Raw genomic sequence first — 72,089 nt, forward strand, 5'->3', positions numbered from 1 at the left:
TCAGACATTGCTCTAAATTAGTTCCATATCCTATATTCTTATATGATCCTGAAACCTGCTCTTACTAATTGGCTGATTCAATTAGTGTTAAAAAAAATCCCTTTTCTGTAGGATATCTAATATGATCCAACCACCTCTGGACTTTTTTAATTCTCTCCTTTTCAGATTTAGTATAGTGTAAATTCTCCAGATATTCTATATAACTGTACCCCTTCTCGCACTTACCTAATGACTCTGATATCCAGATAATTAGGAGGGAGATCCCTATGTTCACTTTTTATGAATTGAGTTTTCTGGTTTTAGATCTGCAGTATTATGTCCAACCACTTCAGATACCAAGCAAGCTCTGATATGAATAGGTCATGAAGTTGGTCTGTGACTTCATCGTTGTGATGTCATTTGATTGTTCAAAGGCCTGATCTGAAAAAACCAAGAGATTGATATATATTCTATATATAATTTCTATATATGGGATTGTTAGAGTCTAGAGTCCCAGTTTTTCTAGTGTCTCCCATTTTGTCTTTTCTTTTCAGCAAAGAGAATGAATAAAAGTTCCACCTTTAAAGCTAAATTATGGACACAGCTCAATCATGTTTTTTTTTATTTATTTAATTATTTTTTAAAAATTCTTTATATTTATTGTGCAGGTGGTTACAGGCTATCACATACGCCACAACAGCGTGTTTCAAAGGTTCACAAGAGTTAGGTAGTGGCATGAGAGTTTGCACATTTTTATATTTATAACAAGTTTGGTTCAACGATATACTGTGTGTACTTCTACGTGCTGACATGAAGGATATTAGGTATAGTGAGGTTATGTGCACAAGTCTAAGTAGAAAGATTTAACAATGCTTTTTGTAAACATTTTTAAGCAGTATGCAATATAAGCCGCATAGCATTAACAGTACAGATAATGCAGTTTTTACTCGCTAGTAACGTCACTTGACTAATGCTTTTGTTCCAGGTAATTGTTTAACAGTTAGCTTGTGCGGGATAACCTGTTAGGGTAGGGACACTGATAGTTGGTTTGGTTACGCTTATGGCAGTGAATGTGCAGCTTGTTTGTAATGCGACACATTTGCTGCTAAGGCATAGTGTTGGGGCTGTCCAGTTGATAAACTAGCAGAGATAACATTATGTGGTGGTCTGCAAACTAGTGTGTAAGGTGCATGTCTATCTTGCACACTAAATAAAAAAAGAAATGATGGCGAAGACATTGCTCCTAGCCCTTTGCTAGCCAAATGTACATACAATTGTCCAGGAGACAGCTGGGCAACGTATTGTGGTGCACCGAGAGTCTGTGCGGTGGTGCTGGTACTTCCCCCGGTGCTTAATAGAGGTGGTTAGGCCTCTGCCCATAATTATTCCCCGTCAGCCAACGCCTGTTCTGCTGGGACGTTGGCGTTGCACGTGGGCCCCTTGGATCGAGGTTCTGTCCCCTGTGGGACGCTGGGGGGAACTCTGCTCGTGTCTCTCGCCGGTATCTAGCCTCACTGCGCGGCCGGTGCTGTGAGTATTCAAATGTGGAGCACCTCTTTGCCTGGTGATGTCGGTTGGTGCCGCTGGGGTGTAGGTAGATCGGGCTTGTTGGTGGGACCCCCTCCTGGGCTTGGGTGTGCAAGTGCTGGTGCCACAGTCCCCTGGCGTTGCTTCTCTCTGCGCTGGTCTCCAGTCCCATCGGGGGGGCCACTCTGGGTGTACGAGGAGGATTCCCGCGCATGTGGAGCCGGATTGCCGGGCGGAACCACGCCGCCACCTCTCTGATCGCCATCTTGTAGGGCTGTCTCTGGGCCCGGGGCCTAATCCACAGGCTGGCGCAGATCTGGTCGAAAAACTCCTGTAAGTTCCTGGGAGGCTTAAGCAGTGTGCGTTTTTTAGTAGGCAGTTTTTTAGTAGGCTGTAGCAGTGCCGCCATCTTGTGTGGGCCTGAACAGACCCACTTTGCTTTGGACTTTGTCGCTTGGTCAGGTGCAGGTGTGGGGGTAATCGTCCCCAGCGAGGACCGGGATATCCCCCGCCGGTCCAGAGGGGGGGTTAGCAGGGTTGTGCTGGGTTCATGCCTGTGAGCGGGTCCCGTGCCGGGAGTTCGGCCGTCACCCCCAGGCCTTAGGCTCCGCTCTGGTGTAGGCCGCATGGTTGTTTTGTGTCGTTCCGCCCCACATCGGTGCCGGACCGGTACCATTCTGTTTCTCACGAGTTCGCGAGTGGTTCCCTGGTCACCGTTTGTCGATTGCGTTACTGGGTCGATCAGTGGTGGCGTGTTTGTACTCTGTAGTGCACGAGCTCTTAGAGTGTGCGACCGACCATCTTGGCTGCCAGGCCCCGCCCCCGATGTCCATTTATTTAATGAGGTTTATTCACTAAACCAGGAGTAGTGGATTTTTTAGGGGATTGCAAATTTCAGGACAAAATAGAGGAACTGTGAAAGTTCCCCAGCTCAGCTATGTTTCCACCCATGTTACTTTAACTTTAGATGTGCCATTTCCTTATTGATTCTCCACTTACTGATTAAACCCCAAAGTCACAGCTGCTCCCTGACTCACTACCCAGCTCAATCATGTTTACACACTATAATGTACATAATGATAATGCTTATTTTATGCTAAAATGTGTTGTTCCAAGGTAGAAAAAAGCATTAAGTGTGTTCTGTGAGACCAGAAGGGCATCTTCTGCTAAAGGCCACCGTCCATGATTATAGGTTTTCTTATTTCACACCTCCTCTCCAATTCATGGATTCACTGATGAAGATTGTCATCTATGTGATATTTTGAATTATTATTTACACTAATGGAAACAATAGAAACAACTTTGAACCCCATTCCATTTTCAGAACTCTAAGATCACCCTCTGATTTTTATTTGAGCATGTAACAAGCTCTGGATTTTAGAGAAGACAATAACAAGTCCCTAATTAGTGCAATATTAGCTCCACAAGGCAAGAAGATTTGTTTGAGATAAATACTCGGATATATAGACAATGTCTAAAGGAGGTTTGGCGATGGCATAACTGCAAATTTGAAAAAGTAATAATAAAGAAAATGTGAGATCACTGCTGTTAAAATTGAACTTAAAATGAAGATAGCTTGTCTTGGTGTCACAGCTAAAGGAAAGGATCTGTTATGAATCAATGAGTTAGGTGGTTATTCTATGACTGAATTCTTGTGAGACAGCCTGCCCAAGCTAAGTTAGACCTATAACTAGGGTAGGCAACCTTGTGGACTACATCTTGTGTACTACAATGGTGGCAAAGCATCATGGGAGATGTAGTCAACAACAACCAGAGTGCCGATGGTTGCCTACCCTGTCCTCTTACCTACAGGGAATGTTGTTGTTGTTTTTTTTTTATCCCTGCCATTTTAAAACATTATGTTTGTTATTGCTGGAGTATTGATTGGAATTAAGCAAACTAACTAAATTTGAAATAGGTCAGAACTTGGGGCTGAACTTGTGATTTTCTGAAGCACTACATCTTCATTAAGCTAAATGTGTGGAGTAGTCTTTTTCAAATTTTAAAGTCTATTTCTGACACCTGACATACCGTATATACTCGAGTATAAGCCGACCCGAATATAAGCCGAGGCCCCTAATTTTATCCAAAAAAACTGGGAAAACTTATTGACTCGAGTATAAGACTAGGGTGGGAAATGCAGCAGCTACTGGTAAATTTCTAAATAAAATTAGATCCTAAAAAAAATATATTAATTGAATATTTATTTACAGTGTGTGTATAATGAATGCAGCGTGTGTGTATGAGTGCAGCGTGTGTGTATGAGTGCAGCGTGTGTGTATGAGTGCAGCGTGTGTATGAGTGCAGTGTGTGTGTGCATGAATGCAGTGTGTGTGTATGAATGCAGTGTGTGAATGCAGTGTGTGCAGGGCCGGTACAAGGATATTTGCCGCCGTAGGCAAAAAAAATTTTGCCGCCCCCTCCCCCCCCCATATGTCCTGACTTCCCCTCCTCCTCCCTCAGTGGTCCTTACCTCCCCACCCCCGTGTTCCTTCACCCCCCCCCCCCCCAGTGGTCCTGACTCACCCCTCCCCTAGTGGTCCTTACCCTCCCCTCCCCTAGTGGTCCTTACCCTCCCCTCCCCTAGTGGTCCTTACTTCCCCCTCCCCTCCCATAGTGGTCCTTATCCCACCCCCTCCCTCTCATAGTGGCCCTTATCCCCCTTCTCCCTCCCATAATGTTCCTTATCCCCCCCCCCCATCCCTCCCATAGTGGTCCATATACCCCCCCCCCCCTCCCTCCCATAGTGGTCCTTATACCCCCCTCCCTCCCATAGTGGTCCTTATACCCCCCTCCCATAGTGGTCCTTATCCCACCCCCTCCCATAGTGGTCCTTATACCCCCCCTCCCTCCCATAGTGGTCCTTATACCCCCCCTCCCTCCCATAGTGGTCCTTATACCCCTTTTTTTTGTTATTAATTTTTTTTTTTATTATTATTTTTTTTAATTTTATTTATATATTTATTTTTTTTCGTCCCCCCTCCCTGCTTGATATATGGCAGGGAGGGGGGCTCCTTCCCTGGTGGTCCAGTGGCAGTTCAGTGGGGGGGAGAGGGGTGCTGGCAGAGCTGTAACTTACCTGTTCTGCAGCTCCTGTCAGCTCTCTCCTCCTCCGCGCCGTCCGTGCAGCTCCTTCTATCAGCTCACACTGTAAGTCTCGCGAGAGCCGCGGCTCTCGCGAGACTTACACTGGGAGCTGACCGAGGTGCTGAACGGACGGCGCGGAGGAGGAGAGAGCTGACAGGAGCTGCAGAACAGGTAAGTTACAGCTCTGCCAGCACCCCTCTCCCCCGGTCTGTATTATGGCAATGCAAATTGCCATAATACAGACAGTGACTCGAGTATAAGGCCCTGGGGAGATAGCGCAGCTAAGCGGACAAGGGCACATGTAGGAGTGTGGGGATAGATGCATGGGATTGGTTGGGAAGAATCTGTGGGTGTGATTATGTTCTGTGTAAGACAGTGTGGGGGAGGTCTTACCTCAGTGCCACTTGGGATTCGGGCCAGCAAACAGCTTCCCTCCCGCCCACCCTATACTATATTTTGTCGCAGCTAGCCGGGGGTATGTCCTTGCCAATTGAGTTTGAGGTTACGTTTAAGTAGATGGAATGAGATGAACAAGTTTTTTAAGGTCTCAAACCTCCCCTGCTCTAAAGGTTTAACTTTAGGTTGCCTGAGGTCTCGTGCCCATCGAGCGTGGATAAGGTCGGCTGATGGCAGGCATTGGAAGGATTTTTATGACGAGGGGGGAGGTGAGAGGGAGTGGTGATTAGGAACCACTCCATGTTTTTATTGGCAAGGACGGTTGGGTCACTGTATAACACTATGGGTGGAGTTATATATGTATATATGTTAATTTATGCTTATTTATGTATAATGTTTTGGTTACAGAAAAGAAGAGATTTAATAAATAAAGTTATGGATGTGTTATGCAGTAATTTAGTAATAAATGCTGTGGCCTGTTTCATCCATACTAAGTGGTCTGTCGTTATTGGTGGGTTTAATGGGGTTAGATTTTGTTCTAGGCTGCATCGCGATTCCCCACTACGTACATACAAGCCGAGTTGGGGTTTTTCAGCCCAAAAAATGGGCTGAAAAACTCGGCTTATACTCGAGTATATACGGTATCTTTTCATTGAGTTGGTTTCTGAATTTCCAGCTCCCTTTACAGAAGGAATTTGTTTTTCAAGATTTCTTTTCCAATAGTTTTTATTGAAAGATTTAAAATTTTACAATACAATGAACAATCAATATGAGATAAGTAAAATATTGATACAACAAACAAACCAGGGTATAATGTAATAAATAACTATATGTATATATATATATATTTCTTTTTACAAAATTGAGAAAAAAATTATGGTCAAACAACGCAAAAGCTTCAGACATGTGACTGGGTCAAATGTTTTAAAACATAATGTAAAAAGCGCTGGTGGATTCTGGGCACTATAACCACTTCATGGATTTGATATGGCTTTGGTGAATTTAGTGGCCATTACAACTTCATGTATGTGATGCTGCTTGGAATGATTCATGTCAAATGACCCCATTTTAGAAACTAGGAATTAGGTACCCACAGTGTGGCTGAGAGTGCTCATTTGTGAACTATGTTATTTTTTGGATGTATTTAATGATAGGAGGCCTTGAGAGAGAGTAACACTCATTTGCCTTTTTACCTTTCAGATATGGTGCAGCAATATGTAATGCTATTACAGCCATAATGGTGGCAAAGCATCATGTGAGATGCAGTCAACAACAGCCAGAGTGCAGAAGGTCCTTTTACCTACAGAGAATGTGTATTTATTTTTTTATCCCTGCCATTTTAACACATTTCTGTTTGTTATTGCTGCAGAATTGATTGGGATTAAGCAAACTAGCTAAATTTGGAGTAGGTAAAAAACCTGTTGAGCTTGAGATTTTCTTAAGCACTGCATCTTCCTTGTCTGGAGTGGTTTTTTTTTTTTTTAAATGTGAAAGATTATTTCAGTTTTCTAACACCTGACATACCTTTTCATTTAGCTCATCCTTAAGCAAAAATATGTTGGTTTCTGAATTTCCAGCTCTCTTTACAGAAGGAACTATTTTTTCAATATTTGTTATTACAAAACTGGGAAAAAATGATGGCCAAACAATGACAATATAACATTTTATTTTCATTAATTTAATTTCTCTTTCAGGACATATTTGTATTTTTAATTAATTCTCCAGTTTAGTGCCAGAGATTTTCCATGGAGCATTCTGTAATCTTGAGTCACCACATTGCTGTCGACTTCCATCTTTATTTCTTAATATCTGTTTTAAAAAAGAAAAGAAAGGGATAGACTTATGGTTAGAGAAAGAACATAGAATACAATGACTGAAACCCTATTATACATTGTTGGGAACATTAATAATATGTAAGTATAAGACAGGGCCGGACTGGGAAAAAAATTAGGCCCGGGCATTTTTTCAATCAGAGCGGCCCCCTAAGAAGGGGGCGGGGCCAGAGAGGGTGTGTTTTGTCATCACTAATGACAATCACAGCCCCTCTCAAAGTGAGCATGTTAGTTCAATGCGCAGAGCCCCGCTGAAGAGCTCTGGCATTAGAAAAAGGCCCTGAATTTGTTCTGCGCAGCGCAAGCAAATTTAATAACATGCTTGCGCTGAGTTTGCTTTTAAATTGTCTCTGGTGTCTCCACAAGTGGGATACCAGAGGACAAAAGGGCCAGGAAAGTGTATGGTGCATGTGTATGGAGCCTGCTTGTGGGATAGCGTGTGTGTAGAGTGTGGTGTGGTATTGTGCAAATAGGTCAATTTTATTTGTGTTTGTGGTGTAATATGTGTGGCTAGGGGCTGTAGAGAGTGTGTGTATAGGGAGCATAGTGTTATAGGGGATGTAGCGAGTGTGTGCATACGGGCTGTAGTGTGTGTGTATAGGTGACGTAGTGTGTGTAGGGGTTGTAGAGAGGGTGTGTTTAGAGAATGTTGTATGTGTTTGCTGACAAGGAATGTAGTGTGTGTGTAGGAGATCTACTGTGTAAAGGACCCAGAGTGTGTATAGGAGATTGTATGTGTGTGTGTGTGTGTGTGTAGAGGATTAAGAGTGCATACAGGGATGGATCGACAGCCTTCTGGGCCCCCGGACAAAATTAGATCCAGGGCCCTACGAAGACAAAATATTAAAGGAGCAGTATAGTGCCAGGAAAACAAACTCGTTTTCCTGGCACAATAGGGCCATTAGGTTCCCCCCACCTGCTGGGCTGTAGGGGTTAAACTGTTTAAGAACAGTTTGACAACTTACCTGGGGTCTGCTGGGATATGAGGCTGTAGTAGGGCATAGGAGCAGTGGTGTGTGTGATTGGTGCAGTATGTGTGAAAGGTTCAGTGTGTGTGTGAGGGGGAGGGTGCAGTGAGTGAATGTGTAGGGTGTGTGGGGCAATGTGTGTGTGGCTGTGTGTGTGTGTTGGCAGTGTATGTGTGTGTGGGGCAATGTGTGTATGTGTATGGTGTGTGTGTGGGGGGGCAGTGTATGTGTGTGTTGGGCAATGTGTGTGTGGGGAGGGCAGTGTGTGTGGGGGCAATGTGAGTATGGGGAGCAGTGTGTGTGTGGGGAAATGTGTGTATGTGTATGGTGTGTGGGGGGGCAGTATATGTGTGGGGACCTGTGTGTATGTGTATGGGGGGCAATGTGTGTGTGGGGGGTGCACAGTGTATATATGGGTGACCAGTGTATGTGTGTATATGGGTGGGCAGTGTATGCAGTGTGTGTATATATGGGTGGGCAGTGTTTGTGTGTATATATATATATATATATATATAGGTGGGCAGTGTGTGTAAATGGGTGGGCAGTGTATGTATATGGGTGGGCTGTGTATATATGGGTGGGCAGTAGGTGTATATGGGTGGGCAGTAGGTGTATGCAGTGTATGTATATGGGCGGGCAGTGTATATATGGGTGGGCAGTGTGTGTATATGGGTGGGCAGTGTATATATATATGGGTGGGAGGTGTATATATATATTCGGGGCAGTGTATATATTGGGGGGTAGTGTATATATCAGGGGCAGTGTATGTATATGGGTGGGCAGTGTGTATATATGGGTGGGCAGTGTGTGTATATGGGTGGGCAGTGTATGTTTATGGGTGGGCAGTGTGTGTATATGGGTGGGCAGTATGTGTATATGGGTGGGCAGTGTATGTATATGGGTAAGCAGTAGGTGTATATGGGTGGGCAGTAGGTGTATATGGGTGGGCAGTGTATGTATATGGGTGGGCAGTGTATGTATATGGGGGGCAGTGTGTGTATATGGGTGGGCAGTGTATATATGGGGGCAGTGTGTTTATATGGGGGGCAGTGCGTATATATGGGTGGGTAATGTGCATATATGGATAGGAAGTGTGTATATATGGGTGGGCAGTGTATGTATATGGGTGGGCAGTGTATGTATATAGGTGGGCAGTGTGTATATATGGGTGGGCAGTGTGTATATATATGGGGGCAGCGCGTGTATATATGGGGGCAGTGTATATTTGGGGGGCAGTGTATGTATATGGGTGGGCAGTGTGTGTATATGGGTGGGCAGTGGGTGCATATGGGTGGGCAGTGTATGTATTTGGGTGGGCAGTGTATGGGGCAGTGTATGTATATGAGTGGGCAGTGTATGTATATGGGTGGGCAGTGTATATATGGGGGGGCAGTGTGTATATATGGGGGGGCAGTGTGTATATATGGGAGGGCAGTGTGTATATATGGGTGGGCAGTGTATATATATGGGTGGGAGGTGTATATATATATTCGGGGCAGTGTATATATTGGGGGGTAGTGTATATATCAGGGGCAGTGTATGTATATGGGTGGGCAGTGTGTATATATGGGTGGGCAGTGTGTGTATATGGGTGGGCAGTGTGTGTATATGGGTGGGCAGTATGTGTATATGGGTGGGCAGTGTATGTATATAGGTGGGCAGTGTGTGTATATGGGTGGGCAGTGTATGTATATGGGTGGGCAGTAGGTGTATATGGGTGGGCAGTAGGTGTATATGGGTGGGTAGTGTGTGTATATGGGTGGGCAGTGTATGTTTATGGGTGGTCAGTGTATGTATATGGGGGAAGTGTATGTATATGGGGGCAGTGTGTGTATATGGGTGGGCAGTGTATGTACATGGGTGGGCAGTGTATATATGGGGGGCAGTGTGTATATATGGGTGGGCAGTGTGTATATATGGGCGGGCAGTGTGTATATATGGGTGGGCAGTGTGTGCATATGGGTGGGCAGTGTATGTATATGGGTGGGCAGTGTGTATATATGGGTGGGCAGTGTATATATATGGGTGGGCAGTGTGTGTATATATGGGGGCAGTGTATATATGGGGGGCAGTGTATATATGGGGGCAGTGTATGTATATGGGTGGGCAGTGTGTATATATGGGTAGGAAGTGTGTGTTTATGGGTGGGCAGTGTATGTATATGGGTGGGCAGTATGTGTATATGGGGGGCAGTGTATGTATATAGGTGGGCAGTGTATGTATATGGGTAGGCTTTGTATGTATATGGGTGGGCAGTGTGTATATATGGGTGGGTAGTAGGTGTATATGGGTGGGCAGTGTATGTATATGGGTGGGCAGTGTATGTATATGGGTGGGCAGTGTATATATGGGGGGCAGTGTGTATATATGGGTGGGCAGTGTATATATGGGGGCAGTGTGTATATATATGGGTGGGCAGTGTATGTATATGGGTGGGCAGTGTATATATGGGTGGGCAGTGTGTATATATGGGTGGGCAGTGTATGTTTATGGGTGGGCAGTGTATGTTTATGCGTGGGCAGTATATGTATATGGGTGGGCAGTATGTGTATATGGGTGGGCAGTATGTGTATATGGGTGGATAGTGTATGTATAAGGGTAAGCAGTAGGTGTATATGGGTGGGCAGTAGGTGTATATGGGTGGGCAGTGTATGTATATTGGTGGGCAGTGTGTGTATATGGGTGGGCAGTGTATGTATATGGGTGGGCAGTGTATATATGGGGGGGCAGTGTATGTATATGGGTGGGCAGTGTATGTATATGGGGGCAGTGTATATGGGGACAGTGTATGTATATGGGTGGGCAGTGTATATATGGGGGGCAGTGTGTATATATGGGTGGGCAGTGTGTATATATGGGTAGGAAGTGTATGTATATGGGTGGGCAGTGTGTATATATGGGTGGGCAGTGTGTGTATATGGGTGGGCAGTGTACGTATATGCGCGGGCAGTGTATGTATATGGGTGGGCAGTGTGTATATATGGGTGGCTAGTGTATATATATGGGTGGGCAGTGTGTGTATATATGGGGGACAGTGTATATATGGGGGGCAGTGCATATATGGGGTGCAGTGTATATATGGGTGGGCAGTGTGTATATATGGGTAGGAAGTGTGTGTATATGGGTGGGCAGTGTGTATATATGGGTAGGAAGTGTGTGTATATGGGTAGGCAGTGTGTGTATATGGGTGGGCAGTGTATGTTTATGGATGGGCAGTGTATGTATATGGGTGGGCAGTATGTGTATATGGGGGGCAATGTACGTATATAGGTGGGCAGTGTATGTATATGGGTGGGCAGTGTGTATGTATGGGTGGGCAGTAGGTGTATATGGGTGGGCAGTGTATGTATATGGGTGGGCAGTGTATGTATATGGGTGGGCAGTGTATATATGGGGGCAGTGTGTATATATGGGTGGGCAGTGTATATATTCGTGGGCAGTGTGTATATATGGGGCGCATTGTGTGTATATGGGGGGCAGTGTATGTTTACGGGTGGGCAGTATATGGGTGGGCAGTATGTGTATATGGTTGGGCAGTGTGTGTATATGGGTGGGCAGTGTATGTATATGGGTGGGCAGTGTATATATGGGGGGGCAGTGTGTGTATATGGGTGGGCAGTGTATGTATATGGGTGGGCAGTATATATATGGGGGGTAGTGTGTATATATGGGTGGGCAGTGTGTATATATGGGTAGGAAGTGTATGTGCATGGGTGGGCAGTGTGTATATATGGGTGGCCAGTGTGTGTATATGGGTGGACAGTTTATGTATATACGTCGGCAGTGTGTATATATGGGTGCACAGTGTGTATATATGGGTGGGCAGTGTGTGTATATATGGGGGGCAGTGTGTATATATGTGTATGGGGGCAGTGTATGTATATAGGTGGGCAGTGTATGCATATGGGTGGGCAGTGTATGTATATGGGTGGGCAGTATGTATATTTTGGTGGGCAGTGTATGTATATGGGTGGGCAGTGTGTATATATGGGTGGGCAGTAGGTGTATATGGGTGGGCAGTGTGTATATATGGGTGGGCAGTGGATATATGGGGGGGCAGTGTGTATATATGGGGGGCAGTGTGTATATATGGGTGGGCAGTGTATGTATATGGGTGGGCAGTGTATGTATATGGGTGGGCAGTATGTGTATATATGGGGCAGTGTGTATATGGGGGGCAGTGTGTATATATGGAGGGGCAGTGTGTGTATATGGGTGGGCAGTGTATGTATATGGGTGGGCAGTGTGTATATATGGGTGGGCAGTATATGTATATGGGTGGGCGGTGTATGTATATGGGTGGGCAGTATGTGTATATATGGGGGGCAGTGTGTATATATGGGGGTCAGTGTGTGTATATGGGTGGGCAGTGTATGTATATGGGGGCAGTGTGTATATATGGGTGGGCAGTGTATGTATATGGGTGGGCAGTGTATGTATATGGGTGGGCAGCGCATATATGGGGGGGCAGTGTGTATATATGGGGGCCAGTGTGTGTATATGGGTGGGCAGTGTATGTATATGGGTGGGCAGTGTATATATGGGGGGGCAGTGTGTATATATGGGTGGGCAGTGTGTGTATATGGGTGGGCAGTGTATGTATATGGGTGGGCAGTATATGTATATGGGTGGGCAGTGTATATATGGGGGGGCAGTGTGTATATATGGGTGGGCAGTGTGTATATATGGGTGGGCAGTGTATGTATATGGGTGGGCAGTATATGTATATGGGTGGGCAGTGTATATATGGGGGGGCAGTGTGTATATATGGGTGGGCAGTGTGTGTATATGGGTGGGCAGTGTATGTGTATAGAGGTGCCTGCTTACCTATACAATCTGATGTTTTCTCCCTCCATCTTCTTCCATCAGCAGTGGGGCAGACAGGCTCCTTCTCACCCTCCATCCACGCTGTCAGTGCGCTCCGTGTGAGAGGGAAGCAGGGGGTGTGATGTCACTTCCTGCCCCGCCTCCAATCCTCACGCGGAGCACTGAGTGCTGCAGGGAGAGAGAGAGGAGACCTGGCAGTGAGAGCTGGTATAATGCTGCCAGGTCTCTCACTGAGTGGAGTGGGGGGATTGATGGGTTGCAGGGGCCCTTCGAGTCATTATGGGCCCCTGCAACCTTCTTACTGCACTTTTTTTTGCACAACTTCCTTCTGCTGTGGAGATCTCTGATTTCCACAGCAGAAGCATGGCTGTGCTGCCGGGCCCCCTGACTTCCCGACCTGTCAGTCCGCCCCTGAGTGCATATAGGGTAAGGGATCTAGCGTGTATCTGGAGCGTAATGCAGGGGAGGGCTGGCAGCCTTAGGCCTGGGGGGCAAAACCAGTCAAGTGGCCCATTGCGCCACCAAATCAGTTCACCATCCATGCCCACCTTTTTCTGGTTTTATAACGGATATGGATGTTATGCTAATCAGTAGCTCTTTGCCATACCCGCTCCTTCACGGCTCTGACTTTCAATGTTGCTAGAGCACAGGCTGAGAATCTCTGAGCCTGTGCTCTGACTCACTAACTGAGCGCCGGAACCACGAGGGAGAGGATATGATCTGACTGCACCTACTGCTGGTGCGCACCAGTGGACCACCAGCGAATCATTTAAATTAAATATGCTGGTGTACCCAACTTGTGAGCTGTGTTGGCCGCCGGGCGCCTCTGTTGTCATGGCACCCTGCGTGACCGCACAGCTTGCCCACCCCAACGGCTGGCCCTGCTGACACACACTGATGTTACTACTTAGACATCCCTCAATATTAATACAGAGATGAGAGTAAACACCAATAAACTGTGGAAACAGAGCTGATCCCCCCAAATTTATAAAGGTTTGCTTAGAGGATTTAGTCAAGATTAAATCATGCCTCCTCCTCTCTCCCCCATGCGCTGCTCTGTAGGCTGGGAGGAAGTGAAGAGTAATCACAGTCTCCCAGCACAACGCCACCTGTGGCTGCATGGGGAACAGCTGTTTAATGTAATGCTTGCAGGACGGCCAGCTGCCGCAGAACCTCTTTGTTTCCGTCTCTGCAAAGGGCTCCAGGCACTGCTTGTTGTGAGTGTGAGCCACTGTAAATTAGGGGCAGAGGGCACTTGCACTGCGGTCAAGACGGGTCTGGGCAGGAGGAGAGTACTGGTGCACCTGCCCAGGATCAGAGCCGGTGCAAGGAGTTTTGCCGCCCTAGACAAAATATAAATTTGCCGCCCCCCCCCATGTGACATCACAATGCCCCACCCATATGATCTGCCATATGAACGCCAGTGCTGCACACAGTGTGTGTTTACATTAAAAAGCCTGCAGGGACCAGCTATACACACCAGAACCACTTCATTAAGCTATAGTGTCCCTTTAATGTGAGGTAAATTATAGATTAGTGTCACTAATAATATACTAGATTGCCTACTTACAATTAGATGAGGATGATGATGGGCTGCAGTTTGGCTCCACTGGTCTGGTGTAGAACAGGATCTCTGGAGGCTGTTTGCAACTGTGGTCACAAAATTCAACGTTCTGGGAGAATTGGAAGCAGCTCCATTTTTTGGGGGCCTCTTACACAGCTCAAGGTCTGGGCCCCAGTGCCTGACGGTGAGTATGCCCATAAGGCCCACTCATAAGTCCACTTATATGTTCCACCCACCCATGAGCTCGCTCACAGGGAGTGGAGTGTGTAGGGGATGTGTTATGTGTTATCTAATATGTGTGCTTATGGTATGTAGTGTATAGGGATACCAGTTTGTGCAGGTGATGCAGTGTGTTTGTGTGTAGTGGAAGCAGTGTGTATTTGTGTATAAGGGATGTATTATGTGTTTCTGGTTGTGTGTGAGGGATGCATTGTGTGAATCTGTGTTTGTATGCATAAGGGATGCAAGGTGTGTGTCTGTATGTGTGTGCATTGAGTGTAAGAGATGCATTGTGTTTCTGTGTGTATGTAAGAAAAACAGTGTGTGTGTTTGCATGTGTGTGTAAGGGTTTGCATTGTATGTTTCTGTGTATGTGTGCAAATGATGCATTGTCTTTGTGTGTAAGGGTTGCATTGTGTGTGTGTGTAATGGATGCATTGTGTGTTTCTCTGTGTGTAAGGGAAGCATGTTCTGTTTCTGTGTATGTATAGTGATGCATTGTGTGTTTCTGTGTATGTATAGGGATGCATTGTGTGTTTCCGTGTATGTATAGGGGTGCATTGTGTGTTTCTGTGTATGTATAGGGATGCATTGTGTGTGTGTGCGCGTAGTGTTAAAGAGCTCCCTGTCTTGCCCCCTGTCCTATAGAGCTGTCCCTTCTGTCCCTTAGAGCTCTCCCCTGCCCCTTAGTGGTCTCTCCTCTCCCCCACCCTCCCCTAGCGGTCTCTTCTCACACTCACCCACCCTCCCTGTGCTCTTCTCATCCCCCTCCACCCTCCCTGTGTTCTTCTCACTCCTCCCTCTGTGTGTTCTCACCCCCCTGTGTTCTTCTTACCCCCTCCTCCCTGTGTTCTTCTTGCTCCCCCCCTTGTTCTTCTTACCCGCTTCTTCTTATTACCCCCTTCTTCTTCTTAACCCTCCTACTTCTTCTTACCCCCTCTTCTTCTTCTTACCCCTCCTTCTTCTTCTTCTTACCCCTTCCTTCTTCTTCTTACCCCATTCTTCTTCTTCTTCTTACCCCCCCTTCTTCTTACCCCCTTCTTCGTCTTACTCCCCCCTCTTCTTCTTACTCCCCCCTCTTCTTCTTACCCCCCTCTTCTTCTTACCCCCTCTTCTTCTTACCCCCTCTTCTCCTTACCCCCTCTTCTTCTTACCCCCTTCTTCTTCTTACCCCCTTCTTCTAATTACTCCCCACTCTTGTTCTTACCCCCCCTTCTTCTTCGTACCCCCCTCTTTTTCTTATCTCCCCTCCTTCTTACTTCCCCCTTCTTCTTACTCCCCCCCTCTTATTATCCGCCCTCCCCTCTTCTTACTCCCTCTCTTCCCTCTTCTTACTCCCTCTCTTCCCTCTTCTTACTCCCCCCTCCCCTCTTACTCCCCCCTCTTCTTACTCCCCCTCCCCTCTTCTTACTCTCCCCCCTCCCCTCTTTTTACTCCCCCCTCTTTTTACTCTCCCCTCTTCTTACTCTCCCCCCTCCCCTCTTCTTACTCTCCCCCCTCCCCTCTTCTTACTCCCCCCCCCCTCTTCTTACTCTCTCCCCCCTCCCCTCTTCTTACTCTCCCCCTCCCCTCTTCTTACTCTCCCCTCTTTTTACTCTCCCCCTCCCCTCTTTTTACTCCCCCCCTCCCCTCTTCTTACTCTCCCCCCTCCCCTCTTCTTACTCTCCCCCCCTCCCCTCTTCTTACTCTCCCCCTATCCTCTTTTTACTCTCCCCCTTCTTACTCTCCCCCCTCCCCTCTTTTTTACTCTCCCCCTCCCCTTTTTTTACTCACCCCCCTCCCCTCTTTTTACTCTCCCCCCCCTCTTTTTACTCCCCCCCACTCTTTTTACTCTCCCCCCTCTTTTTACTCTCCCCCCTCCCCTTTTTTTTACTCTCCCCCCTCCCCTCTTTTTACTCTCCCCCCTCCCCTCTTTTTACTCTCCCCCTCCCCTCTTCTTACTATCCCCCCCTCTTTTTACTCTCCCCTCCCCTCTTTTTACTCTCCCCCTTCTTACTCTCCCCCCTCCCCTCTTTTTACTCTCCCCCCTCCCCTCTTTTTACTCCCCCCTCCCCTCTTCTTACTCCCCCCTCCCCTCTTCTTACTCCCCCCCTCCCCTCTTCTTACTCTCCCCCCTCCCCTCTTCTTACTCTCTCCCCCCTCCCCTCTTCTTACTCTCCCCCCTCCCCTCTTTTTACTCTCCCCCCCTCTTTTTACTCCCCCCCTCCCCTCTTCTTACTCTCCCCCCTCCCCTCGTCTTACTCTCCCCCCCCCTCTTTTTACTCTCCTCCCCTTCTTACTCTCCCCCCTCCCCTCTTTTTACTCTCCCCCCCTCTTTTTACTCTCCCCCTCCCCTCTTTTTACTCCCCCCCTCCCCTCTTCTTACTCTCCCCCTCCCCTCTTTTTACTCTCCCCCCTTCTTACTCTCCCCCCTCCCCTCTTTTTACTCTCCCCCCTTCTTACTCTCCCCCCTCCCCTATTTTTACTACCCCCTCCCCTCTTTTTACTCTCACTCCCCCTCCCCTCTTTTTACTTTCCCTCCCCCTCCCCTCTTTTTACTCTCCCCCCCTTCCCCTCTTCTTACTCTCCCCTCCCCCTTCTTCTTACCCCCTCCCCTGTAGGTGGCCGAGCTGCACTCCGGTCCGCGGTCCCGGCCGGAGTGATAGGAAGGTGCTCAGTGTGCACCTTCCTGTCAGTCCGGCTGGGTACAGGAAACAGAAACTCCTGTTCCGCGCGGAACAGGAGTTTCTGTTTCCTGTACCCGGCCGGACTGACAGGAAGTGCACACTCAGTGTGCACTTTCCTATCACTCCGGCCGGGACCGCGGACCGGGGTGCAGCTCGGCCACCTACAGGGGAGGGAGGGAAAAGCAGCTGCAGCCGTCTGAGCGCTCTTTACAGAGCGCTCGGCGGCTGCAGCATTTAAAGGACCGGCCCGCCGCGGCCGGTCCTAAAAGAATTTCGGGCGGCCTGGGGGGCAATTGCCTCCCTGCCCCCCGGCCCAGCCCGCCCCTGGCGTAATGTGTGTAGTGGTGCAGTGTGAGAGGTGCTTTAGTGTGTGTGTGTGTGTGTGTGTATATATATATATATATATATATATATATATATTTATTTGGACATATTGTATGCGTGAGGGGCGCAGTGTGTGTGTATGTAAGAGGGGTGCTGCGTGTGAGGGTGTTTTTATGTGCCGTCACATTCTAGGTTTCTAATTTTCTTTGTCTGTTAACTCACTGAGGGTTATTTTATTTATATATATATATATATATATATATATATATATAAGTGTGTGGGAGTGTGCTGTATATGTGTGAGCGAGGGTGCTGTGTGTGTCTGAGGGTGCTGTGTGTGTTTGGGTGCTGTGTGTGTCTGAGGGTGCTGTGTGTGTGTCTGAGGGTGCTGTGTGTGTCTGAGGGTGCTGTGTGTGTGTCTGAGGATGCTGTGTGTGTCTGAGGGTGCTGTGTGTGTCTGAGGGTGCTGTGTGTGTTTGGGTGCTGTGTGTGTCTGGGGGTGCTGTGTGTGTGTGAGGGTGCTGTGTGTGTCTGGGGGTGCTGTGTGTGTCTGAGGGTGCTGTGTGTGTCTGGGGGTGCTGGTGCTGTGTGTGTGCCTGGGGGTGCTGTGTGTGTCTGAGGGTGCTGTGTGTGTCTGAGGGTGCTGTGTGTGTCTGGGGGTGCTGTGTGTGTCTGGGTGCTGTGTTTGTCTGAGGGTGCTGTGTGTGTGTCTGGGGGTGCTGTGTGTGTGTCTGGGTGCTGTGTGTGTCTGGGTGCTGTGTGTGTCTGAGGGTGTTGTGTGTGTGTCTGGGGGTGCTGTGTGTGTCTGGGGTGCTGGTGCTGTGTGTGCCTGGGGGTGCTGTGTGTGTCTGAGGGTGCTGTGTGTGTCTGAGGGTGCTGTGTGTGTCTGGGGGTGCTGTGTGTGTCTGGAGGTGCTGTGTTTGTCTGAGGGTGCTGTGTGTGTGTCTGGGGGTGCTGTGTGTGTGTCTGGGGGTGCTGTGTGTGTCTGGGTGCTGTGTGTGTCTGAGGGTGTTGTGTGTGTGTGTCTGAGGGCGCTGTGTGTGTTTGAGGGTGCTGTGTGTGTTTGAGGGTGCTGTGTGTGTTTGTGTGCTGTGTGTGTGAGTGTGAATGTATATTTTATTTACATTTAAATATATATTTTTTATTAATAATAAAAAAAAAAGTTATATCCCCCCTCCTCCCTTCTTACCTTTTAGCCCGGAAGGAGGGGGGGGAGCTGTTCTGCCTGTGGGGAGAGGGGGATCCGTTCTGCCTGGGGGGTGGGGGGGGGGTGCCGTGCAGCTTCCTTCCCTGGTGGTCCAGTGGTGAGAGTGAACTTTAGCCTGAAGGCTATAGTACACTCTCGCGAGATCTGAGCGTTGCCGCGGTTACCGCGGCAACGCTCAGACCTCGCGAGAGGACCCGGCGGAGCTGCTGGCTAGAGCTCTGCCGGTCCTCTCGCCTGCCTTCCTCCCTCACACCCTCTCCTGCCGGCGGCCGCCTGTCAGTGTCTCTGGGCCGGTGAGAGAGATCTTTGATCTCCCCACCGGCCCATGGAGGCACAGAGCAGGGCCGGCGCTCGGGTAGCGCTGGCCCTGCAGGCGCTGGCAGGGGAGATCCTGTGATCTCCCCTGCCGGCCTCGGCCCCACGGCCATCGCGGCCCACCGGGCATTTGCCCGGTATGCCCGATGGCCAGTCCGGGCTTGGTATAAGACGATTTTATGCCTTATTTACTAAGTAAGAAATCAAAAGTCCTTGGCTTTGATGCATTTAAAAGCCACTTTGCGCACAAACACCACTTTAGGTCTTGTTTTCGATTGATTTAATAATTAAGAGGAGTCCCCCAGGTGTCGTTCCTGCTTCCTTTTAAATATGGTATATATGTACTTTGATGCATAAATACTCACAATGGCCAGCCAGTGATGGGCTGAGAGTGTCATTTGAGGCTCCTGCTCAAGCAAATGCTTCAGACATGTGACTGGGTTAAATGGTTTAAAACTTAATTTAAAAAGCGCTGGTGGATTCTGGGCACTATAACCACTTCATGGATTTGATATGGCTTTGGTGCCTTTAGATGACATTACAAATGACCTTTTGTCTGAATGAGAGGAACACCTGTTTCTTCTATCACTAGGCAATAATGAATAAGAATAATAACGTCCACTGCTCTGAGGAGATGGTATCTACTAACTCCATATTTAATATTAGCTTCCAGATCCTTTGCCACTGTATAAGGGCCCTGGAAACCAAAGTTAAGGCAGCTGCTGGGTGCATACTGACCACTGCTGCTAAATAGGCATTGGAAAATATATAAATTCTTCTCTCCATGGGTTCTCTCAAAGAGCAAAAGTCATATAGCGGCAAAGTGGTCTTTTAGGCAGCCTGACAACTGCCGTGTCCACCTTGGGAGCTAAGATCAAAGTAGCAGAGTCAGATTTCTTGAATAGGTATAATTTGGACCACTTACCCTGGAAATAGACCCATTTTTCCGACTGCCGCCATTCTTCAAGAACTAGGTTCCTAATAGTCTTGTGAAGGGGAAAAGCAATTTCTTCTTGAGGCTAGCAAAATGTTTACTGCATAAAGGTTTTTGAACCGAGGATTCCTCTAAGGTCAATGTCTTCCTAACTGCCTCAATAATAGATTCTAGCTTCCTCTAATCAAATCCCCATTTACCTGTCACTCTGATTGGTTGGCTTGGAATCAACTAATCAGAGTGCTCTAAATCAAATTGCAAGGCGTGGGTAGTATATATAAGGCTTCCCCCGCCCTGCAGAGCTCATTCTGCGCAGAGCCCTCCATGGGTGAAGATGGATTATTTTTCCTGTCATTTTTTCATTTTATTTTTTTGCAGCGTTCAGGTTTTTTTCATTTTAACAGTTGCGACGAGTATTATGGATTTTTATTTGGCATTTTTTGGGGCTGAAGAAAGAAAAGAAAAGAAGAAAGAAGACATCTAATTGTAAGTATGACATTTTATTTGACAGGTTAGTTTATTGCCCCCCCTCAATATTATTAGGGTGAGGGGGGTAGGTAGTGTATTTTTATTGGGGGGGGAGTGACATGGGGGACCCCTAGTCACGTTATTATTTGTCCCCACACGCTAGTCCCCCCTTTAATTCATAAGGGTCCCTACCCACCGCTCATGAGTCAGGACCTGGAGGGGACATTAAGTCCTCCTCATTATTTATTTAATTAGGGTCCCCATCCGCGACTCATGGGTGGAGACCAGGGGGAACATTAGGTCCCCCTTTTAATTAATAAGGGTCCCCAACTGCTGCTGATGGATGGGGACCTGGGGGAACATTATTTTTTTATTAAGGGTCCCCACCCACCGCTCATGGCTGCTATGTGCCAACTTTATGCATCTAAGACTGTTTGCCATGGTATGCCAATTGTATGCTTTTAAAACAGATTGCCATAGTGTGCCAATTTTGTGCATCTAAGACTGTTTGCCATGGTATGCCAATTGTATGCTTTTAAAACAGATTGCCATAGTGTGCCAATTTTGTGCATCTAAGACTGTTTGCCATGGTGTGCCAATTTTATGCCTCTAAAGCTGATTGCCATGATGTGCCAAGTTTATACATCTAGAAGTGATTGCCATGATGTGCCAATGTTATTCCCCTAAAACTGATTGCTATGGACTGCCATTGGTATGTATCTAAAGCTGATTGCGATGGTGTACCAATTGTATGTCTCTAAAGATGATTGCCATGGTGTGCCAATTGTGTGCTTCTAAGCGGAATGCCATGGTGTTCATTTTTAAAATATGCATTAGAAGCAAGTGGGTCTCAAAAAATTACAGTTTTCAAAAATGGGTCTCGGCCCATAAAAGTTTGGGAAGCCCTGGTCTAGAGTGTTTTTTTTTTTATTTCTTTCTAAAAAAAAACCTTAGACACAATTGGGTAATCCCTATATCCTGGACTGTTAGGGGGTACGTGAGGACTGGGTTGGGAACTACTGCTTTAATTGGAAAAAACACCTCTAAATAAACCCTTAGCTAAGAAAGATAGTGTGTGCTTTAAATCTGGACATATTATTAAAGTGTTACACACAATTTGTTGCAATGTATTCTGTATAATTTGTAACATTAGGTACCTATCTTATATTAACCTGTTAATGCCTTAGGGCATAATATGCAGTCCTGAAAAAGGATTGCTTTGACGTTGTTAAGGCGGACAACCCCTGAAGCAAATAGGGCCCTTCTGGGCCATGTGATCACAATTACACTGCGATCACAAGACCGAAAAGCACTGCTTGCAGGGGGACTGCCCGACAACTCAAACTTGGAAAAAAAATTACAAAATATAATTATCAATGCCCAAAGTATATATGTAAAAATGAAACCAAGAGGGCTGCACTCACCTGAACATGCATACATTATAGGGTGCTGCTGGGGCCAATATATACAACATAGAAAATACACGATCCAGCGCACTCGCTTATTTACTAAACAATGATTTCAAATCTTAGAGATTGTAATAGTTTTATTTAAAAACACCTCACCTAGGCAAGATAATAATAGGAATTTAGTTACAGTATATGATCATATATTACATAATCCTGCCACAACTACAATGTACCCAATTCTTGGCAGGTCCTACTCTAGCAGATTAATGTCTGCTCTTATGAGATTAATCCACTTACTTGGGAAAAGCTTCCTCCTGGCACTCTCTGCAGGTCAAGGCTAAGTAGGGTCCTTGAAAGAGGCATCTATAACAGGGAGGGGTGCAAAACCAAGGAGTTGGCTTGAACTCCCAAATATATAAAGAAATGAAACCAAAGATGACTAGGGCTGCACTCACCTGAACATGCATATATTATAGAGTGCTGCTGGGGCCAATATATACAAAATGCACAATCAGAACCGGCGCTATTATAAGGTGGCCCAGGCGGCTGCCTTAGGGTGCAACGGCCCTAGGGTGCAATGTCAGGCTGACTGGCTGCAGGGAAGCGCACTGCGCTCCCCTCCAGCCTGTTACGTCTTGTTGCGTGGCCGAGCGCAGCCCAGAACTTTCCGCCCACTGAGCCGAGCCTCTTACCCTGTTGTCTTCCGCACGCTGTGTGGAGGGGCGGGATATGAATGACATCATATCTCTGCTCCCTGTGTACAACACAGCGAGGTTGGCGCCCCTATATGCAGCTGGGCTGCAAGACAGGACTCCACAGAGCCGGACAGCATGCACTCCAGAGACCAGATTTACCAGATGTAAGTATGTAATTGTGACTGTGTGAAGGCTGTATGCATGTATGTATGTATGAAGGCTGTATGCTCTGTATGCATGTATGTATGTATGTATGTATGTATGTATGTATGTATTTACCGTATATACTCGAGTATAAGCCGACCCGAATATAAGCCGAGGCCCCTAGTTTTACCCCAAAAAACTGGGGAAAAGTATTGACTCGAGTATAAGACTAGGGTGGGAAATGCAGCAGCTACTGGTAAATTTCTTAATAAAATTAGATCCTAAAAAAATTATATTAATTGAATATTTATTTACAGTGTGTGTATATAATGAATGCAGTGTGTGTGTATGAATGCAGTGTGTGTATGAATGCAGTGTGTGTGTATGAGTGCAGTGTGTGTGTATGAGTGCAGTGTGTGTGTATGAATGCAGTGCTTGTGTATGAATGCAGTGTGTGTGTATGAGTGCAGTTTGTGTATATGAGTGCAGTTTGTGTATATGAGTGCAGTGTGTGTGTATGAATGCAGTGTGTGTATGAATGCAGTGTGCATATGAGTGCAGTGTGTGTATGAGTGCAGTGTGTGTATGAGTGCAGTGTGTGTGAATGCAGTCTGTGTATGAGTGCAGTGTGTATGAGTGCAGTGTGTGTATGAGTGCAGTGTGTGTGTGTATGAGTGCAGTGTGTGTGTATATGAATGCAGTGTGAGTGTGTGTGATGCAGTGTGTGTGTGTTTGTGTTGCAGAGCCTTGGTGGGGGGTGGGCATTTTTCTTATAATTTTTGTAAAAAATATTTTAATAATTTTTTTATTACTATTATTTTTTAAATATTATTTTATTTTATTATTATTTTATTTTGTTTTATTATTATTATTTTTTTCAATCCCTGCTTGATACATGGCAGGGAGGGGGGCTCTCACTTCCTGGTTGTCCAGTGGCATTGGCAGTTCAGTGGAGGGGGGCTGGCAGGAAGCACTTACCTCTCCTGCAGCTCCTGTCAGCTCCCTTCTCCTCCGCGCCGGTCCGGTCAGCTCCCCTGTCAGCTCACACTGTAAGTCTCGCGAGAGCCGCGCTATGACCCCGCGGCTCTCGCGAGACTTACAGTGTGAGCTGACAGGGGAGCTGACTGGACCGGCGCGGAGGAGAAGGGAGCTGACAAGAGCTGCAGGAGAGGTAAGTAACAGCTCTCTGCCAGCCCCCTGTCTGTATTATGGCATTGTAAATTGCCATAATACAGACAGTGACTCGAGTATAAGTCGAGTTGGGGTTTTTCAGCACAAAAAATGACTTATACTCGAGTATATACGGTATGTCTCTGTATGCATGTATGTCTCTGTATGCATGTATGTCTCTGTATGTATGCATGTATGTCTCTGTATGCATGTATGTCTCTGTATGCATACATGCATCTAACTGTATGCCTTTATGTCTCTGTATGTACGTATGTATGTCTTTGTATGCATGTTTCTGTATGCCTGTATGTATGTGTCTCTTTGACGGTATGCCTCTGGATATACGTCTCTGTATTTACGTTTCTGTATGCATGTATGTCTCTGTATGTATGTATGTATGTATGTATGAATGTGTCTGTATGTCTTTGTATGTATGTGTCTGTATGATGGTATGCCTCTGTATGCATGTATGCCTTTGTATGTACGTTTCTCTATGCCTGTATATCTCTGTATGTACGCATATATGTATGTGTCTGTATGTGTCTGTATGCCTGTATGTCTTTGTATGTATGTTTCTGTATGCCTGTATGTATGTGTCTGTATGATGGTATGCCTCTGCATGTATGCATGTCTCTGTATGCCTGTATGTTTCTCTATGCCTGTAAACGTCTCTGTATGCATGTATGTCTGTATGTGTGTATGTCTCTGCCTGTATGTCTCTATGTGACTGTGTCTGTATGTCTGTATGTCCCTGCCTGTGTGTCTGTATGTCTCTGACTATGTCTATGTGTCTGTTGATCTCTGTATGATTATTTTCTGTATTTGTATGAAAGTGTACCTGCATGACTAACTGTGCGCCTTAAAAACGATGCCTGTGTGCCTGTGGCTTGGGAGGAAAGACACACAAAACAGACTGAGGGGGAAAAAAGCCAGAGAAGGATGGACTGCAGTGGACAAGGAGAAGAAGAAAGGAGCTGGGGTAAAAAAGAGGCACAGAAAGGGGCTGGGGTAAGAATGAGACACAGAAAGGGGCTGGAGGTAAGAGACACACAAAGGGGTGGGGGAAGTAAGATACATACATAGGGGGTTGTAAGACACACTAAAGGGGGAATAAAATACAGCAGAGCACAAAATGAGTAAGATATTAAAAAGGGTGGGGGGGGGTTACAACAAGACACAAAGGTGAAGATGCATTATTTATTTATTTTTTTAAAGGGGGAGAGGAGGGAAGCGAAATGCATCTTGTGTAGCTTGTGCAGCTAAAGATCCGTGCACCGGCCCTGTGCACAATCCAGCGCACTCGCTCATTCAATAAACAGCGATTTCAAGAGCGATGCAGGAAAGACCATAGAGAGATTATATTAACCATATAGTCTATATAGTCTCAATGGTAAATATACTCTCTATGGTCTTTCCTGCTAGACCATAGAGACTAACTGCCCGTTTTCAAACACTCTCTTATCCATGGTGTGCATATACGTTATATCCCGAGGGTTGGGAGTTTCTCTATTTCTTTTACATTAAGCAAAATAATCTATTTCCTTTCAAAGCTTCATCGAAGGATTAGTATATTTAAACCATAGTGTTGAGGGGACAGTTGTCCATTAAGCCCTTGACCCCATAACGCCACAAAGGTTTTCAGCCCCAGGATCTCGAGGACACTCACCTCCACCATGATCCGATTCGGTGGGCAGCCTGACAACCCAGACAGACACCCCCCCACCTTGCAAACTAGGCCCCCGCGGGCCATGTGATCATTTTGGTCTTTATGGCAGTACCACTGCTTATAATTGCATGTTCTGGGTGTTCCCCCAATTCCCATTTTTTTTCTGCCATAGATATTGCCAGGAAATATATACTTTTATGTATTTATTTCATTTTATACGTGTGTGTGTGTGTATATATATATAATCTAAGTTTTTTTTAACTTTTTTTTTTTTATTTATTTTTATTTTAGTATATATACATTCATACAACAATTACATAGACAGAAACCAAAAACCAGAAAACAGAAAAAAAAAAAAAAGAGAGAGAAACTAACATAAAAACATATCATATCACTAATCAACATTATTTAGTGGTGTTTAACTCCAATCTCTATTATATTCCTAAACCATTCTTGCATATAATTTGATATATTCTTTTATGAATTGCATAAACCAATATATAAAGCTTATTTGCGCGCATAAGACCTTTTTATAACGCCACTACCTAATAACTTATTCTATTTAAATTAATTTAATTTCTCTACTACCTTCTTAACCATAACGTAGCTCCTATATAAACATATTCCTAACATTAAACAATTTTTGCCACAAAAATTCGAATTTTCCTTCCCTTCCTGCCAAACGACTTGCCATTCTCTCATAGCAACTTGAGGAGTCTAAGCTGTCAGGATCCCGCGGGCGGCTGCGAGGGGAGGCTGCAGTCCGCTCGCGGCACTCACCCTCTAGCCGTCAGCGGGTCCTTTCCCGGCATTCGCTCACTGGACGGCATCCTCCCAGCCTCGGATGCCGCCCGCGTCCTCCTCTCCATCCCCCAGCGGCAGCATGCATGATGCTGAACGCTGGGGGACCGCCCACTCTTATACACGCCGCGGTCAGCCACCTGACCCGGCGTTAAAGACACAGTACGACAATCACAGTGGGAGACATAGATATCTCCCACGTGTGATTGTTAATTCTGATTGGAAGTTTTCCAATCAGAATTAACCTCAGGGTTTAAATACTTACCTTTCCTGTTCCTCCCTGCCCTGTTGTGGTCTTTGCTTGCTAGTATTGATACTGAACTTGTGTTTTCTGGTTACGTACTCTCTGGCTTGTTAAACTGACTTGTGACTTTCTCCTACCCTTTGACCTCGGCTTGTTTCTCGTTATTCTGTCTTCTGGTTCCCCTTACTCGGCTTGTCTCCTGACTATTCTGTGTGTGCTTAGCCCGGCCACTCTAAGGTCCGGTACTGCACCTTTTCTGTGTGTGTGTGTGTGTGTTAGCGTGTTAGGTTCCCCGAATCGTGACATTACAACAGGGCCAAAATGGAACCTGCTGACATAACACAGCTCCTAGTTAATCAGGAGGCTAGAATGGATGGTTTAGACCACCGTATGGATCAGTTTGCTCAAGCTTTGCAAACCATACTGGCTCGTACTGCACACTTGCAACCTGCCGTTCAGGAGGCTGCTGCTGCTGTGCCCGAACCCATTCCCACTCCAGTACCAGTTCCTGCTCATGTAGTTCATATGACGCCGCCACAGCGCTACAGCGCTACAGCGGTGACCCAGCATTGTGTCGTGGTTTCCTCAACCAAATTGACATCCATTTAGTGATGAATCCACGTTCCTATCCCACTGACAGATCTAAAATTGCCTTTTTGATAAACCACTTGTCCGGGAGAGCTTTAGCATGGGCCAACCCCATGTGGGAGAATACGTCTCCTATGTCCTTTGCAGATTTTCTGACAGCTTTCAAATGCACGTTTGATCAACCCGGTAGGGTTGCTTCTGCTGGCAAAGCTCTGCTTAGGGTCCGACAGGGTAGCAGATCTGTAGCGGATTACACTATCGAAGTCCGCACTCTAGCAGCTGAAGTGGTTTGGAATAATGACGCCCTCGTAACAGTCTTTCAGGAGGGTTTGGCCGCTTACATACTGGATGAAATAGCATCCAGGGAATTGCCTGTTCTTCTGGATGATGTTATAGACTATATGATTCTTATTGATAACCGTATTAGAGAGAGGCGTAGTCAAAGACGGCTGGATACACGGGTGTTACCTGCTCTACCCAGTACTGCATTGCTAGCATTGCCCGCTCCTTGGCAACCATCCCCTGAGCCCATGCAATTGGATGCTACGGGGTTAACTGAGGCTGAAAGAGCGTACCGTAGAAGGGAGGGGTTATGCCTTTATTGTGGAAAGAGGGGGCACCACTGTAATGCCTGCCCTAAGGTACAGGGAAACTACAGCACCTAAGGCCTAGAGAGGGGTCGGCCTCGGGTGTTATGACTTCGTCCCCTCATGTGTCCATCTCCAGACCGTTTATTCCGCTTTCTCTTTTGGTCAATAAAACCATTATAACAACCAAAGCCTTGATCGATTCAGGTGCGGCAGACAACCTTATGGATGAGAACTTTGCCAAAACCGCAGCCCTGACTTTGATCCGAAAGGCCACACCCTTGGCCGTTGAGGCCATAGATGGTAGACCACTTGAGAAACCCCTGGTGACCCATGAAACCCAGGAAATAGTTATGTCTGTGGGTGCTTTGCACAAGGAAAGGTTAACCTTCCAAATAATTGATTCTCCTACTGCCTCCATCGTTCTTGGTTTTCCCTGGTTAGTGAAGCACAACCCTGTACTTGACTGGGGTTGTTTAGACATACTCTCCTGGGGGGAATCTTGTCAACGAGACTGTATGGCTCATGTACGTCCTGTTTGTTCACTCAATGTGCCCACGGCTAAACCACTTTCTGTTTCTGTCCCTTCTGTCTATGCAGACCTTGCATTGTTTTTTGAAAAAAGGGAGGCAGATAAGCTACCTCCACATCGTGAGTATGACTGTGCCATAAACCTGTTACCAGGCACTATGCCTCCTAGGGGTAAGGTCTACCCTCTTTCTGAGAAAGAAAACCAGATCATGGAGGAGTACATACGGGAATCCTTGGGTAAAGGTTTTATTAGAACGTCCTCCTCTCCTGCTGGTGCTGGTTTCTTTTTTGTGGCAAAGAAGGAGTGCGACTTGAGGCTTGGGAGGAAAGACACACAAAACAGACTGAGGGGGAAAAAAGGCAGAGAAGGATGGACTGCAGTGGACAAGGAGACAAGAAAGGAGCTGGGGTAAAAAAGAGGCACAGAAAGGGGCTGGGGTAAGAATGAGACACAGAAAGGGGCTGGAGGTAAGAGACACACAAAGGGGTGGGGGAAGTAAGATACATACATAGGGGGTTGTAAGACACACTAAAGGGGGAATAAAATACAGCAGAGCACAAAATGAGTAAGATATTAAAAAGGGTGGGGGGGGGGGGGGTTACAACAAGACACAAAGGTGAAGATGCATTATTTATTTATTTTTTTAAAGGGGGAGAGGAGGGAAGCAAAATGCATCTTGTGTAGCTTGTGCAGCTAAAGATCCGTGCACCGGCCCTGTGCACAATCCAGCGCACTCGCTCATTCAATAAACAGCGATTTCAAGAGCGATGCAGGAAAGACCATAGAGAGATTATATTAACCATATAGTCTATATAGTCTCAATGGTAAATATACTCTCTATGGTCTTTCCTGCTAGACCATAGAGACTAACTGCCCGTTTTCAAACACTCTCTTATCCAAGGTGTGCATATACGTTATATCCCGAGGGTTGGGAGTTTCTCTATTTCTTTTACATTAAGCAAAATAATCTATTTCCTTTCAAAGCTTCATCGAAGGATTAGTATATTTAAACCATAGTGTTGAGGGGACAGTTGTCCATTAAGCCCTTGACCTCATAACACCACAAAGGTTTTCAGCCCCAGGATCTCGAGGACACTCACCTCCACCATGATCCGATTCGGTGGGCAGCCTGACAACCCAGACAGACACCCCCCCACCTTGCAAACTAGGCCCCCTCGGGCCATGTGATCGTTTTGGTCTTTATGGCAGTACCACTGCTTATAATTGCATGTTCTGGGTGTTCCCCCAATTCCCATTTTTTTCTCCCATAGATATTGCCAGGAAAGATATACTTTTACGTATTTATTTCATTTTATACGTGTGTGTGTATATATATATAATAAGTATTTTTTTCTTTTTTTTATATTTATTTTTATTTCAGTATATATACATTCATACAACAATTACATAGACAGAAACCAAAAACCAGAAAACAGAAAGAAAAAAAAAAGAGAGAAACTAACATAAAAACATATCACATATATATAAACATATTTCTAACATTAAACAATTTTTGCCACAAAAATTTGAATGTTCCTTCCCTTCCTGCCAAACGACTTGCCATTCTCTCATACCAACTTGAGGAGTCTAAGCTGTCAGGATCCCGCGGGCGGCTGCGAGGGGAGGCTGCAGTCCGCTCGCGGCACTCACCCTCCAGCCGTCCGCGGGTCCTTTCCCGGCATTCGCTCGCTGGGCGGCATCCTCCCAGCCTCGGATGCCACCCGCGTCCTCCTCTCCATCCCCCAGCGGCAGCATGCATGACGCTGAACGCTGGGGGACCGCCCACTCCTATACACGCCGCGGTCAGCCACCTGACCCGGCGTTAAAGATACAGTACGACAATCACAGTGGGAGACATAGATATCTCCCACGTGTGATTGTTAATTCTGATTGGAAGTTTTCCAATCAGAATTAACCTCAGGGTTTAAATACTTACCTTTCCTGTTTCTCCCTGCCCTGTTGTGGTCTTTGCTTGCTAGTATTGATACTGAACTTGTGTTTTCTGGTTACGTACTCTCTGGCTTGTTAAACTGACTTGTGACTTTCTCCTACCCTTTGACCTCGGCTTGTTTCTCGTTATTCTGTCTTCTGGTTCCCCTTACTCGGCTTGTCTCCTGACTATTCTGTGTGTGCTTAGCCCGGCCACTCTAAGGTCCGGTACTGCACCTTTTCTGTGTGTGTGTGTGTGTTAGCGTGTTAGGTTCCCCGAATCGTGACATAAGCGTACCATAACCTCTTTGAACAAAGGTGGCTGAATTTGTTTCCATCTATAAGCTATAGCTATTTTAGTTGCTAATAAACAGTGTATCATTATTGTTAATACTTCCTCCTTAGGTGTTATCTGAAACATATGAAGCAAATAGCTTTCTGGTTGCAACTTAATATCTACCTTTAATCCCCTTTTGAAAAAGGATTCCACTTCCTGCCAAAGTGGTATTATCAATGGACACTCCCAAAAAATATGCAACAAGTTGCCTATGCTCTTTTGGCATCTCCAGCAAGCTGTAGATATTCCTGGAAACTGTTGAGCTACTCTGGAGGGTACCATATACCATCTCATATTTAATTTGCTGAATGCCTCCCAATGTGATAAGCTTCTAGAAGCATGTTTCGTAATTTTTTTTACATTTTTTTTTTGTCAATCTTGGTTTTTATTTCAAGTTTGAAAAGTAACATTGACATCAGTACTGTTAACAGATACAACGGGAAGTTAGAGTATTCGAGATTGTCTCGATAGGCATAACAGTCTTCACTAAATACGTTTTGCGATTTAACAGTAAAACATGTGAACAAGTCCTATCTATTATGCATTCGTGTATAAATAGCTATATCTTAGGAGGACAGATGAACCTGGGTCGCCTCCGCGGCCACCCTCGTTTGTCGTACTGTGAGTGCACCGTAGTGCTGAATGCTAGTGTGGGCTAACCTCCCTTTTCTCTTTACTTGTCCCTCCTATCCCCCCCTTCCTTCATGTTATTTAGCTCATTACTGCTTGTCCTTGAGTCTTGCCTAACTACGTGTCATGAAGCGGGTTGAGGTTGGTAGGTTCCTGTATATTTGTTCGATTTTGTTAGGGCGACAGCCAGTGGTTATTCTAAGGTTGGGGTCCTCGTGAGATGTCCCCCGTCTCTGTTTGTGTGCGTTCTAAGTTGTGTTTTATGGGGATCCGGTACGACTGAGTTTTTCCTCCCACATAGTCTGGGCCTTTGTGGCGCGTTAGGTGACCGCCCTTCCCAGGTCTGGTGCGTCGGTGTTTGGTCAGCTGGGTCACGGTGTCCTGTGATCCATTATGCCTCTTTTTCGCAGCTCTGCTTCCTCTGCTTGTCTGACTAGGTTTTAATCTCTGTCACGCTCAATCCCTGTTTTTTCGTCCTTTGATCTTTCAGGATTTGCTTCCCGGATGGTGTGTCTAGTTTGGTGTGTATTTGTGTGTGTGGTGGGCAGGGAAAGGATGGAGGGGAGCGAACGTGTGCGTGTATCCGTTCCTTGAGTGGCCCGGATGTGAGATATAGCGAGGGTCGGGAAAGGGGTGAGGGTTATAGGGTAGGGGGGAGGGATAAAGAGAGACCTCCTCAGCGTCGTACTCGCTGTATCGGCTCATCCCGTCCCCCTCAGAGTCTCCTCGGCCAAGTGTGTGTCCGCGGCTCCTCTGGGAATCGCTGCCACGTCACTGCGTTTATTTACTTGTGAATCCTGTGGGGGTCATGCAGAGGCTCCATTTTCCCGGTGTCTACGCCGTTCTACCCGAGATAAATTTGAGCCAGGGTGTCCAGGTCTGTAGATAGCGTACCGTTGTTCCCCGTAATGAGGCTGTGAGCTGTTCCATAATTTTTAAGGCCTTATACCAACTTTCCTGCGTTATTTGCTTATCTAAATCTCTCTCCCATTTTTGCATATAACCTATAGTATCCACATCTGTAGAAACTAAAAGGCTATAGCAAAATGAGAGAGCTTTTTTATTTGGCATTTTCCCTATGCATTTGCCTAAAAAAGGGGAACTATTCATCCTATCTTTTAAAGTACCACCTATTTTATTAAAAATATGTTTAATACGTAAAAAAGTAAATAATTCATGTGACGGCAAAGCAAATTGCTTCTGAAGCACCGGAAATGGTTTTATTCCACTTGCATTATATAAATCGCCTATCTGTCTTACCCCTCGCTCCAACCATGTATCTAAAAATAGATCAGGGCTCAAAAACGTCATTTTGAAAGGAGCTTCCAATGCCAACAACTTAGATATTCTTAGCCTAAAAATAGCTTGTCCCCAAATTTTTATCAATGCTTTCGTAGCAGGCAACATATTGCATAATTTTTCTTGTTTCCCTGGGCCAAGCCAGAGTAACTGTTCCACTGAGCCCTCCTTAATACAAGCATTCTCTAACCCCAACCAAATTGGGGCTAAACCCTGCTCAAGAATAGACATACCCTGTGCAAGGAAAACTGCTTTATAATAAAATGAAATATTTGGTATGTTTAAACCACCATTCATATATGGTTTCCAAAGGCAATTCTGTGCAAGCCGCGGTGGTTTCCTTTTCCAAATATGTGCATTAATAGTTGTTTGAAACTTTTTTAGAAGAGCATTTGTTAACACAATTGTTAAAGTTCTAAATAAAAATAAAATAAGGGGCAGGATCATCATTTTTATCGTGTTAATACGGCCAAGCCAGGATATCTCTCTCCCCTCCCATACTTTAAGTTGTTTATTCATTTTATGAATCAATAGGAAGTGATTATCTTTTATTAACTGGGCTGGATTGCTAGATAATTTAACCCCTAAGTAATTTATTGATGATAAGCGCCAGTCAAATGGGTATAAATCTTGCAGTTCTTTTACTAAATGTTTCGGAAGATGAATTGGCATAGCTTGTTTTTTTTATATATTATTCTTATAATATGACACTTGTCCATAACTATTCAATAATTGCATCAAGTTTGAAAGTGATGTTGGCGGATCTGTTAAGAATAACAAAACATCATCCGCAAATCGCTCTATTTTCAATTCTCCTGCAGGCGTGCGAATACCACGAAGATTGTTTTGTTTTTTAATGTGTCTTATTAGTGGTTCTAAACTTAAAATAAATAACAAGGGGGAGAGAGGACACCCCTGCCTTGTACCATTTGTGATCTGAAACGTCGATGATAAAAACCCCGTATTATATATTCTCGCTGATGGATAAGTATAAAGGGCAAAAATGCTCTCTAAAAAAGCTGAGGGGAAGGCCATCTTTACCAAAACTTATTTCATATATTGCCAATTTAGGCGATCAAAGGCCTTCTCGGCATCTAAAGCTAAAATTAATAATTGTTGTTTATTAATATCGGCCCAGTTCAATATATTCAGACAATGGGCGGGTATTATCCCCTAATTGCCTTGAAGGAACGAAACCTGTTTGTTCATGAGAAACCAACTCAATCAAAAATGGTTTTATTCTTAATGCTAATAATTTTGCATAAATTTTTGTGTCAACATTTAAAAGTGAAATTGGTCTTAAATTTACACTTTCAGTAGGTGACTTCCCTGGTTTTGGGCAGAGTAATTATATTGGCCAATTGCATTTCAGCCGGCATAGTCACAGAATTTTTTTAAAAATTAAATACGTCCGTAAGGTGAGAAATAAATAAATTTGCAAAACTTATATAAAAAAGATTTGAGAACCCATCGGGGCCGGGGGCCTTTTTTTTTCTGAAGATCATTAATCACTTTCAATGCTTCCTCCTCCTCAAAAGATTTTAATAATGACTGGCTTTGAATTTCTGATAGGGTAGGCAGATCTATATCTGCTAAAAAATACCTAATTTCTTCTTTTGTGGGCTGGTATGTATCATGCTCTTTTTTTTTAAATTATATAACTTTTTATAATAAGCGGAGAGTTCTTCTACAATATCTTGAGGATTAAACAGTTTTGCTTCATTTGCTGCTAACAAAAATGGTATTTTTGATTGTTGGACTTTATTTTTTAGTATTCTAGCTAGCTTTTTCCCAACTTTATTACTCTGCGTATAATGAGTCAATTTTAGTTTTCTCATTTGGCTTTCCAAAAGTTTCAAATTTAATTCCTGAATTTTTATTCCAACCTTTCTTGAGAAGTTGAGAAGATATTATTTTTGATGGGTTCCGTTTATTTTCTTCCTCCAACCCCTTATGCTCTTCTAAGAGTCGTTCTTTATCTCCATACTCTTGCTTCTTTTTTCAAGAACCCACCTGTATAAACAGTCCCCTCATTACTGCCTTAAACGCCAGCCACTTAATAGTAATATGGGATTTATCCTGAACATGTTCATCATAAAATGCTTGAATCCTTATCCTAAATAAATTTAACAAAGATTCTTCACCCAAAAGAGTTTCATTTAAGCGCCATGTACTCCTGCCTCTTACAGGATATAAAGTCCTAAACTTAGTAATTACAGGGGCATGATTTGAACAGATTTTACTCCCTATCTCTACCTCAGAAATATTTTGTAATGTTTGTTTATCAACTAAGCACATATCTATACGAGAATATGTATGATGAGCATGCGAATAGTAAGTATAATTTTTACCAGTCGGGTATAGGTTCCGCCAAGTATCATATAAGTCGTATTTAAATAATAATGAAGCAAACCTTTTGCTTAAAGAGATAGCCTGAGAGAATGTTTTTTTGTCAAGCACCCTAATAATATCTAATTTAGTATCTAATGTAGAATTATAATCTCCGCAAACCATTATGTGGCCTCTCTGATACTTATTAATTAATACAAAAGTTTTTGCCAAAAATGCATATTAATCTTTATTTGGAGCATAGACCGAGGCTATTGTAATCTGTATCCCATTCAGTAATCCTACAACAATCAAAAGTCTTCCCATATCATACCTATAAATTTTATCTAATTGAAATAGCCAATCTGAATGGAATAAAATTGCAACACCTTTAGATTTATGGGGTGAATATGCATGAAAAATTTGAGGATATCTAGACAACTCAAAATATTGCGGATTCTGTCTTCGTAAATTAGTTTCTTGAAGGCATATTATTGATGCCTTTGATTTAATTAGTTCTTGTCTAACTAATTGTCTTTTTATTCGACTATTAAGGCCATTTACATTTAGCGATAAACACGATAAGTAATTACTCATCTTACTCTGTTGTAAGAGATATTCTTATAAATATAATTAACCTTTTCATGGAACTTTTCATACTAAATATATACACCACAAAAAAGAAACAAACACTAAAAACATAAAAAAAAATAAAAAAAACATTAAAAAAATGTACAATAACTCTCGAGTAAGAGAGTTAACCTGGGGATAAGCTGGATAGTGCCCATCGGCATGCTCCAGTTCAAATCCCATTATGGAACGTGTCGGGCAAATCTCCCTCCAAAGACAGAAGCCGGGGGACTATCCTGTAGCTCAGTCAAAACCAATGTCCTTAATAATGTATACTTATTTATTTTATATTAAGTACTTTTCCCTACTACCGTTATTTAGTGATATTAGTTATACTATTTCCATAAGCATAACCAATCTATATATTTTTTCCTACTTTCTTTTCCCCTTCTTTTTCCTTCCCCTTTCTCCGTTCCCTTCCCCTTCTCTTTTTCCCTTTTCCTCCCTCCTTTCCCTTCTTCTTCTTTCTTTTTCCTTTCTCTCCCCTTTCCCTTTCTTTCCTTCCTTCTTTCTCCTCTCCCTCCTTTTCCTCCCCTCTACAAAAAGGGCATACATATACAGGGTAGACAATCCATCGAAAATACCTGATCATATGTTACCACACCGCTTTCAATCCAGAACCAAACATATACCTATTATCTCTTTAGAGCGGCTGGGACACAAACTGCACCAATACCCACTCATTAAATCATCAAATACACAGTCCCATAAACCTTATCCAAACTTATTGTTAACCTATTCATAAAGTATGTATATTAAGCTATTTCAAAAGCCGTTTTAAGACATACCTCTGCCATACCACGTTTACATTCTATTCCGTATACATACAAAAAACTAGTATTGCTAGACAAAAAAAAAAGCAAAATGTTAACCTTGCAGTGGTTCCCTAACCCCTCCTAGTCCCAAAATAATATCCCATTGCCTATTAGTTTGAAAATATACAAATATATTTAGAGGAAGAGGGAGAGGAAAAAAACAACAACAAACACAACTTTAGGAATATAGTTTTGTCCTTAAGATTTTGTTGAGTATCTTCCTGCCATCTTCCATTCTGGTCGTACACTTTGGGATGCGGCAACTTGTCTCAATACTTTTCCCCCTTCATTTTCAAATCCCCATTCTTTTAAGATAGTCTCGCCCTTTGCTGGATCTTGCAATACTGTCAACTTCCCATTCCTCCATATTATAATTTGTGTAGGGAATCCCCATCGGTAAGCTATATTTTTATCACGTAGTACTTGAGTAAACTGGGAGAATTCCCGGCGTCTTGCCATAGTGAGAGGTGATAAGTCTGTATAAACTGTTACTGCTTCATATGGAGTAGGTAATATTGATATCTTACGTATTGCAGAAAATAAAGCTTCCTTCGCAGTATAACGGTAAAAACAAACCATAATATCCCGTGGTATATCCGACGTAAATCTTGCAGGTTTTGGCAGTCTATGAGCTCTTTCAATCCCCCAACAGCTCTTATCCATAGATGGGAGCAAAATTGTGCAAAATGTTGTAATGTACTCCACAATTTTATTAGACTCAACTGATTCTGGAACGCCTCTGAATCTTGCGTTATTTCTGCGTGATCTGTCCTCCAGATCTGCTACTTTGTGCAATAATTTTCTATTTTCTTCTTCCAATTTTATGAATTTCTCATCTAATTCATTATGCGCTTTACTCAAATCATCCGATTTTTTCTCCAAATGATCAGTGCGGTCTCCTAATTCAGATAACTCCTGATGTATACTAGTTATAATATTGGCAAAATCTTCCTTTATAGTTATCCTTAAATCCTGGAGTACTTGTTTTAAAAATGTCTTAGATATGTGTCCTTCATCTTTATTATCTTGCATGAGATCACACTCTTCCTCTTCCATATCTCTTACACCAGCAACGGCCATAGCCTCATCTTCTTCCTCCTGTATTTGTCGCTGCCTGTCTTTCTTTGCATATCTTGTCGAATCCGTCAATTTTGTCTGTTTAGATAAAGGCATCTTTTTTTTTTAATTAAAGAAGTGTGTATTTCAGCTTTGGTGATTTGCCTGACAACCCAGTCAGTCCCCCTGCAGGCAGTCTTATAGCTTGCTAATACGGCCATGTGATCATCCACGGATGGGCTAAACTGATATATGTACTGTAATAAGTACGAACGTCTGCTTTAGCTATAACTGGGACCTGGAATGACACTGGGCTCCTGGAAATTGTCAAACTGTTTAAAAAGGGTTTGACTACTTAAATAGGGATTCCTGGCACTGTACCTAATACAATATGCTGTAGTGGTTATGGTGCCTGGAGGGCTCTGCCTCCCACTTAGTGTAAATAGTCAAGTTATTAACCCCATAAGGGCCAAAATGTTAAGTTAAGTTCATACTGAAGGACATAAAGCTAAAATTGGAGAAATAATTTTTTTTTGTATAATGTCAATTTATTTTTACAAATTGCAGGCATTTTAAACAAGTAGTAACAAATGGGTATATTGATTTCTCAAGTTGCCACTATAGCCCATGGTTAATAAACATACATTACAAGGGACAATCCCAGTGACTAATTGGTTGTGACTATTTAGAGGTGAGAAACCGGGAACGGAAGGTTGCAGCGCTAGAATGGGCTTGTGCCAGTGACAGGTTATGGCCTGCTTTGGTCTACGCATAATATAAACTTATTTACTGATGTGGACGTGCTAGGTCTTTGGGGAGTTTCCAGTTGTATCCACATAGTTAAAAGCTCTAATATTTGCTTGTCTCATATGGAAATATCTATGGATCCTTGATTTAGAATAGAGTATTTTCATGTAGTGTACATGTGTACATGTGTAACCTGTGTACAAGTGTCTTGGTATTATACTGCATTAGTATTTTCTCTGATGGCTTAGCCCCAATCCTCCATTGACGGAGTTTTGATTTTTTTTTTTCTTTGATACAATCAGTTTTATAGTATCATTTCAATGACATTCATTGATTTCTTCGCTTTGCTTCTTTCTGGGTCAAATTGTTTATGAATTAATCCAGTAAAGAACCCAGACATAAACCATTGTATTACTTGTTCTCCCCCACTGCCAATCTGCCATGCCGCAGCTTTGGAACATTAATATATTAAAGATAATAATCAGAATGACAGCTTACACATAGATATCATTAGGTAGTTCTTTTTCTTTTTTAGTGAGTATATTTTTTTCTTTTTGTACATAATTATTTGTTTTATTAAGATTGGATGTATAATCAAAAAGTTGTAAAAAAGTATGTTTTTTTAGCTTGGAGATAATTGAGTTGATACAGTAATTAACTAAATTATCTCCCAAGCAGAGGGGAGGATTCTTACTGTAATAAATGGGTGTGATTATCTGTGTGCCTGTACGTGATTGGTTGCAACGTTTACAGTTTCAGTGCCCCACAAGGTCCACGTGGGTGGTAACCTTCCTGGGAAACTTGTATATAAGCAGTAATAAATGCTCAGTGCAGTCAGTTCTTCTTCACCCTCAATCTAGAGTCCTGTCTCTTATTGGGGGTAACCAGCTATATCACTACAAGGGATTACTATTCTCTGCATGCTCCCTTGGATGATCACTTCTAAGCTCTTTTAAGAGCTTGTTCCTGTTTCCCTCTCTTGGAGGAGAGGTTCACCCACTGTAACCTGGAGCCTTGTCGGAGGTCCAGGTTGGGCAGGAGACGGCGAGACCCCAACCAAGCTACGGTGGTTCATGGGGTCTGAGGTGGTTGTGGTGTCTGGCGGAGCGATTGGAATCCTCTGGAAGCGCTAGGAGCATCCAGTAACGGAGGTACCCAGTCGGGGTGCCAGGCGGTCCGTTACACTAAATATAGGATCTTTCAGTCTTCACCTTTATGTGGCAATGAATAAAGGCCCTTGCAAAAACAGAATATTCAAGGATATAATCTTTCAATGTAGGGTAATAACTGCTTGATCCAAGGATAAATCTGACTGTCATTCTGGGGTCAAGAAGAAATTCTTTTTCTAGCTTGTTACAAAATTGTGCTTCAAACTGGGTTTTTTGCCTTCTTTTGGATCAACAGCAAAAAACAAATGTGAGGAAGGCTGAACTTGATGGACGCAAGTCTCTTTTCAGCTATGTAACTATGTAACTATGTAACGTTTCCACTAATGAATGAAGAGCTGGGGTTGGTAGAATCTAGGGTCCCAGTAATCATTTGCACAAGTGAAGCAGTGAATGTTATTTTATTTAAATTTTCTGAATAGAGGATGAATAAGAGTTCCACCTTTAAAGCTAAATTAAGAACACAGCTCAATAATGTTTACACACTATAAAGTACATAAAGATTATATTATATATTATTATTTATTTTATGCTCTGTGGCAGAAGCAGCCACCAGAAACTCGTATTTACAATGTTATTTGTCCCTAACTCTATATGTCCATGCATCTTGTATATTGTACCAGCATGTTAAGAAAGAACCAATGTGCACATACCGTTATTGGGTCCGTGGGTGGCCGCCGTTCGCCTAATCTCCACGTGGCGGCGGCCATCTTAACTGCCGAACAGCGGTGTTTGGTCGTCGAGCGTCTGGAACTAAAATCGGACGCTCGACTACCCAGACACCGCTCAGACCTCCAGGATCACCAAATCGTATGATCCAAACTGCTGAACGGCCCGCCGTTCGGTAGTTTGCATTCCCCAGTCTAGGGGATTCATCCGAACCAAAGATTGGGGTCGGATGGCTGAGCTGTTCGGCACTTTCTATGCAGTGAAGTAGACCGACTACAGGGCCAGAATCTATGGAGCCGTTTTCGGCTACTGTGTCCCTGCAGTCGGTCAAATCTTTAAATACCTGTAACTCCCGAACCCCTGGTCTGATCTGGGTGAAATTTGAATATGTTACTCACCCAGAGCAGACCTACCCCCCGTATTTAGGGGACATTCAGAAAATGGGGAAAACTCGGTTCCCTCTAATTAATTTACCTGCTAATCTAAGGGGAGGAGAGGGAGGGGAGGTGATTGTGAGGTGATTGGTTGTTTTGAGTTACCTCCCTTGCATGGGAAAAAGCCATAAAAGAAATTGTGTGAATAAAGCTGACAGTTGACCTCCAAGCTATGTGTCGTCTAGTTCTTGGAGGGAAGGGATTGTAACCACGCTACCCGTTTGATACCTGTATTGGATTGCTGTTCCTGTCTACCAGCGGAGCTACCTTGGATCATACCTCTACTCCGCTACAATTGGTGGCAAGCGACGGGATCGTACTACACAGCAAGAGGCATTCAGCAGGAATTAAAAAGGACTGAATGGAAACAGATTATACCCTCTTGAAACGGGACACGCTAAAGGAGTTACTGGAAGCGAGAGGGAGGATAGCAAGCAACAAAACAAAGGCTATCCTAATCGCAGAACTCATGGAAGGAGACAGAGTCGCAGCTGCTGCAGCACCTCCAAGGGAGGGGGAAGAAACTGAGTTTACCAGAGAATATAGGGCCAGGATGGCTCTATTCTCACCAGCCATGGCAGCACAGAAAGCAGACCAGGTGTACAACGATGTACAGGCTCTCTTTATGCAGCGATCAGCGCAGGGAAGCGCAACATCGGCCCCCACCCCGCCAGCGAAAGCTAAAATACCGTACCAGGTATTCAAAGCATTTAATGATACCGAGGGGGACATTGATGGCTATTTACAGAACTTTGAACTTTTGTGCCAGCTGCACGCCATTAGCCCTGAAGAACAAGTACGAGTGCTAGCGGGTAACCTATCCGGCCGCGCAGCAGATGCCTACCGAGCTATGCCGGCAGAGGATATCCGAGACTATCAGAAGGTAAAACAAACCTTGCTCGCACGGTATGCCATTACACCTGAAGCATACCGAACACAGTTCCGGAAATTACCCAAATCAGAAAAAGACTCACATGCAGAATTTGCACACCGCCTACAACGGGCAGCTAACGGGTGGCTTGAGGCAGCCAAAGCCGTCACGGCCCAAGAGATCCAGCAATTGATGATGCTGGAACAGTTCTACACACGCTTGTCTCCACAGTTACAGATCTGGGTAAGAGACCGTAAGCCCCGTACTCTGCATGAGGCCGCTGAACTAGCAGATGAGCATCAGGACTCCCGGCGGGAACAGCATTTCTCCAGTAGAGTGCAACCTACGCCAGCTGTTCCCCAGCTTACCCCAGCAAATCCGCCCCGACCAGGGGGGACCTACCAGTCCCAACCCCCCCGGTACAACAACCGGGCATCTGTCCGGTGCCATGCATGTAACCAGCTGGGTCACATGCAACGAGACTGTCCCCAAAACCGGGCCAGACCGGCCTGGACCCCTCAACGACCACCAACCACCCCCCGAGCCGCGGTACACTGCTATCAGGGCAGGCCCTGGGCTCAACCTTTCACCTCTACCCAAATAGAAGAACCCTTGGGCACCCTCCATGAGGTAAACCCGGTCCAGGCGGCCTCAGACAACCGCCAGGGCCACCGGCAAGTGGTCCATGTGGAGGGCAAGCGGCTGGAGGGGTTAAGAGATTCTGGGGCCACCATCACTCTGGTACGGAACCATTTAGTGGCCCCGAACCATCTCACTGGGGATTGCATTGCAGTTCGAGTGGCAGGGGGAGCTACCTACAAGGTACCCACTGCTAAACTACATTTGGACTGGGGAGCGGGGGCAGGACAAATTGAAGTGGGGATGATGCAGGATCTACCTGCCGATGTGATTTTGGGGAACGATTTGGGGGAGCTAACTTCCGCTTTTGTTACCCGGCCTCCTCCACAGGAAGCTTACCCGGTCGTCACCCGCCAACAGGCTTGCACCACGGCACCCCACCTTGACTCTGAGGCTCAGGTAAGCACAAACCCCCCTGATCACACTGTATTACCCTGGGCTGCCCCATTAGAATTTGGTAGCGAGGTCGCCCTGGACCCGTCCCTACAGGTTTACAAGGACAGGATAGATAAAGACCAGACTGGCAGAGAGGGGGAGAGATATGCTTGGGATAAGGGGTTATTATACCGGTATGCCGAAAAAGTAGTAGCCGGATCAATTCCTGTACCCATTAAACAGTTAATTGTGCCTCGAAAGTATCGACAAGAGTTAATGCGGATCGCCCACGACATTCCCATGTCCGGACACCTAGGGATCAGCCGAACCAAACATCGGCTGCTACAGAACTTCTTCTGGCCAGGGATATCACAGGATATTAAGCAGTACTGTAATACCTGTGATACCTGTCAGAGAGTGGGAAAACAGGGGGACCGATACAAGGCCAAACTACACACCCTGCCCATTATTGAAGAACCCTTTAGTCGGGTAGCGGTAGACATTATCGGACCACTGAGACAAAAAAGCCCGTCTGGTAAGAAATACATATTGACTGTGGTAGACTATGCCACTAGATACCCCGAAGCAGTAGCCCTGACGAATGTACACGCAGAGACCATAGTAGACGCCCTCATGCGTATATTTACCCGTATGGGGATCCCCCGGGAGATCATTTCAGATCAGGGTACCCAATTCACGGCCGAGGTCACGCAACAGCTTTGGAAAGTATGCGGGGTCCGAGCTATCCTTAATTCCCCATACCACCCCCAGTCAAATGGCCTCTGCGAACGGTTTAATGGGGCCTTAAAACAAATGATCCGCACGTTCGTAGCCACTCAGAAGAACTGGGAGCGGTTCTTACCCCATCTCCTGTTCGCCTACCGAGAGGTGCCCCAAGAGTCCACTGGGTTCTCTCCCTTCGAACTGTTGTTCGGAAGGAGGGTAAGGGGACCCCTAGACCTAATAAGGGAACACTGGGAGGGGGGAACGACCATTGACGGCACCCCTATCGTACCCTATGTGTTGGAGTTTCGGAACCGCCTGGAGGAATTGACCCGGGCTGTGCGCAACAACCTCCAGGCGGCCCAGACACGCCAGCGCCAATGGTATGATAAGGGAGCCAGGGACCGCAGCTTTCAGGTCGGCCAGAAAGTACTAGTCCTACGCCCCGTCCCTACTGACAAGCTGCAGGCTTCCTGGCGGGGCCCATTCAAGGTGGTAGAGCAGGTCTGCGATACCACCTATATAATCGGCCCCTGCGCCGGGACCGGGGACAGACGCATGTTCCATGTGAACATGCTGAAGCCCTACCACGAGCGCACAGAGGAAGTATCCGCCATCTGCGCCTCGGCTGCAGAGGACACAGATAACCTACCCCTCCCTGACATGCTGGCCCGAGGAACGCTACAAGAGGATCTCGCAGCCGTACAGCTAGGAGACCGCTTGAATCCCCAGGAAAAAGCTCAGGCCCAAAGTTTAATTAGGGAAAAAGGAGCCACTTTTTCCAACCTCCCGGGATATACCCCGTTAGCTACCCATCGGGTAGAAACCCTAGACCCGATCCCACTCCGTCAACCGCCCTACCGCATTCCCGAAGCAGTGAGGGGGAACATGTACAAGGAATTGAAGGAAATGTTGCAGTTAGGGGTAATTGAGCATTCAGATAGCCCCTGGGCATCCCCCGTAGTACTCGTGCCGAAGCGGGATGGAACTACCCGCTTCTGTGTAGATTACCGGAGGCTCAATGATAAAACCATATCCGATGCCTATCCCATGCCCCGGATAGACGAGCTATTAGACAAAATGGCTAGGGGGAAATACCTAACCACCATTGATCTTTGTAAAGGGTATTGGCAAATTCCTCTAGCCGAGGACGCCATTCCCAAGTCGGCCTTCGTCACCCCATTTGGCCTGTACCAATTCCGGGTCATGCCATTTGGGATGAAGAACGCCCCGGCCACCTTCCAGAGGATGGTGGACCGACTGTTGGACGGGTTTCAGGAGTACGCTTGCGCCTATCTAGACGACATAGCCATCTTTAGCTACTCCTGGGACGATCATCTAGACCATATCGGAGCAGTACTAGACCGCATCAGGGAAGCCGGACTGACCCTCAAGCCCAGTAAATGCCATATAGGGATGGCCGAGGTCCAATACCTCGGACACCGAGTAGGCAGCGGCCACCAAAAACCCGAACCAGCCAAAATAGAGGCCGTAGCTAAATGGCCAACCCCCCGCACTAAAACCCAGGTACTAGCCTTTTTGGGGACGGCAGGATATTACCGAAAGTTTGTACCTAACTACAGCGCCCTAGCCAAGCCCCTTACCGACTTGACCCGCAAGAACCTTCCCAAACTAGTAATATGGGCCCCAGAGTGTGAACAGGCCTTCCAACTCCTAAAAAATGCCCTTGTTAATGCCCCTGTGTTGGCTGCTCCCGATCCGACTAAACGCTTTCTCGTCCATACAGACGCTTCGATGTTCGGATTGGGAGCAGTACTGAGCCAGATCGGAGCCGATGGCGGTGAACACCCCGTAGCTTACCTCAGCCGAAAGCTTTTACCCAGAGAAGTAAGCTACGCCGCCATCGAAAAGGAATGCCTTGCCGTGGTGTGGGCCCTCAAGAAACTACAGCCCTATTTGTATGGACAAACATTTTCCCTGCTCACAGATCACAACCCGTTGGTCTGGCTGAACCGGGTGTCAGGAGACAATGCCAGACTGCTGCGCTGGAGCTTAGCGCTTCAGCCCTTTGATTTCAATATCCAATATTGCCCGGGGAAGCTCAATGGAAATGCTGACGGGTTATCCCGACAAACGGAACTAGACAAGTGATCTGTGGGTACTCCTCCAAACATCCCCAAGCCGATCCGTTGGGATCAGACTGTGTATGCTGGCTTGGTTCTGGGGGAGCATTGTGGCAGAAGCAGCCACCAGAAACTCGTATTTACAATGTTATTTGTCCCTAACTCTATATGTCCATGCATCTTGTATATTGTACCAGCATGTTAAGAAAGAACCAATGTGCACATACCGTTATTGGGTCCGTGGGTGGCCGCCGTTCGCCTAATCTCCATGTGGCGGCGGCCATCTTAACTGCCGAACAGCGGTGTTTGGTCGTCGAGCGTCTGGAACTAAAATCGGACGCTCGACTACCCAGACACCGCTCAGACCTCCAGGATCACCAAATCGTATGATCCAAACTGCCGAACGGCCCGCCGTTCGGTAGTTTGCATTCCCCAGTCTAGGGGATTCATCCGAACCAAAGATTGGGGTCGGATGGCTGAGCTGTTCGGCACTTTCTATGCAGTGAAGTAGACCGACTACAGGGCCAGAATCTATGGAGCCGTTTTCGGCTACTGTGTCCCTGCAGTCGGTCAAATCTTTAAATACCTGTAACTCCCGAACCCCTGGTCTGATCTGGGTGAAATTTGAATATGTTACTCACCCAGAGCAGACCTACCAGGGGACCCCTCGTTTATCCTCGTACCCCCCGTATTTAGGGGACATTCAGAAAATGGGGAAAACTCGGTTCCCTCTAATTAATTTACCTGCTAATCTAAGGGGAGGAGAGGGAGGGGAGGTGATTGTGAGGTGATTGGTTGTTTTGAGTTACCTCCCTTGCATGGGAAAAAGCCATAAAAGAAATTGTGTGAATAAAGCTGACAGTTGACCTCCAAGCTATGTGTCGTCTAGTTCTTGGAGGGAAGGGATTGTAACCACGCTACCCGTTTGATACCTGTATTGGATTGCTGTTCCTGTCTACCAGCGGAGCTACCTTGGATCATACCTCTACTCCGCTACATGCTCAAATGTGTTCAAAGGTAGAAAAAATGCATAAAGGCACCTAGATTGCTACTGCTGGTTTCACTATGGTCAGGGCCACCGCCACCGAGTGTGCTATGTGGGACCATAAAGGCATCTTCTGCTATAGGTTTTCTTATTTCACACCTCCTCTCCAATTCATGGATTAATTTTACACATCGTCACTGATGAAGACTGTCATCTATGTGATATTTTAAAAAGATTATTTACACTAATGGAAAAAATAGAAACAGCTTTGATGAAAAACCAATCCGATTTCAGAACTCTAAGATCCCCCTCTGACTCTTACTTGACCCTGTAACAAACTCTGAAATTTCGAGAAGACGATAGCAATCTCCCTAATTAGTGTAAATAGTAGATCCACAAGGTAAGTAAATTGCTTGAGATTAATTAAAATGTTTTATAAGATTGGAACTACTTAGAAATATTTGCACAAACACTTGAAAGTTGACATTGCACTTTGTAAGATTGGCACTTTGAGAAGGTATTTATACAAATTAATATCACTTTAGAATAATTCAGTAAGCGCTCCACCATAACAACTTACACATTTTTGGATATTTAAAGATATTTAAAAGATTTTGGAAAAAAAAATGGAGAGATTGACTATATAAATTCCTAGACAAAATAATTAGGATAATATTTTATTTTTTTTTTCTTTCTCTTTTTCTTTTTAAATATGAGTCAATGGTATAGTGGCCCACTGATGTTCCCCAAGTAGGTTTTGCAATGCATAACAGTGTTTGTTTTTGTAATGTGTGTTAAGTCTATCACAGTAATGAAGGTGTAAGAAGTTAAATAGTTAAGAAGTGGTACTATATAAATAAGAAAATGAGGATGATTGGATGGATAAATATAATGTACTTTAAACTATAAATATGGATTTATTGTATGTAATAATTGTTATGAGCACAAGATAAGTGGAATAACCACGAATTAGGAATATGGCAATGTTTTAGTCTTATGTCCTCTCTAATTTGAGGGAAACGGTCACTGTGCACTTTCTATATATATTACTGTAGATGGTATTGTTTTGTAAGTCTCTCAATTAAAAATGAAATAAATTATATTTAAAAAAAAAAATAAAAAAAAAATAAAGATATTTAAAAGGTAACTTGAGGTGGTAAGAGCAGCTGATTAAAATCTCTAAAAAGCTTTTTACAACTAGGACACATTTTGAAGTGCTTTATAACATAGATTTTTAGTCACCTATACATTTATTATATATCGGTCTTCTTAGCAATGATCTATACTCCAGAGTCTGTTTATCAATGTTCACACTTATGCATCTAGATAACGACAAATCACAGGGATGGTATGAGATAGAAGAAGATAGTATCAAACCACCATCGAAATTACCTTTGGCCAGTTAAAGATATCAAAAAGGCGGACAAGAACAATGCAAGTTGTGTTGACAATTTTATATTGCGAAATCTGCTTGACTATTGGAACCATTTTAAAAACCCACACTTTTAAATCTCACGATTTTGCCATCTCTCCTGCTATCATACTTGATTAGTTTGGTAGAGAATTTGGATCTAACTATATAATTGGTTATCACAAAGAATTTCCAAGCTGTGGAATGAATTGGGTCTTAACATTTTTCAGAATTTGCAATAATCTTACTATATACCAAAGCAGGAAATCTTTAAATATATTAGAATTATAAGCTTTTCAAAGGCTTCAGTGTACAGGGGAAATGCATGTGGTCTGGTGGACAAATAAAATAATATCATTAAGCAAGGAAAAGAGCTAAAATTGCTGTCAAAATGTATCACTATAATACATGCCATTAAGAGAAAAATTACCCCAAAGGCAAAAGATAGGTGAAGTAGAGATCTGAAAAAAGAAATTGATATTAAGGATTGGTTAGCTGTCTTACAAACGGTAATTGTAAGGCAGCATACCAATCCTTAATATCAATTGTAATGGTTTTTAAAAACTCAATTGCGAAATGCTGGAAAACCCCCAAGGTCGAAAATTATGGGCACAAATTAAAGAGACGATTAAATTGCAGTGCAAAGTGGAATGTGAAATCACGGCCAACTTTTGTGTTAATCGAGAAAGATATACTATTTGGAATAATTGGACAAAAGTATTGGATACGATATCATATTTAGGGAGCTGAGACCCTGAGACAATCTTTATGGAGACGATTGTTTTATCCTGTATTTTCTCACATCACCCATTTCACCCTTGAGGCTATAATCAAATCTATGTCTTTTGTAACCATCTTTACGTTGTAGGTTGTCTGTTATCTATCTTATAATTTATTAAGATGATGATGTATGTATGTTTATAGATTAAACATGATAATTAATAAAAAAAAATTAAAAAATACAAAAAATAATTTCAGATTTTTACCAGTAGCTAGGTAATGAAAATTACAAGGGACACGAAGTAAAGCGTCTTCAGTGCCAGTGTACATATAACTGTAGATATGATCATCATTACTTAAGAGTTGCAACTGAGTTGGAAATAAATATAGACAGACAAATAATATACAATATAGATTAACTAATCTAAAACAGATCCAGTTTTGCACAGATTGTATTGTTTAATAAACACACCATATATTAATTATATAGAAATATATATATTTATTTGTCAGATTTATTATTATAAATATACAATTATAAAATAGAAGTTTTTTTCACAAGTAATTTACATACAGAATATAACAGAAGAAGGCCCTGCTCGAACGAACTTACAATCTGAGGAAGGGGAAAAGACACATAGGAGAAATAGCAGCATGTCAGAGGGGATTGATGGATAAGATGTCTGTGTCAAAATAATTTAGTAAAAATGGTGTGTGGAAGAACTGTGTCAGGTGAGAGAGTGAGCTGGGCTATGGAGGTGAGGGAACTGATGAAGGCAATGAAATGATCGGTATAAGAGGTCTATTTGTTGAGAGAAGAGGAAATGGAGTTTGGAGTGGAGTTTGTGAGGGCTTTGTATGTTAGTGTTAGCAGTTTGAATTGGATAGTGAAAAGTATAGAACAGTGATGGCGAACCTATGGCATGCGTGCCACAGGTGGCACGCCGGGCCCTCTCTGTGGGCACGCGGCCGTAGGTTTGGCATCACTGCAGAGTAGGCACCTGCCTGCTCAAAACGGCAGGCGCCTACTCTGCTTCCGTGTCGGCAGGACCGGAAGCAGGGGGGAGTCATCTAGGAAACAGCTCTCCTGTCCTCCCACGAGCTGTGTGGAGCGTTGCCGCACGTTACCATGGCAATGCTCCACACAGCATCGCGTGGGAGGACAGGAGAGCTGCAGGCTCCTGTCCTACATACTAACCACCACCGGACCACCAGGTGTGGCTGTGTTTCCCTTCCCCCCCCTCCCCTTCACCAAAGGTAAGATGAAAGGGGGGGGGGGGGGAAATACTGATTCAGTATGCTTTTTTTTTTTTAAACAAAAACATTTTTAATGTATCTTAAACCCCCCCCAACAGAGCACCCCTACCCCCTCCTAACAGAGCACCCTTACCCCCCCCAACAGAGCACCCTTACCCCCCTCAACAAAGCACCTTTACCCCCTCTCAACAAAGCACCCTTACCCCCTCAACAAAGCACCTTTACCCCCTCTCAACAGAGCACCTTTACCCCCCTCAACAGAGCACCTTTACCCCTCAACAGAGCACCTTTACACCCCAACAGAGCACCCTTACCCCCCCAACAGAGCACCCTTACCCCCCCAACAGAGCACCCTTACCCCGCAACAGAACACCCCTACCCGACCCACACAGCACCCCTACCGCCACACACAGCACCCCTACCCCCCCACCCCACACAGCACCGCTACCCCCTCTCACACACACACATACACTGCACCCCTCAAAGTGTATTCAGCAGTGTTTGTGTGTGTATTCAGCTGACTGCGTGTATGTATTTATTTATTTTCTAAATCTTAAAATCTCTTTGGGAATTCTGTGATTTTTCCCTTCTCCAAGCAAGAGATCAGATGTTTTCTCATTTGACCATGAAGATATTTGCATGTTGCGTTTCTTCCACTGAGCAACTCAAAAGCATTTGCAATTGCGAAAACACCACAATCGTCATAGTTTGGTTGCTGGTCCACTTTCCGCATGTGAACTCGTTGAAGTGGGTTCTTCATGACATTACCATAGCATTGGCCAATCTCTCTTCTGGCTGAAGGAGACAGGTGTGATGTTCGTAAACTGTCCACAACCTCAACAATCCCTTTCTTGAAGGCTGTTGTGAACCAGTGGTGACGGTTCGCATCATAATGAATTTGAACAGCCTCGCTGGTCACAGGCATCATGCCAAGTTGTGATAGGACACAGCTCTGCAATCCATCTGTATCGAACTGCATTTTAAGAAGAGTCTGGGCAGCATCAATTATTGTGTCATCTAACCACTTATCATTGATTATAATGTCCTTGTGCTCTTGTGTGAGGTTGAGCCATGGTAGCCATTGCCCATCTTGCTTTTTGTCAACACAATGCACATCTGTGTGTGGTTCTTGGTCCTTCTCAGGTATGTCACTAGGACCTGTTTCTTGTGACACAGGTTGTTCATCAGCTTGAGCTGGTATGGTTGGTTCATTTACGTTTTTTAGAAAAGTAGGTTCACTCACTTCATCTGGCACGGTTGGTTCATTTACGTTTTCTAGAAAAGTTGATTCATCCACTTCATCTGTCACGATTGGTTCATTTACATTTTGTGGAACAGTTGGTTCAACCACTTTATCTGACACAATTGGCTGATATGATTCTTGGAGAAAAGTTGTTTCGCTCTTATGTAGAAACTCTTTTTTGTATTGAGCAGCAATCTGATGTAATATTTCCTTATTAATATTTTTGATGCTCAAATATTTATTTGCTTTCTGTTTCTTAGGAGGGAAAGAACATCCTCTCAGATAATCTGTTGCGTCTAATTCCACAGTATTGAAAGTAGTGGCTCCTTGATTGATTGAAGCACCACATGAGTCCTGTGTGATTATACCAGACACAGGTTTTTCTTTTTGAGGGACACATGGTCGTTTATCAGCTTGAGCTGGCATGGTTGGTTCATTTCCGTTTTGTGGAAAAGTTGATTCACCCACTTCATCTGGCACGGTTGGTTCATTTACGTTTTGTGGAAAAGTTGATTCACCCACTTTATCTGGCACAATTGGCTGATATAATTCTTGCAATAAAGTTGTTTCGCTCTTATGTAGAACCTCTTTTTTGTAATCAGCAGCAATCTGATGTAATGTTTCCTTGTTAATATTTCTGATTCTCAAAGTTTTCTTTGCTTTCTGTTTCTTAGGATCGAGATAACATCCTCTCAGATGATCTGTTGTGTCTAATTCCACGGTATTGGAAGTAGTGACTCCTTGATTGATTGAAGCACCACATGAGTCCTGTGTGGTTATACCAGACACAGGTTGTTCTTTTCGGGGAACACATGGTTTCTTCTGGCACCTGATATGCCGTTTGCTTGCCTTCATCTGAACACATAATCTTTTATTTCCATAAATCTCAAGTTTTTTCCCAACATTCCTTTTGATTTTTCTTATAATCGTCTTTGCATTTTGAATCAGTGTTTTGGCATTCTTGCGGCTCTTCTTTTCACCAGGACTTACAGTTACCACAAAGCCATCACCTTTAATGTTTTTGTTTGCCGTCAAACCTGTTTTAAACAAAAAATAATGAACATATGGTTAGAGAAAGATCACAAAATAAAACTTAAGTATCCTAATCACAGAAAGTTATGAACATTATTAATATGTAAGTATTCCATAGATTAGACGTGCCCGTGGCATGTATTAGGTGATGCAACCTTAACTAGGTTACTGAACAAGACCTTGAATTAAAAATTGCCTTGAATATGGCGGAGATTGTAGTAATATAATATTCTGCATTTTGTACTTTCTATCTATATCATTTTGATATATAATATATATATATATGTTTATCAAACGTGTTTCATTTTATTTATCTAGAACTGCTCTTGGTCATTCTTCATATTTATTAATCATTTATTGGAATTGTAACATAGCGGAATAAAATATATTTTGCATTTTCAGATTTAAAAGAATGTAAAAACTCAAATATCGTATATAAGCGTACCCCTTCCCGCACTCACCTAATGTCTCTGTTATCCAACTAATTAGAAATGAGATCCCAATGATCTCCATGTTCACTTTTTATGAAGCGAACGTTCTGTTGTAATAGGTCTGATCTGAAACAAAATATATAAACATGTTGTTTTGCATGGTGATGATATGACATGTTACAAACACACTGATCTGCACATATGTACCAGCCTTACACATAAATATAATATGTTTTAATTCATAAATCCTTCACAGAGATCAATACTAAATTTAAAAACCTTACTTTTGTACTCCATAAGAAACATAGAAACATAGAAATACGCATCCGCTTGTCGTTCTGCGTGTTATGCACAGGCAGAACTTCAGAGAATGACAGTGTGGAAGCAACCTGCCGTATATCATTGGCAAAAACACTAAAAACTTCCTTAACCTCTGAAACCTCATTGCAAGCCAAGTCATTTGTCCCTAGATGGACAAGTACATCCAATTCCCCTTCCTGCTTTGCTCGCTTAACAATATTACAGATACGTCTCCTGTATCTGTGAGCAGTAGCTCCGGGAAGACACCTCACAAGACCACCATTGTCCATCTCCACACCTCTTATGATGGAATCCCCTAACAACTGCTTTCTATTGGGTCTCACCATAGTCTCCAAGCCTCTCTCCACAACATCACTAGCCTTAGTGCCTCTCTCCACAACACCACTAGCCTCAGTGCCTCTCTCCACAACACCACTAGCCTCATCATCCAGGACAAAAAAAACCTTGATGATTGGTTTCGACTTAGAATTAATGATGTGAGCTGGGGAAAATCTCTATCATTCCAATAACACTTTATCTCATCCAATATTAACTAATGTTGCTAATTAAAAAAACAAAACTAGTAGTGGCTAGAGTGAGGTTACTTCTAGTTAATGTTTTTGCATGGAATGATGCTGAGGCCACACACACTGTTTCTCTGAGTTCATTTCTAGCCTTCAATAGTAGGTGAGACTTGACAAAACATTATAAAATTCTCTATAGATGGTACCTAACCTTATCTCGATTATTTAGGTTGAACCTACTAGCCGCTTGTACATTTTGGAGAGGTTGTAGCCAAACAGGTTCTCTGTACCATGTTTTTGGGGATTGTCCAAAGATTAGTAATTTATTTATATGGTAATAAATACAAATATAATTTATAAACTATGTATATTTAATATATTCCCATATAACATAGATAAACCTACCAAAATAATCCTAGGTAGTCTTCTAATAGCAGCTTCCTCTAGTATTCTCCGTTACCGGAAAGGTCCTGACATATCATCAATAAAAAAAGTTTTTTATTAGTTATTCAAAAATAAAAGATGCGATTTGGCATTCAGACCACCAACGGTAATGGTTGATTTAATGAGACACCAATGGGCTATGTGGGAAGACCATATCAAGACTGACTTTTATTTATAAATATAGCCTCCACTTGACGTACATAATGTATAATACTTCAATGCCTACACACTGTGCTCAAAACATGTAAGTTTTTTTAATTCAAAACTTTACTTATGTTACCGTATATATGTTATTTGGTAATTGTACCATACATGCAGATATCATTGGATGATTTTTTTATTTGATATAGTTTATTTGGTGTGTTTTTTTTTATCCCCTTTCTTTTTATTGTTATTATGTTTATTGTTATTTACAAAATTGTTAAAATTTTCTATAAAAATAATTTGATGTAATCTCAGATTTTAGACCAGAATAGTTCAACTGGAAGCTGAGCTGAGTTGCAGAGTCTTTACAACTCTGCTATTAGTGCTCTTGAAATTTATTCTTAATTCCCATCATTTCTCACTTTAATAAATAATCCTGAGAGTGACACCATATGTACTAAACCAGCGATTTAACACTCTAGTCAGTGGTGTTAAATGCGGGGCGGGGGGAAGTACATCCAATTCCCCTTCCTGCTTTGCTCGCTTAACAATATTACAGATACGTCTCCTGTATCTGTGAGCAGTAGCTCCGGGAAGACACCTCACAAGACCACCATTGTCCATCTCCACACCTCTTATGATGGAATCCCCTAACAACAACTGCTTTCTATTGGGTCTCACCATAGTCTCCAAGCCTCTCTCCACAACATCACTAGCCTTAGTGCCTCTCTCCACAACACCACTAGCCTCAGTGCCTCTCTCCACAACACCACTAGCCTCATCATCCAGGACAAAAAAAACCTTGATGATTGGTTTCGACTTAGAATTAATGATGTGAGCTGGGGAAAATCTCTATCATTCCAATAACACTTTATCTCATCCAATATTAACTAATGTTGCTAATTAAAAAAACAAAACTAGTAGTGGCTAGAGTGAGGTTACTTCTAGTTAATGTTTTTGCATGGAATGATGCTGAGGCCACACACACTGTTTCTCTGAGTTCATTTCTAGCCTTCAATAGTAGGTGAGACTTGACAAAACATTATAAAATTCTCTATAGATGGTACCTAACCTTATCTCGATTATTTAGGTTGAACCTACTAGCCGCTTGTACATTTTGGAGAGGTTGTAGCCAAACAGGTTCTCTGTACCATGTTTTTGGGGATTGTCCAAAGATTAGTAATTTATTTATATGGTAATAAATACAAATATAATTTATAAACTATGTATATTTAATATATTCCCATATAACATAGATAAACCTACCAAAATAATCCTAGGTAGTCTTCTAATAGCAGCTTCCTCTAGTATTCTCCGTTACCGGAAAGGTCCTGACATATCATCAATAAAAAAAGTTTTTTATTAGTTATTCAAAAATAAAAGATGCGAGTTGGCATTCAGACCACCAACGGTAATGGTTGATTTAATGAGACACCAATGGGCTATGTGGGAAGACCATATCAAGACTGACTTTTATTTATAAATATAGCCTCCACTTGACGTACATAATGTATAATACTTCAATGCCTACACACTGTGCTCAAAACATGTAAGTTTTTTTAATTCAAAACTTTACTTATGTTACCGTATATATGTTATTTGGTAATTGTACCATACATGCAGATATCATTAAATGATTTTTTTATTTGATATAGTTTATTTGGTGTGTTTTTTTTTATCCCCTTTCTTTTTATTGTTATTATGTTTATTGTTATTTACAAAATTGTTAAAATTTTCTATAAAAATAATTTGATGTAATCTCAGATTTTAGACCAGAATAGTTCAACTGGAAGCTGAGCTGAGTTGCAGAGTCTTTACAACTCTGCTATTAGTGCTCTTGAAATTTATTCTTAATTCCCATCATTTCTCACTTTAATAAATAATCCTGAGAGTGACACCATAATTACTAAACCAGCGATTCCAAAATAGTCCTTCGGCTATGGACTGGATCTCCTGTGTCGGTCATAGGTTAGATAAGCTGGAATCATTACTCCAGGGAGGTCAAGAGCTTTAATAAAATGCCATGAATATGGCGCATCCTGGGCTAATTCTCGTAATGTAAAATGGGTCTTGCTAATTAACTAAGAATTGTGTATTATACAGGTAAGAATTATATATATTGTTTTGGCTTTATTAGTAATTTTAATGGATATTTACCTTTTTCCCCCCATTGTCAGAATATGAATAAAATAATATTCTGCGATTTGTACCTTCTATCTAGATTATTTTGTTGTATAATATATATATATATAAATGTTATTCGAACTTGTTTTATATTATTTATCTAGAAATGCTCTTGTTCATTCTTTATATTTATTAGTAAATTATTGGAATTGTAACATATCTGAATAGAATATATCAATGTTACATCATGATCCATTGGGGTTATCCTGGTGTCTGATGATTATTAACATATAAAGCTATATAGCACACAGCAAAACATTTATTTCCTACTCACTGGGTATTAGAGCATCACTGGCTATTTGCAGAAGTTGATATAATTGTGCCTATTTATTCTAGTAAAAGCTTAATAATCAGAGCAGATTATACCTATGGTCAATAAATACTGTGTTCTAGACATGGCCACCAATTGTCATTCTTCCGTCCCATTTACCGTTGTGCTAATACCCTCATGCATTGTTTTAAACTACTTCCTTATCTCATCTCATTTATTTGCACTAGAGTGTTAACCGAATGACAGGTAGAACACTTAATTTTTACTTAGTTTGGGGTCATGAGCTGTGGGTTCCGATTTGTATTTGGTGGAACTATTATAATGTTGATGTATTTTGGGGCTTGAAATTAGTAGCAATGTAGAAAGATTGTATTAAGTATTAGGGAATTGTGGTATCAAGTACTAACTGTAACGCTTACACTGGAAGTAACATTTTTTTGTTTAAAAATAGTATTTTAGATTACTGCTGCATATCTGTTCAGAGCCCAACTGGGTTTCATTGCTCTTGTTTGTATGTGGTACAATGACAATAAATGTTAATCTGAATCTGAATCATCTGCAATTATATTTTTATATGATCCTGAAATATGTTCTTACTAATTGGCTAATTCAATTAATGTTAGAAAAAAATCACTACTCTATAGGATAACTAATATGATCCAGCTACCTCTGTAATTTCCATTTGTCATTTTTCCCCTTTTTCAGATTTAAGAGAGTGTAAAAACTCCAAAGCACTCACCTAATGTCTCTGATATAAATATAATTAGGAATGAGCTCCTTGTTCACTTTATATGAAGCAAGCTTTCTGTTGTAATAGCTCTGATCTGAAACAAATAATAAAAGTCTGGTCTGAAAACTATACATATATAAACAGGTTGTTTTGCATGGTAATGGTCTGTGATGGTACAGATGTACCAGCCTTATGCATAACAATAAGATTATTTTATTTGAAAATCAATCACAGAGATCAATACCAATATTAAAAATTTTTATTTTGTACTCCATAGGATTTGTATCAACCAACGCAAAAAACTTTGTTGATTTGTTTCAACTCCGAATTAATGATGTGTGCTGTGGGAAATGTCTACCATTCCAATAACACTTGATCTAATTCAAACTTAACTAATGTTGCTAATTAAAAAGAAAAAAACTATTAGTGGCTAGAGTGAGGTTACTTTTAGTTCGTGTTTTTGTATGGAATGATGCTGACTCCACACACACTGTATCTCGGAGTTCATTTCTAGCCTTCAATAGTAGGTGAGACTTGACAAAACATTATAAAATTCTCTATAGATGGTACCTAACCTCATCTCGATTATTTAGGTTGAACCTACTAGCCGCTAGTACATTTTGGAGAGGTTGTAGCCAAACAGGTTCTCTGTACCATGTTTTTGGGGATTGTCCAAAGATTAGTAATTTATTTATATGGTAATAAATACAAATATAATTTATAAACTATGTATATTTAATATATTCCCATATAACATAGATAAACCTACCAAAATAATCCTAGGTAGTCTTCTAATAGCAGCTTCCTCTAGTATTCTCCGTTACCGGAAAGGTCCTGACATATCATCAATAAAAAAAGTTTTTTATTAGTTATTCAAAAATAAAAGATGCGAGTTGGCATTCAGACCAGCATCGGTAATGGTTGATTTAATGAGACACCAATGGGCTATGTGGGAAGACCATATCAAGACTGACTTTTATTTATAAATATAGCCTCCACTTGACGTACATATTGTATAATACTTCAATGCCTACACACTGTGCTCAAAACATGTAAGTTTTTTTAATTCAAAACTTTACTTATGTTACCGTATATATGTTATTTGGTAATTGTACCATACATGCAGATATCATTGGATGATTTTTTTTATATGATATAGTTTATTAGGTGTGTTTTTTTTAATCCCCTTTCTTTTTATTGTTATTATGTTTATTGTTATTTACAAAATTGTTAAAATTTTCTATAAAAATAATTTGATGTAATCTCAGATTTTAGACCAGAATAGTTCAACTGGAAGCTGAGCTGAGTTGCAGAGTCTTTACAACTCTGCTATTAGTGCTCTTGAAATTTATTCTTAATTCCCATCATTTCTCACTTTAATAAATAATCCTGAGAGTGACACCATATGTACTAAACCAGCGATTCCAAAATAGTCCTTCGGCTATGGACTGGATCTCCTGTGTCGGTCATAGGTTAGATAAGCTGGAATCATTACTCCAGGGAGGTCAAGAGCTTTAATAAAATAAATGCCATGAATATGGCGCATCCTGGGCTAATTCTCATAATGTAAAATGGGTCTTGCTAATTAACTAAGAATTGTGTATTATACAGGTAAGAATTATATATATTGTTTTGGCTTTATTAGTAATTTTAATGCATATTTACTCCTCCCCCCCCCCATTGTTAGAATATGAATAAAATAATATTCTGCGATTTGTACCTTCTATCTAGATTATTTTGTTGTATAATATATATATATATAAATGTTATTCGAACTTGTTTTATATTATTTATCTAGAAATGCTCTTGTTCATTCTTTATATTTATTAGTAAATTATTGGAATTGTAACATATCTGAATAGAATATATCAATGTTACATCACGATCCATTGGGGCTATCCTGGTGTCTGATGATTATTAACATATAAAGCTATATAGCACACAGCAAAACATTTATTTCCTACTCACTGGGAATTAGAGCATCACTGGCTATTTGCAGAAGTTGATATAATTGTGCCTATTTATTCTAGTAAAAGCTTAATAATCAGTGCAGATTATACCTATGGTCAATAAATACTGTGTTCTAGACATGGCCACCAATTGTCATTCTTCCGTCCCATTTACCATTGTGCTAATACCCTCATACATTGTTCTAAACTACTTCCTTATCTCATCTCATTTATTTGCACTAGAGTCAGGGGTGTATTAGCCGCGAGGCAAACAAGGCATTTGCCTTGGGCGGCATTTTCCAGGGGGCGGCAAAAAAAGCCGCCCCCAAATACCCAAGGCAAATGTCTTGTTAGCCTTGCGGCTAACAGACATGCAGGCGGGCTGCTGGGCGATCGGGCGGCACTGCCTGGCGGGCGGCCGGCCGGCCTGCGAGGGAGCACTTCCCCTGAGCTGTCTGCTCATCTCCCTCGCACGCCGCAGAGTGAGGCTGGGAGGCGGAGCCGGAATATGACGTCATATTCCGGCTCCCAGCCTCACTCTGAGGTGCGCGAGGGAGCTGAGCAGACAGCTCAGGGGAAGTGCTCCCTCGCCGGCCGGCCAGCCGGCCGCCCGCCAAGCAGTGCCGCCCGATCGCACAGCAGCCACTGGACCACCAGGGAGGAAGAGACACCCCCCCTCCCCAGCATTCCCAAAGGTAAGGAGGCTGGGGGGGGGGTGTTAAATTAAAAAAAAAAGTGTTAAAATTATTTTTTTAAAAAATGTGTTAAAAATAAATTTAAAAAAATGTGTTAAAAATAAATTTAAAAAAAATGTGTTACATTTTTTTTTAAAAAAATGTGTTAATGTGGGTGGGTGAGTGTGTGTCTGTGTCTGTTAGTGTGTGTGTCTGTTAGTCTGTGTCTGTTAGTGTGTGTGTGTCAGTGTGTGTGTCTGTTAGTGTTTGTGTCTGTTAGTTTGTGTGTGTCTGTTAGTGTGTGTGTCTGTTAGTGTGTGTCTGTGTCTGTTAGTGTGTGTGTGTCAGTGTGTGTCTGTTAGTGTGTGTGTCTGTGTCTGTTAGTGTGTGTGTGTGTGTGTGTCTGTTAGTGTGTGTTTGCCTGTGAGTGTGTGTGTATGTTAGTGAGTGTGTGTGTCTGCTAGTTTGTGTCTGCTAGTGAGTGAGTGTGTGTCTGTTAGTGTGTGTCTGATAGTGAGTGTGTTTGTCTGTTAGTGTGTTTCTGTTAGCGAGTGTGTGTTTCTGTTAGCGAGTGTATGCGTATCTGTCAGTGAATGTGTGTGTGTGTGTATTTAGAATGCGGGGCGGGGGGAAAGGTTGGTTGGGGGTGGCGCGGGGGGAGGGGGGGCGCCTGAGTTTTGTCCTGCCTAGGGCAGCACAAAACCAGGATACACCACTGACTAGAGTGTTAACCGAATGACAGGTAGAACACTTAATTTTTACTTAGATTGGGGTCATGAGCTGTGGGTTCCAGTTTGTATGTGGTGGAACTATTATAATGTCGATATATTTTGGGGCTTGAAATTAGTAGCAATGTAGAAAGATTGTATTAAGTATTAGGGAATTGAGGTATCAAGTACTATCTGTAAAGCTTACACTGGAAGTAACATTTTTTTTTTTTTTAAATAGTATTTTATATTACTGCTGCATATCTGTTCAGAGCCCAACTGGGTTTCATTGCTCTTGTTTGTATGTGGTACAATGACAATAAATGTTAATCTGAATCTGAATCATCTGCAATTATATTTTTATATGATCCTGAAATATGTTCTTACTAATTGGCTAATTCAATTAATGTTAGAATAAATCACTACTCTATAGGATAACTAATATGATCCAACTACCTCTGTAATTTCCATTTGTCATTTTTCCCCTTTTTCAGATTTAAGAGAGTGTAAAAACTCCAAAGCACTCACCTAATGTATCTGATATAAATATAATTAGGAATGAGCTCCTTGTTCACTTTATATGAAGCAAGCTTTCTGTTGTAATAGCTCTGATCTGAAACAAATAATAAACGTCTGGTCTGAAAACTATACATATATAAACAGGTTGTTTTGCATGGTAATGGTCTGTGATGGTACAGATGTACCAGCCTTATGCATAACAATAAGATTATTTTATTTGAAAATCAATCACAGAGATCAATACCAATATTAAAATATTTCATTTTGTACTCCATAGGATTTGTATCAACCAACGCAAAAAACTTTGTTGATTTATTTCAACTCCGAATTAATGATGTGTGCTGTGGGAAATGTCTACCATTCCAATAACACTTGATCTAATTCAAACTTAACTAATGTTGCTAATTAAAAAGCCAAAACTAGTAGTGGCTAGAGTGAGGTTACTTTTAGTTTGTGTTTTTGTATGGAATGATGCTGACTCCACACACACTGTATCTCGGAGTTCATTTCTAGCCTTCAATAATGGGTAAAAGAGACTTACAGGGTTATTTACCAAGGTAAGAATAGTTGGGAATTCAAAGCAAATTCATAGTGAATCTCAAATTTGAATGCGTCCCGAACTTGGAAAAATATTATAAAATGCTTTATAGATGGTACCATCTCGATTATTTAAGATGAACCTACTAGCCTGTAGTGCATGTTGGAGAGGTTGTGGCCAAACTGGTTCTCTGTACCATATTTTTTGGTCATGTGCAAAGATTAGAAATCTTTGGGATGCTATTCATAATTTAGTTAAAATGATTGTTGGGTCCATAATTACATTGTCATCTAAACTATTCCTATTTTAAAACCGCTCTAGTAAGATAGATAAACCTACCCAAAAAATCCTAAATTGTCTTCTAATAGCAGCTTCCTCTAGTATTCTCCGTTACTGGAAGAACTCTGAAATATCATCAATAAAACAAAAAGTTTAGTACATGTTATTTGGAAATAAAAGATGTGAGTTGGCATGCAGACCACCATTGGTGAAGGTTGATTTACTGAGACATCAATAGGCTATGGAGGAAGGCAAAATCAAGAGTAACTATCATTTATAAATATCGCCTCCACTTGACCGTACATAATGTAAAATACTTGGATTTTAACTTTTTTTCCCATAGTCAGAATATGAAGATTTTCACATTGTCATTTTTTCTCATTTTTTTCCCTATAAAGATGTGCCTTTGCCACTATGGCATTCTCCTAATAACATTCAAGATAAATGTCAACCTACAATTTACTTTTTATGTAACTACTTAAATAATGACTGAAATACTATTCAGCGGTTTGTACCGTCAACTAGATTATCTTGCTATGTTTTTCATTTTATTTGTCTACAAATGCTCCTGTTTGTTCTTCATATTTATTAGTAACTGTTTGGAATTGTAACATAGCGGAATAGAATATATGACTGTTACATCATGATCCATTGGCGTTATCCTGGTGTCTGGTCATTAGCATATAAAGCTATATAGCAGACGGTAAAACATTCCTTTTCACTCATTACTGAACGTCATATATTTGTGTTTTATTTGTTCTAATAAAAGTTTAATAATCAGATCAGATTATATTGATGACCAGTAAATAATGTGTTCTAGACATGGACATCAATTGTCATTATTCAGTCCCATTTACCATTGTGTTGATATCCTCATAAATCGCTCTAAATTTGTTCCATATCTCATCTGCTAACATATTCTTAAATTATCCTGAAACCTGTTCTTACTAATTGGCTTATTCAATTGGTGTTAAAAATATATCCCTGTACTGTAGGGTATCTAATATGATCCATTTACCTATGGACTTTTCATTTGTTAATTGTCCCTTTTGTTAGATTTAGGAGATTGTACAAACTCCAAATATTCTATATAACCGTACCCCTTCCGCACTCACCTGACTCTTATATCCAACTAATTAGGAATAAATTTCCTATGTTCACTTTTAACGAAGTGAGCTTTCTTTTGTAAGATCTGCAATGTTATGTCCAACCACTTCAGATACCAAGCAAGTTCTGAGATGAATAAGCCTGGAAGTTGGTATGGGACTTCTTCGTTATGATGTCCCTTGATTCAATAAAGTCTGGTCTGAAAAATATATACAAACAAATTGTTTTGCATGGTGCTGGTATTTGATGTCTCAAACAGACTTCTATGTACAGATGTACCAGCCTTATACATAACAATACAATGATTTAATAAAAAAATTCTTTAAAGTGATCATTACTAATTTCTAAAAGGTATCACTTTGGTACTTCATAGATTTGCATCAACCAACGAAAAAAGCTTTGGTAATTGGTTTAAACTAAAATTAATGATGTGAGCTGGGGAAAAAAAATATCATTAAAATAATAACTCTTTATCTAATCCAAACCGAACTAATGTTGCCAATTATAAAGCCAAAAGTTGTAGTGGCTAGAGTGAGGTTACTTTTAGTTCATGTTTTTGCATGGAATAATGCTGACTCCACACACACTGTATCTCGGAGTTCATTTCTAGCCTTCAATAGTGGGTGAAAGAGGCTCACAGGGTTATATACCAAGATAAAAATTGTTGCCTCTGAAACTGCTATGTTTACAGCAGGCAAGGTTAACCCTAGATGGACCTGGCACCCAGACCACATCATTAAGCTGAAGTGGTCTGGGTGCCTCTAGTGGTCCTTTAAACTGGAAGCATAGCTTAGTTGAAGAGTATTTTCAATTTTGCTATTTGTGCCTTAAATTTGACATTCCTTTTTAATTCCCATCATTTCTCACTTTAATAAGTAACCTTAAGGGTGATACCCTACACATTATACCAGTGATGCCAAAATAGTCATTTGACTATGGACTGTATCTCCTGTGTCAGTCAAAGCCTAGATAAGCTGGAATCATTACTCCAGAGCAGTGAAACATCTCTTTCCTACTCACTAGGTATTAGAGGAGGGGTTCCCAACCAAGTCCTCAAGTACCCCCTACCACTCCAGGATTTAGGGATTATCCTGTTGTGTCTAAATTGTTTTTTTCTTCTAAAAACCCCTTAATCAGAAATGGGTAATCCCTAAATCCTGGACTGGTAGGGGGTACTTGAGGACTGGGTTGGGAACCACTGTATTTGCTGAAGTTCATATGCTTGTGCCTTATTTATTCTAGTAAAAGCTTAATAATAAGAGCAGATTATGCTGATGGCCAGTAAATACTCTGTTCTAGACATGGACATCAATTGTAATTCTTCCGTCCCATTTACCATTGTGTTGATATCCTCAGACATTGCTCTAAATTAGTTCCATATCCTATATTCTTATATGATCCTGAAACCTGCTCTTACTAATTGGCTGATTCAATTAGTGTTAAAAAAAAATCCCTTCTCTGTAGGTTATCTAATATGATCCAACCACCTCTGGACTTTTTAAATTCTCTCCTTTTCAGATTTAGTATAGTGTAAATTCTCCAGATATTCTATATAACTGTACCCCTTCTCGCACTTACCTAATGACTCTGATATCCAGATAATTAAGAGGGAGATCCCTATGTTCACTTTTTATGAATTGAGTTTTCTGGTTTGAGATCTGCAGTGTTATGTCCAACCACTTCAGATACCAAGCAAGGTCTGATATGAATAAGTCATGAAGTTGGTCTGTGACTTCATCGTTGTGATGTCATTTGATTGTTCAAAGGCCTGATCTGAAAAAACCAAGATATATATATATATATATATATATATATATATATATATATATATATATATATATAATTTCTATATATAGAATTGTTAGAATCTAGAGTCCCAGTTTTTCTAGTGTCTCTTTTCAGCAAAGAGAATGAATAAAAGTTCCACCTTTAAAGCTAAATTATGGACACAGCTCAATCATGTTTACACACTATAATGTACATAATGATAATGCTTATTTTATGCTAAAATGTGTTGTTCCAAGGTAGAAAAAAGCATTAAGTGTGTTCTGTGAGACCAGAAGGGCATCTTCTGCTAAAGGCCACCGTCCATGATTATAGGTTTTCTTATTTCACACCTCCTCTCCAATTCATGGATTCACTGATGAAGATTGTCATCTATGTGATATTTTGAATTATTATTTACACTAATGGAAACAATAGAAACAACTTTGAACCCCATTCCATTTTCAGAACTCTAAGATCACCCTCTGATTCTTATTTGAGCATGTAACAAGCTCTGGATTTCAGAGAAGACAATAACAAGTCCCTAATTAGTGCAATATTAGCTCCACAAGGCAAGAAGATTTGTTTGAGATAAATACTCGGATATATAGACAATGTCTAAAGGAGGTTTGGCGATGGCATAACTGCAAATTTGAAAAAGTAATAATAAAGAAAATGTGAGATCACTGCTGTTAAAATTGAACTTAAAATGAAGATAGCTTGTCTTGGTGTCACAGCTAAAGGAAAGGCTCTGTTATGAATCAATGAGTTAGGTGGTTATTCTATGACTGAATTCTTGTGAGACAGCCTGCCCAAGCTAAGTTAGACCTATAACTAGGGTAGGCAACCTTGTGGACTACATCTTGTGTACTACAATTGTGGCAAAGCATCATGGGAGATGTAGTCAACAACAACCAGATGGTTGCCTACCCTGTCCTCTTACCTACAGGGAATGTTGTTGTTTTTTTTTATCCCTGCCATTTTAAAACATTATGTTTGTTATTGCTGGAGTATTGATTGGAATTAACCCCTTAACACCGCAGCCAAATGTACAAGTTGTGAACAGAACAAAACGTAAACAAAACCTGGCATTTACGCTATATGTCTGTCCAACCGTAATTCACCTCTTTCATATTAAATGCACCCCCCTTATTATATATCATTTTATTCAGGGGAAACAGGGCTTTCATTTAACATCAAATATTTAGGTATTGAACATAATTTAATATAAAAAATTTATAAAAAAATGGGAGAAAAAAAGAATTTTTTAATTTTTTTTTGTTCTATGTGACATTTTAACTGTGGATGTCAAAATACTGTTTGCTTTTACTGCAATACAATACACATATTTGTATTCAGCGATGTCTCACGTGTAAAACAGTACCCCCTATGTACAGGTTTTATCGTGTTTTGGGAAGTTACAGGGTCAAATATAGCACGTTACATTTGAAATTGAAATTCGCCAGATTGGTTACGTTGCCTTTGAGACTGTATAGTAGCCCAGGAATTAAATTTACACCCATAATGGCATACCATTTGCAATAGTAGACAACCCAAGGTATTGCAAATGGGCTATGTCCAGTCTTTTTTAGTAGCCATTTGGTCACAAACACTGGCCAAAGTTAGCGTTAGTATTTGTTTGTGTGTGAAAAATGCAAAAAACGCCAATTTTGGCCAGTGTTTGTGACTAAGTGGCTACTAAAAAAGTCTGGACAAACCCCATTTGCAATACCTTGGGTTGTCTACTATTGCAAATGGTATGCCATCATAGGGGTAATTTTCATTCTTGGGCTACCATAGGGTCACAAAGGCAACGTAAGCAATCTGGCGAATTTTAATGTGAAAAAAATGAAACACAAGCCTTATATTTGACGCTGTAACTTTTGAAAACACCATAAAACCTGTACATGTGGGGTACTGTTGTACTTGGGAGACTTCGCTCAACACAAATATTTGTATTTCAAAACAGTAAAAAGTATTGCAGCAATAATATCGTCCGTGTAAGTGCTGTTTGTGCGTGAAAAATGCAGAAAACGTCACTTTTACTGGCGATATCATCGTTGTAATACATTTTACTGTTTTGAAACACTAATATCTGTGTTCAGCAAAGTCTCCCGAGTAAAACAGTACCCCCCATGTACAGGTTTTATGGTGTCTTGGAAAGTTATAGGGTTAAATATAGTGCTAGCAAATTAAATTCCCTATACTTTCGGCATGGGTTGTCAGGCAGGTCCCGCTAATTGTAATTAATTAGGATACCTAATTATGTAAAATTATTACATAAATATATGTGTAGAATTAATATATGTATATATATACATATGTGTATATATACGTATATATATATATAATTTTTTTTTAATATTTTTATTTATATATAGGTATATATATAGTGATATATACGTATATATTTATGTATATAGATATATATATATTATGATATATATATTATTTTGTTCTACGTGTATTTTGATATAAATATATATATTAATATCACAATACAGTTAGAACGAAATAACACATCTATATATTTTTTAATTATTTATTTTTAAATATTTTTTTAATTTTATTTTTTTACGTATTTACATATTTTTTTATATTATATATAAATATATATATAACAATAATTATATATATATTTGATCAGTATCAGTCTACGTGTAATTTGATATTAATATATATATTTATATATATATTAATATTTAAATACACGTCGTGTATGTGTAAATGTGTGTGTGTGTGTATGTGTATATATATATATATATATATATACTTAGATCATATATATATAATATATATGATCTAAGTATATCTTATTTGTAACTGTAATTTTTTTAACTAATATTTTATTTTATTTTAGGACAGGGGGGCAATGACAGTGTCAGCCAGTGATTTCACATCACTGGCTGACACACAGGATCAGTGATCACAGTGACTGCCTGTCACTGTGATCACCTCCTGCAGATTGGGTAATTGACCACAGGGGGGAGTGCCTGGGTGGTACAAGCACTCCCCCCTTCCAATCTGCAGGGGGATCACTGTGCCAGTTACATGTGTCAGCCAATAGGCTGACACATGTAACACTGATCGCAGTGACAGGCTGTCACTGCGATCAGAGAGCTCTGAGATCGCAGTGACAGCCTGTCACTGCGATCTCAGACTTAGCAGATCGCGGTCACTGACCCCAGGGGGACTGCCTGGGGGGCCAGGTAAGTCCCCCGACCGCGATCTGCAGAAGGGGAACGCCGCCGGCCGCATGTGTCAGCCGATTTGAAATCGGCTGACACATGCTTAATACTGGTCGCAGTGACAGCCTGTCACTGCGATCAGAGACTGCAGATCGCGGTCACCGGCCACAGGGGGGGTTGCCTGGGGGGCCAGGCATCCCCCCCCGACCGCGATCTGCAGCGGGAGAATACCGCCGGCCACGTGGGCGGCAATAAAAGCGAGGACGTAATATTACGCCCGCCGGCGTTTAGAGCCGGTTCCTGCAGGACGTAATATTACGTCCTCCGGACTTAAGGGGTTAAGCAAACTAACTAAATTTGAAATAGGTCAGAACTTGGGGCTGAACTTGTGATTTTCTGAAGCACTACATCTTCATTAAGCTAAATGTGTGGAGTGGTCTTTTTCAAATTTCTGACACCTGACATATCTTTTCATTGAGTTGGTTTCTGAATTTCCAGCTCCCTTTACAGAAGGATTTTTTTTCCCCAAGATTTATTTTCCAATAGTTTTTATTGAAAGATTTAACATTTTACAATAAAATGAACAATCAATATGAGATAAGTAAAATATTGATACAACAAACAAACCGGGTTATAATGTAATAAATACCTATATATATATATATTTCTTTTTACAAAATTGAGAAAAAAATGATGGTCAAACAACGCAAAAGCTTCAGACATGTGACTGGGTCAAATGGTTTAAAACATATTGTAAAAAGCGCTGGTGGATTCTGGGCACTATAACCACTTCATGGATTTGATATGGCTTTGGTGAATTTAGTGGCCATTACAACTTCATGTATGTGATGCTGCTTGGAATGATTCACGTCAAATGACCCCATTTTAGAAACTAGGAATTAGGTACCCACAGTGTGGCTGAGAGTGCTCATTTGTGAACTATGTTATTTTTTGGATGTATTTAATGATAGGAGGCCTTGAGAGAGAGTAACACTCATTTGTCTTTTTACCTTTCAGATATGGTGCAGCAATATGTAATGCTATTACAGCCATAATGGTGGCAAAGCATCATGGGAGATGTAGTCAACAACAGCCAGAGTGCAGAAGGTCCTATTACCTACAGAGAATGTTTATTTATTTTTTTATCCCTGCCATTTTAACACATTTCTGTTTGTTATTGCTGCAGAATTGATTGGGATTAAGCAAACTAGCTAAATTTGGAGTAGGTAAAAAACCTGTTGAGCTTGAGATTTTCTTAAGCACTGCATCTTCCTTGTCTGGAGTTTTTTTTTTTTAAATGTGAAAGATTATTTCAGTTTTCTAACACCTGACATACCTTTTCATTTAGCTCATCCTTAAGCAAAAATATGTTGGTTTCTGAATTTCAAGCTCTCTTTACAGAAGGAACTATTTTTTCAATATTTGTTATTACAAAACTGGGAAAAAATGATGGCCAAACAATGACAATATAACATTTTATTTTCATTAATTTAATTTCTCTTTCAGGACATATTTGTATTTTTAATTAATTCTCCAGTTTAGTGCCAGAGATTTTCCATGGAGCATTCTGTAATCTTGAGTCACCACATTGCTGTCGACTTCCATCTTTATTTCTTAATATCTGTTTTAAAAAAGAAAAGAAAGGGATAGACTTATGGTTAGAGAAAGAACATAGAATACAATGACTGAAACCCTATTATACATTGTTGGGAACATTAATAATATGTAAATATAAGACAGGGCCGGACTGGGAAAAAAATTAGGCCCGGGCATTTTTTCAATCAGAGCGGCCCCCTAAGAAGGGGGCGGGGCCAGAGAGGGTGTGTTTTGTCATCACTAATGACAAGCACAGCCCCTCTCAAAGTGAGCATGTTAGTTCAATGCGCAGAGCCCCGCTGAAGAGCTCTGGCATTAGAAAAAGGCCCTGAATTTGTTCTGCGCAGCGCAAGCAAATTTAATAACATGCTTGCGCTGAGTTTGCTTTTAAATTGTCTCTGGTGTCTCCACAAGTGGGATACCAGAGGACAAAAGGGCCAGGAAAGTGTATGGTGCATGTGTATGGAGCCTGCTTGTGGGATAGCGTGTGTGTAGAGTGTGGTGTGGTATTGTGCAAATAGGTCAATTTCATTTGTGTTTGTGGTGTAATATGTGTGGCTAGGGGCTGTAGAGAGTGTGTGTATAGGGAGCATAGTGTTATAGGGGATGTAGCGAGTGTGTGCATACGGGCTGTAGTGTGTGTGTATAGGTGACGTAGTGTGTGTAGGGGTTGTAGAGAGGGTGTGTTTAGAGAATGTTGTATGTGTTTGCTGACAAGGAATGTAGTGTGTGTGTAGGAGATCTACTGTGTAAAGGACCCAGAGTGTGTATAGGAGATTGTGTGTGTGTGTGTGTGTGTGTGTAGAGGATTAAGAGTGCATACAGGGATGGATCGACAGCCTTCTGGGCCCCCGGACAAAATTAGATCCAGGGCCCTACGAAGACAAAATATTAAAGGAGCAGTATAGTGCCAGGAAAACAAACTCGTTTTCCTGGCACAATAGGGTCATTAGGTTCCCCCCCACCTGCTGGGCTGTAGGGGTTAAACTGTTTAAGAACAGTTTGACAACTTACCTGGGGTCTGCTGGGATATGAGGCTGTAGTAGGGCATAGGAGCAGTGGTGTGTGTGATTGGTGCAGTATGTGTGAAAGGTTCTGTTGCGGTCACCGGCCCGCCGAGCCTCACGGTCGTGCCCGACCGGCACGACCGCTCCGACTACACGAGCTTACCTGCTCGTCGGCGAGCCGGGAACCGCGCACGTAGTTCTTCCGGGCATCGCGCCCAGATCCAAGATGGCGCCGACCGCGTGGTCGCGTCTATTGCTAGCCCCGCCCCCGAGAATTATACCAACGTGTGCGTGACGTCACGACGTCAACGCACACGCACGTTTTGGGGTCAGAGGTCGCCCTCTGACCAATCATAGCCTAGAGAGGGGTATTTAAACCCCTAGCTTTCCCCATTACTTTGCCATGTCGTGGTTTCAGTTTCCTGGTTTCCTGAAAGTGCTATTCTCGTGTTTCTGATTTCCTGGTATCCTGATCCTTGGCGTTTCCCTGGTTATTCTGATCTCTGGTTTCCCTGACTTGGCTTGTTTAATCGGTATTGAGTATTTTCTGGCTTCCTTGACCTCGGCTTTCCCTTTGACCATTCTCTGTCTCTAGCGTATTAGTCCGGCCATTCTAAGGTCCGGTTTACGCTCTATCCTATTATTTTCCTTTTCTTACTTATGTATATGTTTACATAGTTTCTGCGTGCTGGACCACATTACTAGTCGTGACATTACGACATGGCCATGGATCCTGCAGAACTATGCAAGCATATGATCGCATGTGAGAGTAGGGTGGAGGATATGGACCACAGGTTAGACCAATTTGCCCAGGCATTTCAGACCTTGCTCCAGAGGACTGCCTATTTAGAGGTCCCTCCGGTACCACCTGTGGTTCCGCCACCTGTAGTGGTTCCCGTACCACATAAACCACCGTCCATAACCTTGTCACCGCCCCCCTCGCTATGGAGGTGATTCAGAGGTTTTTTAAACCAAATTGAATACCACTTTGAGGCCTCCCCAGGTTCATTCCCAACAGATAGATCAAAAATAGGCTATCTGATGAACCAATTAACTGGAAAAGCTTTGACCTGGGCTAACCCCTTATGGGAAAGTGGTGACGCAGTAGCCCGTGATTACAATACTTTTCTTACGGCCTTTAAAGCTACATTTGAACCTAAAGGCAGGGAGAAGAACGCTGCCAAAGCCCTTATGCGAATCAAGCAAGGCAGTCGTTCTGTAGCCGATTATGCTATAGAGTTCAGGACATTAGCGTCTGAGGTTGATTGGACCAATAGCGGTCTGGTGGCTGCTTTCTCTGAAGGTTTAGCTGAGAATATACAAGATGAGACTGCAGCTAGAGACCTTCCGGTTAATCTTAACGAGTTTATTGCCTACATGATAGACATTGACAACCGGCTCAGAGAGAGAGAGAAAAACAAACAACGTAACAGACGCTCTAATTTGTCCATAGCTCCTCGTTTCTCTAACCCAGTGGTGAGTAGCCAAACGCCTCTTCCAGAACCTGAACCCATGCAATTGGGTAGTGCTAAACTCACTGAGGCAGAGAGACAACACAGACGTAACGAGGGGTTATGTATGTATTGTGGCAAGAAGGGGCATCTAAGGTCATCATGCCCGGTTCGGCCGGAAAACTTGCACACCTAAGGCACGTACGGGGACCGACCTTAGGTGTGATGTATATGTCCCCTAAATTGACTAAGAACCGTTTCCTTATCAAAGTAACCTTATCTTTCGAGAACACTACTGTTCAATGTGAGGCTATGATTGACTCTGGGGCAGCGGAGAATTTCCTAGACAAAGAATTCTCTGCAAAACATCTCCTGCCCTTAAGACATAAAGAGAAACCTATAGCAGTCGTGGCCATTGATGGAAGGCCTCTTACCCAGCCTTTCATCACACACAAAACTCTGCCAATCACTGTTTCAGTGGGTATTCTCCATTCTGAAGAAATGACCTTTCAAATTATATCTTCACCTACAGTTCCGATAATACTCGGTTTCCCTTGGCTCCTTAAACACAATCCACGTTTGGATTGGATTGAAGGAGAGATTGTGAGTTGGGGTGAGAGATGCAAAGGTGTCTGCTTTAAGCAAATCCCACAACCTATTGGCACCATTAATGTTCCTGTTACACCTCCCTTGACCACACAAATTCCACAACAGTATATGGATTTGAAAGAGGTATTTAACAAGGTCCAGTCAG

This window comes from Pelobates fuscus, chromosome 3 (assembly GCF_036172605.1).
Source record: "Pelobates fuscus isolate aPelFus1 chromosome 3, aPelFus1.pri, whole genome shotgun sequence".
Classification (NCBI taxonomy): Eukaryota; Metazoa; Chordata; class Amphibia; order Anura; family Pelobatidae; genus Pelobates; species Pelobates fuscus.